Source organism: Ascaphus truei, assembly GCF_040206685.1.
Source record: "Ascaphus truei isolate aAscTru1 chromosome 20 unlocalized genomic scaffold, aAscTru1.hap1 SUPER_20_unloc_1, whole genome shotgun sequence".
Lineage (NCBI taxonomy): Eukaryota > Metazoa > Chordata > Amphibia > Anura > Ascaphidae > Ascaphus > Ascaphus truei.
This window is the reverse complement of record NW_027453857.1, coordinates 832,061-904,149: the sequence shown is the minus strand read 5'-3', so window position 1 is coordinate 904,149 and position 72,089 is coordinate 832,061. Positions and strand designations below refer to the sequence as shown.

The 72,089-nt window shown below is 45.6% G+C and overlaps 3 long non-coding RNA genes across 3 annotated transcripts in view; all 3 read right to left on the bottom strand.

Moving 5' to 3' along the window:
• The window catches only part of LOC142474699 (uncharacterized), a 17,745-nt gene extending 16,750 nt beyond the window's left edge, over nucleotides 1-995 (bottom strand). Inside the window, exon 1 of the long non-coding RNA XR_012790593.1 lies at nucleotides 758-995. This is a non-coding gene — a long non-coding RNA (uncharacterized LOC142474699). The remainder of the gene's footprint in view (nucleotides 1-757) is intronic.
• A 31,279-nt stretch (nucleotides 996-32,274) lies between these two features.
• On the bottom strand, nucleotides 32,275-57,407 carry LOC142474698 (uncharacterized). Its single transcript, XR_012790592.1, has 4 exons — nucleotides 57,227-57,407; nucleotides 41,685-41,805; nucleotides 33,041-33,180; nucleotides 32,275-32,323 (listed from the first exon to the last, which is right to left on the bottom strand). It is a non-coding gene; the product is annotated as an uncharacterized LOC142474698 (long non-coding RNA).
• A 10,175-nt stretch (nucleotides 57,408-67,582) lies between these two features.
• LOC142474697 (uncharacterized) overlaps nucleotides 67,583-72,089 on the bottom strand; it is an 8,680-nt gene continuing 4,173 nt past the window's right edge. The window contains exons 2-3 of the long non-coding RNA XR_012790591.1: nucleotides 68,906-69,026; nucleotides 67,583-67,708 (exon numbers count right to left, since the gene is read on the bottom strand). This is a non-coding gene — a long non-coding RNA (uncharacterized LOC142474697). The remainder of the gene's footprint in view (nucleotides 67,709-68,905; nucleotides 69,027-72,089) is intronic.

The following is a 72,089-nucleotide window of genomic DNA, read 5'->3' as shown; positions in this document are numbered from 1 at the left end:
GCATAACCTTACATTTATCTGTATTAAACCTCATTTGCCATTTACCTGACCACGTTTCCAGTCTCTCCAAGTCCTTCTGAAGAGAAATTTCATCCTGCTCTGATGAGACGGAGGCATTCACCCCAGAAACCTGATCCTATCATTCCCCATACCATCGCGGGAGACTCAGGCCCCCCTGTTGCCAGCAGGTATGCACCACACTCAGACACGTAGCCAGACCCTAGTACAGAGGAGGGGGGCCCGATCTGCGATTGGCCCAGGGAAGGGGGGCTACATTGGGAATCGATGTTATTTTTCTTCATATTAATGGGTATCCTCAAAGCTAATGATATGCCAAAATGACGTCCATTGGCAAAACTACAATTGTTTCTTCACTTTTTCTGCTTGATGAATAGGGTGACCAGATTTCGAAAATGAAAAACCGGGACACCTTAAAAAATAATTTATTAAACAAATTACATCACGTGACACCCCCCGTTGCCATGACAACAAGACACTCTGATGCCCCTGCAGTGTTAGTGTGTATAGAGGTGGGGGCTTTGCTTGGGGGCTTTGCTTGGGCCCTTCAACTCTTACAGCCAGGGCATTATTGGCCAGGAATGCCCAGTTCGGAGGGGATTACTACTTCAAAATGTATTTGATTCGTAACAACATAAAAAAACTCTAATACCAATAACTAACAACCACAGACAATGATAATCTAAACCATCAAAAAAAATGTCTACGGCCCTTGTTCAAGCATGTTTGCGGTACTTACCAGATAAATCAGTGCCTGCAATCCACGACTGTATCCGCCTCTCCGAGCGTCTGAAAGCAATCCAGCGTTCCTGGTGTGTGGCTGAAGAGGTGAGGGACTCCCTCCTCTCAAACGGAAAAGAAGAGCAAAAAATAGAGTTGGAACATACCTATCATACAGGGATGAGAGAGAGAGACAGAGAATGAGAGAGAGACAGAGAATGAGAGAGAGACAGAGAATGAGAGAGAGACAGAGAATGAGAGAGAGACACAGAGAATGAGAGAGAGACAGAGAGAGGGACATAGGGAGAGAGAGACACAGAGAGAGAGAGACAGACACAGAGAGAGAGAGAGAGACAAAGGTAATGTACTGTATAACCATTATACCGTACCCCCTAGTATTCGTGTAATCATTGTCCCACACCCCCTATTACTCACGCTTTGGCAATACTGAAATGTTCTTTTGACAGAGACACACAGAGAGAAACAGAGACACACAGAGAGAGAGACAGAGACACAGAGAGAGAGAGACAGAGACACAGAGAGATAAAAGCATTTCGTTAGCCACAGAACGGTATCATCTATTTATTTTTTGATTATTGAAGCTCGGCTAACACGGTACTGATACCTCTATATATATATATATTGCGCGCGCACACACACATATACTGTAACGTTTTATCCAACTTTTTGATTTATCATTTGTAGAGAAAATGAACAATGCCGCCAGAAGTGCTATTTTTCAAAATGTAACATCTCTACTAATTAGTGTAAAATGATACTTCATATAAAGCAGGTTATGGGACCCAGTATAAAATGACCTTCATGTTTCTTATCACATCCCAGTACACTGGCGACACACTTTATTCGAGCTCGGCTAGTCCCACGAATTCGGGTATACCCGGGTGTATTGAGGTTTGTGACTGTTTTCTGCCCGAGTGCATTGAGGTATTTTCCAGGCAGGGATTGAAGCATTTTATTCCCGCTGGCTGCAATACTGCACAGTATATATATATATACTGCATTACAATTCATGAATTTATGCCATCTGGTAGACACGCGAAGCATTGCAGCCTATTAAATCCTAATCATTATCATTTAACAGATCAGCCGCCCATCAGCCAGGCATGAACCCAGGCTGGGAAGGCAAACGCAACGGGGCTTGTCAGAGGTGAGGAGCGGCGCATTCCAGGTATCTGCCAGGTACATACTGGGTATTTGCTCGAATAAAGTGTGTCGGTGCAGTATATGGATACTTTCTATTATCACAAGCTGCTAACATGTGACAGGGCTCAGAGTCTGAGCCCAGAATGTGACATACAGAACATTCTCATTCTAAATTTCAAAAAATATTGTGTTGATTTCTGACCTGACTGCCGTGGTTACAGCTCAACCACTCTGTTCTACTGTATGTCACCACTTTCTGCCACAACCAGCGGACGGTGGATCTGCAAGGAGTTCAACGCTCATTGGCATCACATCTGTGGCTTGGTTGACGTATCATTTCTCCAGCTTTTTATTGTATTGTTTTTAAATAGATTATATTTATTTAGTTGAATAGATATTTATTTAGTTTAATAGATCTTTATTTAGTTTAATAGATTATATTTCTAAGTTTAATAAGTTATATTTCTTAGTTTAATAAGTTATATTTCTTAGTTTAATAAATTATATTTCTTAGTTTAATAAGTTATATTTCTTAGTTTAATAAATTATATTTCTTAGTTTAATAAGTTATATTTGTTAGTTAATAGATTATATTTGTTAGCACAGTAGATTATATTTACTAGTATTTAAGTCTCCCCCTCAGTGCCCCATTAGGACCCGTGCGCATATTTCACATCTTTTTGGAGTCGCTTATTTTTTAGACCCTCGGAGCCGAAACCTAAAGGGGTCTGCTAAGAAAGCTTGGATCAAGAGGAGCCGCACAGCTTAAAGACAGAACATTTCCAAGGGAGATGGAGACAATTTGGGTAAGATCTGATTAAAGGACAACCTTTGAGGAAGGAAAGGGTGACGGGGGAGTCTAAGAGGGGGGTGAGAGAGCAAGGTGGTGTGTCAGATTGGGGCAGAGCAAGAGAACGCAAAAATGATGGGGATTTGCTGCACACCAAAAAAAAACAATAAGTAGTGATACTTTTACCAGTGCCCCTTAGTCTCAGGGAAGACCGGCATTTCGTCCAATGGATACAATATGATTGATGGGAAAGGGCACACGGATTTGAATAAAAAAAAGATAATTTATTGTGCCACAGACTACAATGTTTCGGCTGCTGGCTTTTCTTTGCTGGATTTAGTGGGTTTAGCCACTTTACCTGAGAAAGACCAGCAGGCCGAAATGTTGTTGTCTATGGCAGTGCAAGAGAAAACAGGTTGGGGGGGGTGGGTTCTCGCAAAGTCGCCGACCCATGGGTGAGTGTCTCCGGTGGAAACTAGTCCTGGACCCCGGGAAAGCTGTCTGTGGCCCACACAAGCTGAGTAACATGTAGAAAGGACACATGTATGTTCAGAATGAGTTAGCATGGTATTTTGAGAGGCACCATAGCAGGTCAGTGCAAGTCAGTGCAGAGCACTGCAAGGTCAGTCAATATGAGGAAGGGTCCGATGGAGGAGTTGGAGGGTCCCACAATATCTCTTAAAGCAGGGGTGCGCAAATCGAGGGGCACGACATTTTCTTGGGAGGAGGGGTTCGGCGCTTACAGAGGCCCCTCGCTCTTCCCCACAGCATTTAAATTAAATGCCGGAGATCGCGCGTAAGTTCCCTTTCCTTGTCTCCGGCGGCTTCTGGCGACAGCAACGTGGCGTCACATGATGTGGCATTGCCATAGCAACGTGATATAACATGACGTCGTTACATCAGAACGTCGGAGACAAGGTGGGGAAGGTGGAGGGGGGAGCAGGGGAAAAGGTTGTGCAACCCTGTCTTAAAGCATTGTCCTGCATACAGATCAGAGGCCAAGAATGGATATGGATATCCGATGTGAAGCCGGAAATAAGACAGAAAAGACCGTTCCGGGGTAAGAAGGTGAGTGATGAAATAGCCGTCACTGTGTAACTCTTCCAATTACCTGCAACTTCATGCAGAGAAATATCAAGATTGTTTTTAACGTGCTAAGCGCCTAATGGGGAATTCAACTGCTGAGAGGTTAAGGGAGTACAGCAATATACTATTAAAAACATGTGACTGTATACTGCTGATGACATCAGTATAATCCTGCAAAGTTACAGTGAAATTCCACATAAGAATATGCAGTACATCAGTATTTAGAATATACGAGTGTGTATACCTAGGTCAGAAATGGGTACACACAACCAGGGGGGGGGAAGGGGAAGATAGGATGGGGAAGGGGGAGGGAGGGAGGAGAAGGGGGAGGGAGGGAGGAGAAGGGGGAGGGAGGGAGGAGAAGGGGGAGGGAGGGAGGAGAAGGGGGAGGGAGGGAGGAGAAGGGGGAGGGAGGGAGGAGAAGGGGGAGGGAGGGAGGGGAAGGGGGAGGGAGGGGGGGGAGGGAGGGAGGGGGGGGAGGGAGGGAGGGGAAGGGGGAGGGAGGGGAAGGAGGAGGGAGGGGAAAAAAAAGAAGGGAAAAAAAACACACAAAAAGGATAATCTTCCCAATTGGTAAGTGCAGAGTCCATGGATGGTGCAAGATCAAATATGCCTGTAGAAAGACAAAAAATTACCTTCTATTAAGGAAGCATTTTAAATTCTGTTGCTCATTAAGACCCATACCGTTGCTGGTATTTAAAGCATGTATCCAGAATGCTTCACGTCTCAATAAGAAAGTCTCCCTATCTGGAGTGCCTTGTCTAGGTGCTACTGTCTCAATACCCATGATGCGTAAAGAGGCAACATTATGATTGTGTTCCACAGAGTGTTGCACAAGAATAGAGGGATCCGTACCTTTTCGAATTACACTTTTATGTTCAATGAACCTTGTTTTTAACATTCTTATGGTCTTACCCACATAAAGAAGACCACATGGACACTTTATTACGTACACTACATATTCAGATCTACATGTGATTCTATTTTTGATTATTATGATCCTCCCGCTTTGGGGGTGACTGAATTGACTACCGGTAGTCAGACTGTTACAGACCGAGCAGCTCATGCATCTAAAGTTACCCGGTCTGCCACCCTCCAGAAAATGAGGAGTTCTGTAGTTACCCTCATTATCTGCATGTATCAGGCTATCCGCCAGATTTCTCCCTCTTTTGAATGCCACCATTGGTGGTACACAGCAACTTTCAGATAATATATCATCATTTTGCAGAATATGCCAGTGTTTAAGAATGGTAGATTTAATAAAACCACCAGCTTGACTGTATATAGTGGTAAATACAAGCCCGTCCTCCTTCTTATTTTTGGTAGCACTTACCTCTTTATCCAGTGTCCGGTCTAACACAGCAAGAGGATATACGCAGGAAGATATCCCCTAGCCAGGAATCTACCACGTAGTTCTCCAATAGCTGGTTCAATATGATCCTTCCTGCTCGTGATTTTGCAGACCTGGACTTTCTGTGAAAAAGGTAATGCATCAATAAGAGAAGGAGGATGATTGCTATCTGCCCTTAAAATTGCATTTCTGTCTGTATCCTTTCTAAAAAGATCAGTATGTAACTCCCCATTAGTCTGTGTAATGAGGATATCTAAAAAAGAGAGTTGCTGTGTACTCCATGTATTAGTGAGGAGGACCGGTGAATGGAGACCATTAAGATACTAAAAAAAGATAACAGCTGATCCTCCGTACCTGTCCATATGAAAAACATCATCAATATATTTGTAATAGCTTTTAATATGCACTAAAAAGTCTGATTTGTAGATGTACTGCTCTTCGAAATGTGTCATGTATATGTTGGCGTAAGCAGGGGCCATATTACTGCCCATTGCTGTCCCCTTAATCTGCAGGAAGAAATCACTCTCAAATCTAAAATAATTTTTATAGAGAATGAAATGTAAAATGAGCATAATGTATTCAATTGGAACAGTGTCACTATAATGGCGAATGAGGGTGGCCTTGATTATCTCAAGACCTTCAACATGGGGGATTATTGTATAAAGGCTAGACACGTCTAAACTAACCAGAATATGATTAGTCCCATCACCAGGTGAGTTTTTTTAATTTGTCAAGGAAATCAAACGTGTCTTTGATGTATGAGTTGGCTGTCTGTGCAATAGGTTGTAGAAATGTGTCTACAAATTTTGCAAGGGGTTGATTTAATGAATTAATAGCAGCTATAATAGGCCGCCCCGGGGGATTGTTTAAATTCTTGTGTATTTTGGGCAAGGTATAGAAAATAGGGCATTTAGGATGCAACATAGTTAGAAACTCAGATTCAGGCTCTGTTATCCACCGGTTATTAACCCCCATTTGGATAATTTCCTTAATTTCTCTCGCATAGTTAAAGGTAGGGTCCCTATCCAATTTAATGTAGCAGTTAATGTCACTCAGTTGTCTGATGGTTTCAGCCTTATAATCTGAGTAATTCTGCACTACTAGGGCACCCCCCTTGTCCGCACGCTTAATAATAATCTCATTATTATTAGTCAACATTTTTAATGCTTCCTTTTCCTGAACAGACATATTGTATGTAGCCCAATGTTTGTTTTTTTTGTACCTTGCAATGTCCCCCTTAACCAGTCGTATATATGTGCTGACTGATTGATTTTTAAATGGCGGGACAAAAGTGGATTTGAGCTTGCACATTTTGGTACCTTGATAAGAAGCCGAATTATCTGTCCCTTGCTGGTAAGTGGCCAAATTAACTGTCCCTTGTTGTTCATAGGAGGATTACCTGTCCCTGGTTGGATATTGGAATGCACAGATTCTGTAGACCTGTTAGAAAAAAATGATTTAAGGTTTAATACACGTTCAAATTTAAATAGGTCAACCTCCAAATCAAAATCATTAAACAATGTAGTAGGTACATATGAGTGCCCCCTAGCTAAGACAGACATTTCACATTGATTAAGAGTGTAATCAGACAGATTAACAACCAAGGTGTCCATACTCATTTCTGCTCCGTTGTACGTAGGGGATAGGGTGATCTTCCCTTTCCCCTGGCCCCCGCGTCTAATTTTCCTTTTCCTTTCTCCTTGTCCTTGGATTGGCCTAAAAAAGGGGCCAGACTTTGGCCTCTCTGACGTTCTGTTGAGGAATGGGCTTCAGAGTCACTGGTTTGGACTTCTTGGACTCCCTGGGGTGCTCTCCCTCTTTGGTTCTTGCGTTGTTTGGGGTCTTGCTTCAGCCACGGGTATACTCTTCCATCTTTATAGTCATTAACAACTTTTTTGAATTTCAACTTCTTAAAGTGAATAAGATCACTTTTAATTTTTTTCCAGCTTGGTCTTAAGACTATCCAATGATTGTACAACGTCCGTACCAGGGCTAGACTGTTCAATGAGGATTTCCACTTTGAGTATATCCTTCCTTGTGTGGCTAAGTTGTTCCCCCACCTCCTCAATAACCAAAATATTCAAGTCCAAAGAGGCCCTATTAAAGCTGCAGTTCAGTCTTTTTTTTTTTTTTACTTCAATAGTTTCATGTGGGCAATCTCTAATTACCTAAAGAACTGTATAGCTGCAGGTCAATTCGTTCTCCATGTATTGATAGGCGAAATTTGGTGACATAATTAGTGAAGGGATCTGTTTTTCTTCTGCTTCTGTCTCTCAGTGGAAGCTCATGAATATTCATGAGCACTCCTGCATTGACATTTGCTAGAGGGAGGGCAGGGCTGACAAAGGGGTGTGCCAGGGCTTGTGACAGGACATGAAGGGGCAGTGCCTTAGCAAATGGCTGTTAAAATAGAATACAAGAAAATTGGTCTTTCAAAGTTGTTTTTTTAAAAACAGAAAATGCTAAAAATATTTTTTCTTACTACAGAACTGATTTATTAAAAAAAAACACACATGCAGGATATTGACTGAACTGCAGCTTTAAAGCATTGTCCTGCATACAGATCAGAGGCGAAGAATGGATATGGATATCCTATGTGAAGCCGGAAATAAGACCGAGAACAATATCGAAAAGACCGTTTCGAGTGATGAAATAGCCGTCACTGTGTAACTCTCCAATTACCTGCAACTTCATGCAAAGAAATACACTGGCGACACACTTTATTCGAGCTCGGCTAGTCCCACGAATTCGGGTATACCCGGGTGTATTGAGGTTTGTGACTGTTTTCTGCCCGAGTGCATTGAGTTATTTTCCGGCAGGGATTGAAGCATTTTATTCCCGCTGGCTGCAATACTGCACAGTATATATATATATACTGCATTACAATTCATGAATTTATGCCATCTGGTAGACACGCGAAGCATTGCAGCCTATTAAATCCTAATCATTATCATTTAACAGATCAGCCGCCCATCAGCCAGGCATGAACCCAGGCTGGGAAGGCAAACGCAACGGGGCTTGTCAGAGGTGAGGAGCGGCGCATTCCAGGTATCTGCCAGGTACATACCGGGTATTTGCTCGAATAAAGTGTGTCGGTGCAGTAGCAACGCTTGTTTTTAACGTGTTAGCACCAAGGGGGAATTCAACTGCTGAGAGGTTAAGGGAGTTACTCACCCAAACTCAGCGACGCTTCTGTGTCTCTGTGATAACACCCCCAGGACATGCTCGGAAACCTGAGGTAACTCAACGTATTTTTGATAAATAGAAACATGACCTTCTGGGGTGGGGTATATAATGGGTACTGGGCCTGGTGAGGTGGGTATAACGGGTACTGGGCCTGGTGAGGTGGGTATAATGAGTACTGGGCCTGGGGAGGGGCATATAACAGGGTACTGGGCCTTGGGAGGGTTGTATAACTGGGTACTGGGCCTGGGAAGGTGGGTATAACGGGTATTTGCCCTGTGGAGGGCGGTATAACGTGGTATTGGGGAGGGGGTATAGGTGGCACAGGAGCTCTTGCGATACAGAGTATCACTGTCCCTGGTTACAAACACTTCATGTCTCCTGCAGGTCAGGACACGCACAAAGGTGGAGCCCTTCGTGCCACCAGACGACGAGGCGGACGATGAGGCATACGACAAAGCGGGCGTCAAGTGGTGCGAAGAGGTGGGCTACAAGGTGGCCGATGAGGCAGACGACGAAGCGGATGTCAAGTCTGGCGACGAGGTGGGCCATGGCGAAGGAGAATACGAGAGGTGTGGATGGATCTGCTGCTTCACCTTTTTTAGGCGGAGAAGAAGCCAGGAGCAGGTAGCAGAGGAGCCAGGGCGTAGATACAGGGGTTTTCTAGGGATCCCTGAGAAGTTGGTTTGACCGCAGGAGGGGCAGATAAGATCAGGAAGGCTGCGGGAGGGGCAGGTACTAGAGAGAGATAGGGATATTGGGCGTGAGAGGGTGAGAGAGAACAAGGAGCAGGGCCAGAGCACGGGTTTCATGCGCCCGAGGCCAAACTTAAAATTTGTGCCCCAGTTGTATAAAAAATAATAAGATAAATAAAATAATAAAATAAACAGTGGCGTAGCTAGCGGGGCTGCAGGGGGTGCGACCGCACCCCAGCGCGACGCAAAATAAAAATAAAAGGGCGCCAAAATACTGGATAAAAAAAATAATAATAATTTTCAAAAAAAAAAGATAAATAAATTAGAAATAATAAGAGGAAAAAATAATAATGATTATTAATGCGCCCCTAGGAGCTCTGCGCGCTAGGCGACCGCCTAATGGCCGGCCGGCCCTGCGAGGTATGCGGGAGGAAAAGGGGTGAATGGGATAGATATGCAGGGGGATGGGGGAGCAGGTGAGTTATACACAGGGGCACAAGGGCCCCATCACCCGCATCTCTATATACTGAGTGTGCCCCTGTGTATAACAACGCTGATCTGTGCTAATCCATTTGATCTCACTGCGCAGTGATCTAGGGACCATCCGATCGCCATTTAATGGGGTCAGGAAGGAATTTTTCCCCCCATTGCACAGCAGGGGTTATGTTTCGCCTTCCTCTGGATCACAGCAACAAACTACCATTTGTGCATGAATTATCAGTGAGATCTTTATACACCCTGATTTGGTCTACACCCCTTCGCTGCCTCTCCCAGCAAAGAGATTAATTATTTAAATAAAATACTCTCTTTAATCAAACCTATGTGTAGTGTCTTTTCTATCCGTTGTATCTATTGCTAACAGCTCAGTGATTGTTACCCAGGACGCTGCACTAGTGTCACGCTGCCAAGCCCGGGTGTGAGGGAGATTTATAGGGTCACATATACACTTCTGCCAAAACACTAGTGCAAGATCTGTCATATCTTTTATTACACAAAACGGTATCTAAAAAGGTAAAAATAACATACTTGGGATTCTGCTACAAATATCTCTTTAATTACAAACCAATTAGCAAATCATTCAGATTAGAGTCAAGCGAAAGAAAGGGTTAAGTATCTCATGTACAGTATATGCAGTGTAGGCTGTTCTGCAGCATTACATGCAGGGGGCAAAGGGTAGCAGATATAAGTAATGCTGATCTCAGAGCTGACCGGCTGACCTGCTCTACTGGCTGACCGGCTGACCTGCTCTATCGGCTGACCTGCTCTACTGGCTGACCAGCTGACCTGCTCTACTGGCTGACCGGCTGACCTGCTCTACTGGCTGACCGGCTGACCTGCTCTACTGGCTGACTGGCTTCCCTTCTTTCAGCTAAATGACCTGAATTGTGGCCCCTGTATCTCCCAATTATAGCTGCAGTTCAGTCAATATCCTGCATGTGTTTTTTTTTAATAAATCAGTTCTGTAGTAAGAAAAAATACTTTTAGCATTTTCTGTTTTTTAAAAAACAACTTTGAAAGACCAATTTTCTTGTATTCTATTTTAACAGCCATTTGCTAAGGCACTGCCCCTTCATGTCCTGTCACAAGCCCTGGCACACCCCTTGGTCAGCCCTGCCCTCCCTCTAGCCTTCGTTGTAAAGGTTGTATTTTTGTCGGTACATATATTTTTTTCAAAGGCTTAATTGTTCTGCTCTAGGCGTGAATCTGTTAATGGTTTCATTGTTCGTGATTGAGTGTGAATTGTTTAGGGATGTAAATAATGATTGCTAATTGATTTTTGTTTACGTTTGATTAATTTGCAGAATGTATATGGTGCATAGATATTGAGGCATCATTTATATTGGAATGTAAGTTGTTTAAATGGCTTTTCAGAGGTTTAGTGATGATTTAGATTGAGAGATCAGTTATGAATATTAAAGGAAATTTATTTTAATTTAGTGTGTATGTACTGTATGGAGAAGTGTTTGGTTGTAGGACAGTGCTTTTGATAACCCTTCTACATTTATTTGTACTGTATATTGGTTTATCATGGGTGTGTATATAACGTGTGTATATATATATATATACTGTATATATATATATCTCTCTCTCTCTCTCTCTCTCTCTCTTTCTCTCTGTCTCTCTGTATATATATATACAGTATATATATATAGTTGCATGATGAAGCCACAGTACAAATTCATGGGTGAAGGGTGGGTATCGTGCCTGTGTGGCTTAACCCCTTAATTACCTTTGCGGTTATTATCCGATAAGGTGTTTAAGGGGTTAATTGATATCTGAATGTACTTGCAATGTATTGGCTTGGTTTTGGCTATGTTTTGTGTGGGCAAGAGAAGGAAGGCGCTGGCGTCGGACACTTCGTATTGATGAGGTCAGTAGTACTTTATTTATTTGAATATGCTAGTTAATATTTTTAATAATGGGCAATTAATCTATTATCCATATCTGGATAATAGTTATTTTGCACATTATTGTACTGTAGGTGTTGGGGGGGAGGGTGTATGTATTGAATGTATAGGCCAGGTTTATTTTTTTTACATTCAGGGTTACTTCCGTGGTTTTGCGTGGGACGTCTGGAGACCACCCGCGGGGAATCCTCGGGTATCCTAAAGGGTAGCAGGCTGGTGGTTCCACGGGTGACACATGTGGGCATGACGATGTGTGGTCCCACTTCTGTGGGGGCACCTCCGACCCGTAGTCTGCGGGCATGACGATGTGGTCCCACTTCTGTGGGGGCACCTCCGACCCGTAGGTGCGGGGATGATGATGTGTGGTCCCACTTCTGTGGGGGCACCGCGGACCTGTAGTGAGCACCCGTGAGTTCCCCAGACCCCCATGGGAACCACCCGAGGCCCCGCAGACACCTGTGGGTTTGACCCGGGGCTCCCAGACATCCTTGGGCCTACCGTGGGGACCCAATTGTGGCTCACGGTGACCCAAGGAGACCACCTGGGCGCCGGCAGGATCCACCAGCAGGCCTCCAGAACCTGTGGAATGCTGCTGGTAAACTGTAGGTCTGTCCAGGTGCCCTGCCAGCCCACCGGGGACTAGCGTGGGGCTGCGTTATGGACCCTGAATGTAAAAGAATAAATCTTGTATTTATGGGGGGGCACAGGGGGTGGGTAATGTATTTAATAAATAGAATGCTGTTTATTGTGGGGCTGTGCATTGTTTTGATTGCGGGGACTGGGGGTGGGGGGTGGGGGGGGTTCCCCAACGGTATGTGGGTAGGCCTCCCTTGTGGGTAGTTAGTGGATGAGGGTTGAGGGTGGTTAGGCCTCACGGGGTGGGGGGTTAGAGTGGGAGGGTATGTACAGTAGGCGTCCCGAGTGGTGGGTGAGGGTGGGTTAACCCCTTCATGACTGTAGCGGTTAATAACCGCTATGGTGATTAAGGGGTTAGGGGACATTACTTTGAAAGTGTTAATTTTTTTCTCTGTTTTACTGTACAGCAGCAGCAGCGGAGGTTGCCATGGGTAGTGGGTAGTGTATTGAATGTATTTATTGGTTATTGTGCCTTAACCCCTTCATTACCTTAGCGGCTATACGCTATGCTAATGAAGCATCATTTCTGAGCTTTTAATAATATTGTGCAGGAGCAGGGGGTCCCCTGAGATTAGATTTCTGTCTCAGGGAACCCCCTGCTCACTGTACAATATTATTAAAAATACAGAAATGCTGCTTCTTTACCATAGCGCATAGCCGCTAAGCTAAAGAATGATTCTTTAATGATGTGTGTGTTTTATTCACAGTGTAGATGTGCAGAGGGTCTCCAGAGCAGAAGCGCACAGGTTTCAGGTCTGGGGACCCCGTGCCCCCCGAGATACAGGCCCCATTAGGGGGTGCCGGTATCCCTCTGCTCTGCTTGGTTTAACAGGCCGCGGTCACGTGATCGGGGCTTTAACGCAGAGGGATACCGGCACCCCCTAAAGGGGCCTGTATCTCGGGGGGCAGGAGGTCCCCCGACCTGAAACCAGTGCGGTTCAGCTCCCGAGACCCCCTGCACATCTACACTATAAATAAAAATGTATTTCAAATGTATTTATTTGTATTTATTTATTTATTTATTGCGGGGATGCTGTGTGTGATTATTTTTTATTGTGTGTAGCGGGGGTGGGTGACGGGGTTTATAAATGTGAGTTTATAAATAAAATAAAGAATATTATTTCTAGGGGCCTTAGAACAGAAGTTCCCACGCCAATTGCGCGCTCATTGCTCTTTTGTTACAATGTTGCTGGTCTTGCGGGTTTGCAGTCTGGCAGCAAAAAGCAGTTTGTAGTACTGAGTGTGAGATAAATTAACCAGTTCTTTTATTGCTAAAGTCGCCACCAAAAACTTGTATTTACAAATACAGTACAAAAACCGTGCAACACACAACAACATACAGTATCCTTTGTTTAAGTACAGCAGGTACTATAGGGTAAAATATGTACACTGGCGACACATTTAATTGCACTGCGGCCAGATCCGCAAGCCGGGAGATTTCCCGGCTTGCTAGTGGCCGCCCCTCGGCGTGCCGCGCGTCATAGACGCGCGGTCACGCGTCTTCGGGAGCGTGCGCCCCCTGCACGCACGTCCAGGGGCTCCCCGAGGGAGCCCTGGTGTCCCGCGATCGCGGGACAGCGGCAGGGGGTTCCGGGGGACCCGGCGGACCCGGCAGCGGGAGGGAGAGCGCCCCGATCGGAGGGCGCTCTTCCGCTGCTTCGGCGCGCGCCCGTCACACTCGGGCGCGCGCCAGGCTACTGCTGCGGCACAGAACGGGCAAATGCTCGAATAAACTGTGCCGCAGCAGTACTGTACAGTACAGCACAATATTACAGTATGGTCTCACTGAAAGTCCTCCCCATTTTCCATCCATGGCCGATGCCTTGCATGGCGCAAAACGCCATTAATGCAGTCTCTAACGCCTCTCATTACAGGATCTGTAACAGGGTAATAGCGCTGCATTTCTTCCAGAATCTTTTTCCTTAAATTAGAAGGAAGGGCGTTTTTATGGCAATTCCCATCGTAATTTACTTTGAACACCCACTCGCAGTACAATGTGTAGGGAACATGGTGTTTAAATATGATCAAGGCATACTTGTGTGGTATACCAGCACTCCTCACCCTATACTTCTCCCTCAGCGCCGGTGGCAGATCGCACATGGAGATGTCGGGCACTGTTTGTATGCGAGCGGGTGTAGGAGGTCTTTTGGGAGCGGGTGTACTTGAGGCGATGGGCAATGGTAGGGTGTCTGGGAGGAAGCTTTCCTCCGGTAGTGGTCGCCGGGTTGTCTCCTGGCGTGGTCTTGACGGGGTTGTCATGTCCTCCTCAATAGCATAGTACACTGCATCTTCTGGTGGAGGGGGTGTGCTTGGTGATGGAAGGGGGTCGAAGGTACCATGCATCACATCCATGTCACCCTCCTGCTCCAGCATCGGGGAAACAGGGGCATTAACACCAAGCAAATAATGTATGCCCGCTATGTCAGCCTCTATCTTGTCCATCCGTTGCTCCATCCGTTGCTCCATATGTAGCATCCGTTGATCCAGCCGTTGCTCCATATGTAGCACCGACTCCAGAAGCAGATCTAGCTTTGCCAGCACAATAGAATTCCCGGGGAGATCCACAGTTAGCCCATTCAGGATCCGGTCTAACGAGCTGCTTGTGCATGGCATCTGGAGATCTGGGGGGATGGGTGCAACGGAGGATGAGATGGGGGTTCCCTGGAGAGAAGCGGCATCGATGGAGAGTGGAGGAGGTGACCTGGGGATGCCCGGTACAGGAGAAGCTGCAGCGTCATCGAAGAGGGATGGAGAAGGTGACCGCTGGATTTCCGGGAGAGAAGCAGAGTCGTCCAAGAGCAAAGGAGACAGTGACCCGTGGATTTCAGAGGCAGCAGCATCTTCAGATGGAACCGGAGAAGATGGGGGTGGAGAAGCCGGGCTGAAGATTTCCGGGACAGCTACAGCAGAGTCGTCGAAGCATATGGGAGCAAGTGGTCTGCGGATTCGGTGAGTTGGCTGCCATGCGTCTTGCGTACCGAGCACAGTACCGTATTTCTTCTTCACATAATAAGGCTGACGTGTTTTAAAAGCCTTAGCCTTTGGGGTCAGCAGAAGGTTTTCTTTGTTGGCCTTAGCCTGTCGCTTTGCCTTTGGCTTGGAAACGGTAACTGCCTTTCTTTTTTTCAGTGTGGCAGGCACAGCAGAGGTGAGATGATTCTTTCGTCCATAGAACCGGGGCTGCTCCATGTAAGCGGGAGGCACAATGCAGTATCTGGACAATGCCTCAGATAAAGATCAGCAAGTGGTGGGCTATGCAACGTGTACAACCTTTTATGCATGGCTGCCAGGTACAGGTGTTGAAAGTGGGTGGTCTGTTATGTGAGTCATTAACATATAAATACACCATCCATTTTGTGGATTCACTGCACATTGAATACACATCGACTAAACATCGAATACACATTCTTGTGTTTGTATTTCTTTCTACAGTACTCGCAGCAATGCCTGTTAAGAAGATTTCAAAGGATCTCAGCATGAGAATGAAGGAGATGTACACGAGCTGAAAATGAATTGCAGATATCCAGCGCTGGTTAACTGCTTCTGGCCTCGTTGTGCCATCAAGCACCGTGTGCTATTATGCACAAGGAAAAAACAGAGACCGGAAAAAGGCACCAAAGGTAACAAATGCGTAAGTATACTGTATTTATAAAACTTAACCAAAAAAAATATAGAAAACTGTAGTGTACATCTACAGTATACTGTATTTATATAGTATATTTATATTACAACAGTATATACTGTAGTGTACTGTTTGTGTGGTCAATTTATATTTTTTGTGCAGCAGTATACACTTTTGGTATATTGCAATTCATCTTACAACGGAATATACAGTATATGATGTGTATTTATTATGATATAACAACAGTATACCGTATTTATATAGTATATTTATTATATTACAACAGTATATAGTGTATGTGTGGTCAATTTATATTTTTTGTGCAGCAGTATACACTTTTGGTATATTGCAATTCATCTTACAACGGAATATACAGTATATGATGAGTATTTATTATGATATAACAACAGTATATTTATATAGTATATTTATATTACAACAGTACTGTATACTGTATATTTTGTCTATTTATATTTATAGTACAGCAGTATACATTTTTTGTATATTTATATTTACTGTATATTACAACATTACATGTACAGTATACAGTATACATTTTATATTGCTGCATATTAATAACACAATATAATTTCTTTGCATTGTAGGGAGACTACTCTTCTGGTGGACAGAATAAGTGAGGAGAATGATGAGAGGAGCGCATTAAGGGTTAAAAACACTCTGCAGGAAAACCACAATCTGACTGTATCCGAGAGCAGCATAAAGAAGATGAGACGCAGAATTGGATGGAAATATGGACGTGTGAGGTTAGTACTGGACAGTACAGGAGGTACTGTAAAGTAAAAGTGTTGTTTTGCAAACTGTACTGCGCTGTGACGCTAACATTTTTTATTCATTGTCATTACAGAGCGTACCCCATGATACGGGACGCAAACAAAATCAAAAGAGTGCTCCAGGCCCAGGCATGGATCGACAGCGGTGAGACTTTCCAGGATTGCATCTTCACTGATGAGTCTACTGTGTCGCTGGAGAGATTTGCAAGATTTGCGTTCCACAAAAAAGGCCGCATAACTTTGAAGCCGCGGCCAAAACACCCTGTGAAGCTGCATGTGTGGGGTGCCATCTCTAGGCGTGGACCGGGATGCATTGTCGTCTTTGAAGGTACAATTTCTCAAATATAATGCCGCCTAATGCACTGTACTTGACTAGTGTTGCCTTACCGTATGCACTGTACTGTACTATTGAGCACTTTTCTTTTCTTGCTATAGGAATCATGAATAAAGATTTCTTCCAAGACAACATTGTGCCCGTGATAGTGCGATACATCACACGAGACTTTGATCCCAAGCACACCGCGTCGACGGCGCATATCCTTGAGCGCGGCATCAACTGGGTGAAGACGCCAGCGGAGTAAGTGCAGTAGACCGTGTCCCATTTATGTTCCCCACTGTTTTTACTGTGTACTGTATCTCTTAAACTAATTGTCCTTTCTTTCCAATCACAGATCGCCAGACTTCAATCCGATCGAAATGGTCTGGCATCAGCTGAAGGACCACATCCGTAAAGTGGCGAAACCCTCCAAGAAGGACGAGTTGTATAAAGCCATAATGAGTTTTTGGAACGATGTACTCACCGTGGAACGATGCAATAAATATATAGACCATATTGCCACTGTGTTGCCCATTGTCATCGCGCGCAATGGGCAAGCATCAGGAAAGTAGTACAGTGCTGTAGTATTGTACAGTAAGTACAGTATGATACAGGTAAGTATGGCACAGATTTTTTCTTTCCCAATAGTCAGAGTATACAGTAGTTCCAGTATACAGTACAGTAGACTAGTTTGACAGTACTACAGTAACTGCCTACTAACTGCTCCATTTTTTTCTTTCCAGAGAAAGCTGCACCAGCCACCTACTGTACAGTAGTTCTACCATAATACAGTACGCACATACAGTACAGTACAGTAACTGAACAAAGTTTTTGTTTTCTTGTCGTTCCAGGAAAAAGGGTGCCCAAGGGGGAGGGGGGGCCTTGTGTTCCGTCAAATCTGCTTGTGCAGTCAAATGTACAGTATATAAACAGCAGTAATGATATACACAAAACCTCTCCTCTCTCAATGAACTACTGTACCGCAGACACAATGAGGATACTGTTACAGTATGAAGGGAAAAAGAACAGGATGGGTTATTTAACATTAAAGTATACTGTGCAATATTTATACTGTATATTTATATATACTGTATTTTTATTCTAAAGGTATTCGAGAATGTACTGTACTGTATGAGGACCTGGTGACTTTCAACCCTCTCAGACCCACAGAACGGATTATTTCACATTACTGTATATTTATCCTGTATATTTTCAGTAATTTAGAAGCAGTGGCTGTTCTGAACAGAACAGTTACTGTAAGCAAACGGATGCACATCAGATTTACATTTCCAATTCGAGAGGGGATTTTTCCAAAGCAGGCAGGCCTCCCTCTAAGGGAGGTGGATGGTGGGATGATACAGTACTCTGGCTGGCCTCCTGCTGAATCTTGTTACCGTAGCCAGCCCAGGGCCAGATTAACAAAACAATGGCTTGGATTGGATTAGCCAGACGATTGATGCTTGGCCAGGGAGGGATTAAAAACTCTAAGGGAGGGGGTGGGTGGTGTACAGTAGCTAGGATTGTACTGTGTCAGTATTTCCAACGGCAGGTCACCCTAATAATTGCATGAATAAACCCCCAAAGACAAGGCCCAAATATAGTACAGTATACTGTATACTGCATATACAGTACAGAGCTGTATACTGTATTATAAATAATCATACAGTACTGTACAGTATGTATTATTGTGTGTTGAGGTTTTGAATTGCTGTTAACTTGAAATGTTTCACCATTGTATTGTACTGTATTTGTAAATAAAAGTTTTTTGTGGCGACTTCAGCATTAAAAGAACTGGTTAATTTATCTCACATAAAGTACGTGAATACGACCGCAATCACCATTGTAAATGGGTGCATAGGATGGAACGACAGGTGCTAAAGGGGTATAAATATGATATTTATCAGTGTTGATCAAAGAGAGTTGATCAGAAGGATTCCCCTTATAAAGTATACAGCACTCTATTGTCATTCATACAGTACTGTATACTGTAGTAGTAAAGGGTAGACAACACATGGTCTTGCAGTATACTGTATTACTACAACTCTGTCAGGTTGACCAGAATCACTGCGGATATGGGAAAATAATATAATTTTATTAATTCTATGTAGAATTAATAAAATTGTATTATTTTCCGATATGCGCAGTGATTCTGGTCAACCTGACAGATTTGTAGTAATATACTGCAAGACCATTTGTTGTCTACCCTTTACTATACTGTACTGTATGAATGACAATAGAGTGCTGTATACAGTATAAGGGGAATCCTTCTGATCAACTCTCTTTGATCAACACTGATAAATAATTTATCTCACACTCAGTACTACAAACTGCTTTTTGCTTGCAGACTGCAAAGCCGCAAGACCAGCACCATTGTAAAAAAAAGAGCAATGAGCGCGAAATTGGCGTGGGAACTTCTGTTCTAGGGCCCCTAGAAATAATATTCTTTATTTTATTTATAAACTCACATTTATAAACCCCGTCACCCACCCCCCCTACACACAATTAAGCGGGCACTTACAGTACAGTACAGTATATATTTATTTCTCTTCATGTATTTATTTATTTATTTAGATTTATTTATTAATTGTGGAGCTGCTGTGCGTGAGGGGCCATGGCCAGGATGGGGGTGGGGGGTAACGGTACAGTATGTGGGTAGCGGGTGAAGGTGGTTAGACCTCACAGTATGCACATTGGGTCCCCCCCCCCCCCCTCCCCACATTTACATACACTGCACGACATCAATGCAGGGAGGGTTTACCAATGCAGGGAGGGTTTACCAATGCAGGTAAGGCTTTAGGCCTTTATATCTCTCTCCCTTCATTGTAATCTGTTTAACAGAAACATTAGGGGGGAAGGGGCTTTAGGCCTTTATATCTCTCTCCCTTCATTGTAATCTGTTTAACAGAAACATTAGGGGGGAAGGGGCTTTAGGCCTTTATATCTCTCTCCCTTCAGTGTAATCTGCTTAACAGAAACATTAGGGGGGAAGGGGCTTTAGGCCTTTATATCTCTCTCCCTTCAGTGTAATCTGCTTAACAGAAACATTAGGGGGGAGGGGGCTTTAAACAATGCTGTGTATAATGTATAAGGTTTTTTACAATTAGATAAATGTAATCCTTGGTATTGTAAGGGTTAGCTTTGGTTTTAAATTGTGTTTTCTGGTTGGTACTTACTGTACAGTATATATTGACTTTTGTTTACTTGATTGGTTAAAGTGTTTGTTTGGAAGTGTTTGTATTTATTGGTAGAGTAGCTTGCAATTATATTGTTAACATTCATTTGCAGAATGTACAGTATATTGCGCATAGATTTTATGCTATGCATCATTTACAGTATACAATGTAAATGCAATGTACTGCTGCGGCACAGTTTATTCGAGCATTTGCCCGTTCTGTGCCGCAGCAGTAGCCTGGCGCGCGCCCGAGTGTGACGGGCGCGCGCCGAAGCAGCGGAAGAGCGCCCTCCGATCGGGGCGCTCTCCCTACCGCTGCCGGGTCCGCCGGGTCCCCCGGAACCCCCTGCCGCTGTCCCGCGATCGCGGGACACCAGGGCTCCCTCGGGGAGCCCCTGGACACGCGTGCAGGGGGCGCAGGCTCCCGATGACGCGTGACCGCGCGTCTATGACGCGTGACCGCGCGTCTATGACGCGCGGCACGCCGAGGGGCGGCCACTAGCAAGCCGGGAAATCTCCCGGCTTGCGGATCTGGCCGCACTGCGATAAAGTGTGTCGCCAGTGTACTGTGTGGATTGGAATGTTATGTTTTATATTGTAAAATCAGTTAGTATTATTAAATGGATTATTATTATTATTGTCTGTACTGTATAGAGAAGCGTTATTTGTAGGACAGTATGATTTTGATAACCATTCTACATGTACTGTATTTGTATATTGGTTCATCATCTGTGTGTATATACTGTATATATATATATATATATATATATATATTAATATATATATATATTAATATATATATATTAATATATATATATATATATATACAGTGTTCAACAAACCTATACATTTGCTCGCCCCAGGCGAGTGGATTAAACCCCCGGGCGAGTAAATATTGGCCCAAGCAGCACACGTTTGGTACTAGGTGGCGAGTAGATTTTTTTGTGTGGCGAGTAGATTTTTTGGTGATTTGTCAACCACTGTGTATATATATATATATATATATATATATATATATATATATATATATATATATATATATATATATATATATATATATATATATATATATATATATATATATATATATATATATATATATATATATATATATATATATATATATATATATATATATATATATATATATATATATATATATATATATATATATACAGTATATATATACTGTACACAGTATATACTGTATATGTACTGTATAGGGATTGTTATTATATATACTGTATACTGTATATATATATCCAGTATATATACAGTATATACTGTACAGTATATATTTATTTCTCTTCATGTATTTATTTATTTATTTAGATTTATTTATTAATTGTGGGGTTGCTGCGCGTGAATTTTTTTTATTGGGGGTGAGGGGGGTGTTTGGCCCTTGGTGTGAGTTTAGGACTTGCAGCAGCAGCACAATTAATAAATAAATCTAAATAAATAAATAAATAAATGACAATAAATACATTTGAAATACATTTTTATTGATAGTGTAGATGTGCAGGGGGTCTCCGGAGCTGAAGCGCACAGGTTTTAGGTCTGGGGACCCCCTGCCCCCCGAGATACAGGCCCCTTTAGGGGGTGCCGGTATCCCTCTGCTCTGCTTGGTTTAACAGGCCGCGGTCACGTGATCGGGGCTTTAACGCAGAGCACTCAGCACTCAGAAACACAGGCCAGGCAGATTTAACACACACACACAATAGGGGGAGTTTTTTTTTACATAGATTGCAGGGAAGCTTAACGCACACACACAATAGGGGGATAGGGGAGGGGGTTTTACATAGATTAGAGAGAAGGCAGGGAGTTTTAACACAGACATGAAAAATATGTATTGAATGTATTAATTGTTTATTATGCCTTAACCCCTTCATTGCCTTAGCGGCTATGCACATCTACACTATCAATAAAAATGTATTTCAAATGTATTTATTGTCATTTATTTATTTAGATTTATTTATTTATTTTTTGGCGGCTGTATTACTATACAGGAATGATGCTTCTTTACCATAGCGCATAGCCGCTAAGGTAAAGAACGAGTGTTTATTTATACTGTATATTGTATGTGTTTTATTGATACTGTACATGTGCAGAGGGTCTCGAGAGCAGAAGCGCACAGGTTTCAGGTCTGGGGACCCAGTGCCCCCCGAGATACAGGCCCCTTTAGGGGGTGCCGGTATCCCTCTGCTCTGCTTGGTTTACAGGCCGCGATCACGTGATCGGGGCCTTTAAACGCAGATGGATACCGGCACCCCCTAAAGGGGCCTGTATCTCGGGGGGCACGGGGTCCCCAGACCTAAAACCAACGCGGTTCAGCTCCGGAGACCCCCTGCACATCTACACTATCAATAAAAATGTATTTCAAATGTATTTATTTAGATTTATTTATTTATTTTTTGGCGGCTGCTGTGTGTGTGTATTTTTTTATTGTGGGTAGCGGGAGGGTGGGTGAATGGGGTATTAGCCCCAACGATGGTTGGGGAGGGCTTGCGGGGGGGGGGTAGCGGGAGGGCTTAACCCCTTCATGACCGTAGCGGTATTAACTGCTACAGTCGTGAAGGGGTTAAGTGCACCCGCAACCCCCCCCCCTCCCGCAAGTCCTAAACTCACACCAAGGGCCAAATACCCCCCTCACCCATCCCCACTACACACAATAAAGCGGGCACGGGGGGTTAACCCCTTCATTGCCTTAGCGGCTATCCGCTATGGTAATGACGCAGCATTTTCTGTATTTTTAATAATATTGAGCAGGAGCAGGGGGGGTCCCTGAGCATTAATTTCTGGCTCAGGGAACCCCCTGCTCACTGTACAATATTATTAAATCTCTCTCTCTGCTGCAAACACATCTCGCCCCCAGTACTGTATGTGCAGTAATTTACTGAACATGTACTGTAGAATAAATGCATAGTTTTATTTATTCGGGTTTATTACACAGTATACTGTTCGGCCGGAAAACATCAGCATACTGTACAGCACAATATTATCCATCGAAATCCCCCCATTAGCCGTTTTCTTTTCTGAGGAAAAACAAAATGAAAAGTTTTAATGTACAGTAATGGTCAGCCCCCTAAAGAAGTACCCAGCCAGCCCCACCAAAATAATACGGCAACAATACAGTACTCACCATTGAATTTCCCATTCAGCTAGTGCTGGCGCCGGTCCACTGCCACTCCAGCTTTCATCATCACCCACGTCGATAGTTTGCAGCGGGACTAGCCCACCTGTAGTCAGCAGGTGAGGCGGGAAATCGCTTAGGTACATGCAAGCTTCATCAAAACTGGCCGCGAAATCCGACTCTGTCTCAGGGTTGTCACTGACGGCGGGACCATCATTAGAAGCTGGTGCTGGTGCTGGTTCTGGTTCTGGCGCATTGATTGGCAGGGACTGTCGCTTCTTAGTTGGTTTTAACACGACCCTTCGCCTTTTGCCGCCTCCATGATCATAGATACGGGAAAAACCCTGTGACACACACCAATACCCTCCAACAAATTGGGGCTCAATACGGTGAAAACAGGGGTCACTACATAACCTTTTCCTTATTGCCCGCTTCCACAAATGAGGAGTTGGCGAAAATTTGTAAAAGTCATAGTTTTCGATGAAATACTGATAAATTTGAACAACTGTTGCCATCTTATCCTCTGTTGCATTAATAGCGGCCCATATCAAATAAGCATAACTTCTGTCAGGTTTTTGGAACACGGGCTGCATTTGAACACTCATGTCTCTGGAGAATAGTGTAAGCGAAAATGGTCTTTGTTTTTATTTAATACAGTATGTAAAGCCTAAATTGATACATTTTTTGCAACGTCTTCCTTCAGTCTCAAGGACAAGTTACAGTACAATAGCACACTGTGGTACAGTATCTTTTTTTAAATGAAACAACTGCAAGCCCACACATTACTGATTCGGCGCTTTACAAGTCATGAGTTTATGCCATCTGGTGGACAAGCGAAGCATTGCAGCCTAGTAAATCCTGATCATTATCATTTAACAGATCAGGACCCCGTCAGCCAGGCATGAACCGTGGCTGTGAAGGCAAACGCAACGAAGCATGCAAGAGGTAAGCAGCGGCGGATTCCAGGTATCTGCCAGGTACAAACTGGGCATTTGCTCGAATAAAGTGTGTCGGTGCAGTAGCTATTAGAGCTAGGTTTCTGGACTTTTATTGTGTTTAGGCAGAGTGTTTATTATTATTTTATTACAGCTACTTTTTAGTAATTGTACTGTTATTAATTCTGACCACTAATTCTCACTGCCATTATAATCTCTCTCTAGCCACAACCAAATTGCTATATCAGCTATATTATTTATTGGTTATACCAGGGGAGCACAAACTTTTGCAGCTCGCCCCCCTGCCTTCCCTCTGCTGGTGCTCGCGCCCCCCCCCCTTACCTTGATGCGGCGTCACGTGACCTGCAGCGGCATTTGACGAGGGTGACGTCACATGACCCCGCGGCGTAATTTAACATACTGTGCTATATGTATGCACACACAGCTGTCTCTTACACATACAAATACTGTTTTTACATCCCTATACATCAATAGGGACCACAAAGTATCCACACACACTTTTAGTTGTGCTACAAACTCTCACATTTCCACACCCACCCACACCATTTATATCCACTCCCACTCCACACACACCTTTTGTAAAGCACTGTATATACTGTGGGCTCTCCATTCATTTTCATTCACACTGATACACATACACACTCTTTCATCACTTGCTTTCAGGAACCTTTTGACACCTCTAGGCATAAAACACATCCACACCGGGGGAAGGACCAGCACAGATAACATTCCAAGAGACACTGTTTTTAAGTATACCTTTTGCTTGCCTCATTAATTGTAACATCGCCGGAAGAAGAGATCAGTGTATCTCGAAAGCTCGCACAAATAAAAGCATTTCGTTAGCCACAGAACGGTATCATCTATTTATTTTTTGATTATTGAAGCTCGGCTAACACGGTACTGATACCTCTATATATATATATATATTGCGCGCGCACACACACATATACTGTAACGTTTTATCCAACTTTTTGATTTATCATTTGTAGAGAAAATGAACAATGCCGCCAGAAGTGCTATTTTTCAAAATGTAACATCTCTACTAATTAGTGTAAAATGATACTTCATATAAAGCAGGTTATGGGACCCAGTATAAAATGACCTTCATGTTTCTTATCACATCCCAGTATATGGATACTTTCTATTATCACAAGCTGCTAACATGTGACAGGGCTCAGAGTCTGAGCCCAGAATGTGACATACAGAACATTCTCATTCTAAATTTCAAAAAATATTGTGTTGATTTCTGACCTGACTGCCGTGGTTACAGCTCAACCACTCTGTTCTACTGTATGTCACCACTTTCTGCCACAACCAGCTGACGGTGGATCTGCAAGGAGTTCAACGCTCATTGGCATCACATCTGTGGCTTGGTTGACGTATCATTTCTCCAGCTTTTTATTGTATTGTTTTTAAATAAATTATATTTATTTAGTTGAATAGATATTTATTTAGTTTAATAGATATTTATTTAGTTTAATAGATTATATTTCTAAGTTTAAGAAGTTATATTTCTTAGTTTAATAAATTATATTTCTTAGTTTAATAAGTTATATTTCTTAGTTTAATAAATTATATTTCTTAGTTTAATAAGTTATATTTGTCAGTTTAATAAATTATATTTCTTAGTTTAATAAGTTATATTTGTTAGCACAGTAGATTATATTTACTAGTATTTAAGTCTCCCCCTCAGTGCCCCATTAGGACCCGTGCGCATATTTCACATCTTTTCGGAGTCGCTTATTTTTTAGACCCTCGGAGCTGAAACCTAAAGGGGTCTGCTAAGAAAGCTTGGATCAAGAGGAGCCGCACAGCTTAAAGACAGAACATTTCCAAGGGAGATGGAGACAATTTGGGTAAGATCTGATTAAAGGACAACCTTTGAGGAAGGAAAGGGTGACGGGGGAGTCTAAGAGGGGGGTGAGAGAGCAAGGTGGTGTGTCAGATTGGGGCAGAGCAAGAGAACGCAAAAATGATGGGGATTTGCTGCACACCAAAAAAAAACAATAAGTAGTGATACTTTTACCGGTGCCCCTTAGTCTCAGGGAAGACCGGCATTTCGTCCAATGGATACAATATGATTGATGGGAAAGGGCACACGGATTTGAATAAAAAAAGGTAATTTATTGTGCCACAGACTACAAAGTTTCGGCTGCTGGCCTTTCTTTGCTGGATTTAGTGGGTTTAGCCACTTTACCTGAGAAAGACCAGCAGGCCGAAATGTTGTTGTCTATGGCAGTGCAAGAGAAAACAGGTTGGGGGGGTGGGTTCTCGCAAAGTCGCCGACCCATGGGTGAGTGTCTCCGGTGGAAACTAGTCCTGGACCCCGGGAAAGCTGTCTGTGGCCCACACAAGCTGAGTAACATGTAGAAAGGACACATGTATGTTCAGAATGAGTTAGCATGGTATTTTGAGAGGCACCATAGCAGGTCAGTGCAAGTCAGTGCAGAGCACTGCAAGGTCAGTCAATATGAGGAAGGGTCTCTGTAAGTTCCCTTTCCTTGTCTCCGGCGGCTTCTGGTGACAGCAACGTGGCGTCACATGATGTGGCATTGCCATAGCAACGTGATATCACATGACGTCGTTACATCAGAACGTCGGAGACAAGGTGGGGAAGGTGGAGGGGGGAGCAGGGGAAAAGGTTGTGCAACCCTGTCTTAAAGCATTGTCCTGCATACAGATCAGAGGCCAAGAATGGATATGGATATCCGATGTGAAGCCGGAAATAAGACAGAAAAGACAGTTTCGGGGGAAGAAGGTGAGTGATGAAATAGCCGTCACTGTGTACTCTTCCAATTACCTGCAACTTCATGCAGAGAAATAGCAACGCTTGTTTTTAACGTGCTAAGCGCCTAATGGGGAATTCAACTGCTGAGAGGTTAAGGGAGTTACTAACCCAAACTCAGCGACGTTTCTGTGTCTCTGTGATAACTCCCCCAGGACATGCTCGGAAACCAGAGGTAACTCAATGTATTTTTGATAAATAGAAACATGACCTTCTGGGGTGGGGTATATAATGGGTACTGGGCCTGGTGAGGTGGGTATAACGGGTACTGGGCCTGGTGAGGTGGGTATAACGAGTACTGGGCCTGGGGAGGGGCGTATAACAGTGTACTGGGCCTTGGGAGGGTTGTATAACTGGGTACTGGATCTGGGGAGGTGGGTATAACGGGTATTTGCCCTGTGGAGGGCGGTATAACGTAGTATTGAGGAGGGGGTATAAGTGGCACAGGAGCTCTTGCGATACAGAGTATCACTGTCCCTGGTTACAAACACTTCATGTCTCCTGCAGATCAGGACACGCACGAAGGTGGTGCCCTTTGTGCCACCAGACGACGAGGCGGGCTACGAGGCGGACGACGAGGCATACGACAAAGCGGGCGTCAAGTGGAACAATGAGGTGGGCTACAAGGCGGCCGATGACGCAGACGTGGTGTACGATGACCAAGGAGCATACGACAGGTGTGGCCGGATCTGCTGCTTCACCTTTTTTAGGCGGAGGAGAAGACCCCGGGAGCAGGTAGGAGAATACGAGAGGTGCGGACAGATCTGCTGCTTCACCTTTTTTAGGCGGAGAAGAAGCCAGGAGCAGGTAGCAGAGGAGCCAGGGCGTAGATACAGGGGTATTCTAGGGGCCCTGAGAAGTTGGTTTGACCGCAGGAGAGGCAGATAAGATCAGGAAGGCTGCGGGAGGGCCAGGTACTAGAGGGAGATAGGGATATTGGGCGTGAGAGGGTGAGAGAGAACAAGGAGCAGGGCCGGAGCACGGGTTTCATGTGCCCGAGGCGAAACTTAAAATTTGTGCCCCAGTTGAATAAAAAATAAGATAAATAAAATAATAAAATAAACAGTGGCGTAGCTATCGGGGCTGCAGGGGGTGCGACCGCACCCCAGCGCGACGCAAAATAAAAATAAAAGGGCGCCAAAATACTGGATAAAAAAAAGAATAATAATTATAAAAAAAAAAAAAAAATAATAAGAGGAAAAAATAATAATGATTATTAATGCGCCCCTAGGACCTCTGCGCGCTAGGCGACCGCCTAATGGCCGGCTGGCCCTGCGAGGTATGCAGGAGGAAAAGGGGTGAATGGGATAGATATGCAGAGGGATGGGGGAGCAGGTGAGTTATACACAGGGGCACAAGGGCCCCATCACCCGCATCTCTATATACTGAGTGTGCCCCTGTGTATAACAACGCTGATCTGTGCTGCTCCATCTGATCTCACTGCGCAGTGATCCAGGGACCATCCGATCGCCATTTAATGGGGTCAGGAAGGAATTTTTTTCCCCCATTGCACAGCAGGGGTTATGTTTCGCCTTCCTCTGGATCACAGCAACAAACTGCCCTTTGTGCATGAATTATCAGTGAGATCTTTATACTGCACCGACACACTTTATTCGAGCAAATACCCAGTATGTACCTGGCAGATACCTGGAATACGCCGCTCCTCACCTCTGACAAGCCCCGTTGCGTTTGCCTTCCCAGCCTGGGTTCATGCCTGGCTGACGGGCGGCTGATCTGTTAAATGATAATGATTAGGATTTAATAGGCTGCAATGCTTCGCGTGTCTACCAGATGGCATAAATTCATGAATTGTAATGCAGTATATATATATATATATACTGTGCAGTATTGCAGCCAGCGGGAATAAAATGCTTCAATCCCTGCTTGGAAAATACCTCAATGCACTCGGGCAGAAAACAGTCACAAACCTCAATACACACGGGTATACCCGAATTCGTGGGACTAGCCGAGCTCGAATAAAGTGTGTCGCCAGTGTACACCCTGCATTGGTCTTCACCCCTTTGCTGCCGGAGGGGCCTGCAATGTATTGCTCTGCGTGTTACTATATCGCTCTGCAATGTGCTGCAGGCCCCCCCCAGAAAAGAGATTAATTATTTCAATAAAATACTCTCTTTAATCAAACCTATGTGTAGTGTCTTTTCTATCCGTTGTATCTATTGCTAACAGCTCAGTGATTCTTCCCCAGGACGCTGCACTAGTGTCACGCTGCCAAGCCCGGGTGTGAGGGAGATTTATAGGGTCACATATACACTTCTTCCAAAACACAAGTGCAAGATCTGTCATATCTTTTATTACACAAAACGGTATCTAAAAAGGTAAAAATAACATACATGGGATTCTGCTACAAATATCTCTCTAATTACAAACCAATTAGCAAATCATTCAGATTAGAGTCGAGCGAAAAGAAATGGTTAAGTATCTCATGTACAGTATATGCAGTGTAGGCTGTTCTGCAGCATTACATGCAGGGGACAACGTTTAGGGGATATAAGTAATGCTGATCTCAGAGCTGACCGGCTGACCTGCTCTACCGGCTGACCTGCTCTACCGGCTGACCGGCTGACCTGCTCTACCGGCTGACCTGCTCTACCGGCTGACCTGCTCTACCGGCTGACCTGCTCTACTGGCTGACCGGCTTCTCTTCTTTCAGCTAAATGACCTGAATTGTGGCCCCTGTATCTCCCAATTAAACGTTTTATTGGCATATTCTTGTTTGACTCGTTCTATACAGACATTTTCTATATATTCACTCTGGGATTTGATAACATCTGTAAGATCTCTCAGAATATCACATTCTGTACGTTTGTGCTGAAGATTTTTCCATTCTCAATTTACTTAATATTAGTTTTTGACATCAATTATTTATATCGAGTCCAAAATACCTTTATACAGAATGCTGTTCCCTTTAGCCCACAAATGCTGCTTCATTAAAGCCCATGGGTGGCACTTTATGCATTCTCAAACTTTTAGGCAACATCCCTAATTTCCAAAAGTGGGATTAAATCTGTGCATATTTAAATGGTTAATTTTCTTACTCAGACTACTAAATCCCTCCCCAAATATATCCGTTTCACATAAAAGTGTGTGCGCTTCTCCTTCCGCCTAACTGGCACGTCATCCTTACGGGCGCCCCTCCGTGTAACTCCACGCTGCCCTCCAGTGGCAAAAGAAATAAGATACATTTACTATACTCGTCTGGCAGCTGCTCCCGTATAAGGTGGGTAACTCTGTATTAGGGGTCTTGGTAGACTATATTTTATACTTATGTTGGATAGATGAGGAATTAATATTCCTAACGGGTTATTGTGAGAGGCCTTAGATCTTATCCTATATGCACGCAGCCCTCGCCTCTCTGACCTTGAACACATACTTCAATCTGATTTTTTGAGACTTGAAACTGGATTTCTTAAAACAAACTGATTTTAAACACTGACAAGACTGTAACAATGGTATTTGGGACCAGAGCTAAATTGCTAAAGCTGCCAATGACAGAGCTTCAGATAAAAAACAGCTCTAATACCATCCTAGCCCCTGTTACTGGTTTGAAATATCTGGGCATATAGTTCAACTCCCATTTAACATTTGGGTTGCACATTGATAATCTGACATCCAAATCCTATGCCAAACTAGGTGTACTTTACAGGAACAAATCCTCCCTAAGGCCCTCATGCAGTAATCGCCTACAGCGATTCTGTAAGCCCAGAGAAGCTGGTGATTAGAGCAAAAATAACCGGGGTTTTTTTGCAGGAAAATAAATAAATAAAAATCGGCAGACGCGCGGTGATAAGCCACTTTTCGGCACTGATCGCCAGTTTTTCCAACACGCTCAATTCTATAAGCCCTGATCAGCTTATTGCGGCTGATCGCCACTATAAAATTCTTGTTTCTTCTCCAAATTGTCCAGCCACAAAAGTTGGAAAGAAGGTGGGGTGAAGCTGCGATGAAAATAAAATGCATGTGTCCCAGAGCTGATATCCATTAATATCAGCACCAGAGACCCCCGGCATGAATCCCATGTATAAAAAATGCATTTACAGGCAACTTCATTACCGCCAAGTCAATGAAGTTGCGGGTAGCGGGGGTGGGTGAAGGTGGTATTTGGCCTTGGGTGGGTGTTTAGGCCTTGCCAGGGGGTTTCGGGATGACTTAACCTCTTCTTTAACTTAGCGGTTAATACCGCTAAGGTAATGAAGGGGTTAACCCCTCCCGCTACCCCCCCACCCGGTAGGCCTAAACACCCATCCTTGGGGCCAATACCCCGTTCACCCACCCCCGCTACCCACAATAAACAAAAATAGACATAACAGCCCCACTGGCCACCTCCTAGGTCCCTGTATTCGTAGGGACAGGCAAGGCCGGAGCCAGATGGGGTTCTCCTGCCTCTGTCCTCCCTGTCTCCTGACCCTTCCTGTAGCCGGACAAAGAAGAAGAAGCAGGCACACGGTCTTACTCAAAGGAGGTTTAATATGCCATAAAGTCCAACGTTTCGGCAGTCAAGGTGAAGGCTACAAACACAAGAAACAGTCACAATATATACCACCCCCCTGATACTCACCCCTCCCCGCTCTGCCACATAACCAGGATGTTGACGCCCACCTGATGAAGTCAGAGCTACCATATGGCGCCCCCTAGTGACGTCAGACGTCTAGGTCTAAATCCCTGGCAATACAGCATAGAGCTGTCTTGGAGGACTGCAGCCACAGCCACACCTCTCCCCAGACTGAACACTCCCCCATGATGACGTCAGCGTGACCCGGCAGTCAGGGGGGGGTAAGGGGGGGCGGGCGTGCACCAATCAAGACTGTACTCACAGGGCTGGACAAAGATGTATCCGTCGCCATGGGATCAGTGTCAGAGCAGGGAGGAGAGAGACACTCCTATAAATCACCCTGAAAGTGTAAATAAACCACACACCAAAATATTAATAAAGCATATGTGCACAAAACTAATACAGCAATATACTATTAAAACATGTGACTGTATACTGCTGATGACATCAGTATAATCCTGCAAAGTTACAGTGAAATTCCACATAAGAATATGCAGTACATCAGTATTTAGAATATACTAGTGTGTATACCTAGGTCAGAAATGGGTACACACAACCAGGGGGGGGGGAGGGGAAGGGAGGATGGGGAAGGGGGAGGGAGGGAGGGGAAGGGGGAGGGAGGGAAGGAGGGGAAGGGGGAGGGAGGGAAGGAGGGGAAGGGGGAGGGAGGGAAGGAGGGGAAGGGGGAGGGAGGGAAGGAGGGGAAGGGGGAGGGAGGGAAGGAGGGGAAGGGGGAGGGAGGGGAAGGGGGAGGGAGGGGAAGGGGGAGGGAGGGGAAGGGGGAGGGAGGGGAAGGGGGAGGGAGGGGAAGGGGGAGGGAGGGGAAGCAGGAGGGAGGGGAAAAAAAAGAAGGGAAAAAAAACACACAAAAAGGATAATCTTCCAAATTGGTAAGTGCAGAGTCCATGGATGGTGCAAGATCAAATATGCCTGTAGAAAGACAAAAAATTACCTTCTATTAAGGAAGCATTTTAAATTCTGTTGCTCATTAAGACCCATACCGTTGCTGGTATTTAAAGCATGTATCCAGAATGCTTCACGTCTCAATAAGAAAGTCTCCCTATCTGGAGTGCCTTGTCTAGGTGCTACTGTCTCAATACCCATGATGCGTAAAGAGGCAACATTATGATTGTGTTCCACACAGTGTTGCACAAGAATAGAGGGATCCGTACCTTTTCGAATTACACTTTTATGTTCAATGAACCTTGTTTTTAACATTCTTATGGTCTTACCCACATAAAGACCACATGGACACTTTATTACGTACACTACATATTCAGATCTACATGTGATTCTATTTTTGATTTTTATGATCCTCCCGCTTTGGGGGTGACTGAATTGACTACCGGTAGTCAGACTGTTACAGACCGAGCAGCTCATGCATCTAAAGTTATCCGGTCTGCCACCCTCCAGAAAATGAGGAGTTCTGTAGTTACCCTCATTATCTGCATGTATCAGGCTCTCCGCCAGATTTCTCCCTCTTTTGAATGCCACCATTGGTGGTACACAGCAACTTTCAGATAATATATCATCATTTTGCAGAATATGCCAGTGTTTAAGAATGGTAGATTTAATAAAACCACCAGCTTGACTGTATATAGAGGTTAATACAAGCCCGTCCTCCTTCTTATTTTTGGTAGCACTTACCTCTTTATCCAGTGTCCGGTCTAACACAGCAGGAGGATATACGCAGGAAGATATCCCCTAGCCAGGAATCTACCACGTAGTTCTCCAATAGCTGGTTCAATATGATCCTTCCTGCTCGTGATTTTGCAGACCTGGACTTTCTGTGAAAAAGGTAATGCATCAATAAGAGAAGGAGGATGATGGCTATCTGCCCTTAAAATTGCATTTCTGTCTGTATCCTTTCTAAAAAGATCAGTATGTAACTCCCCATTAGTCTGTGTAATGAGGACATCTAAAAAAGAGAGTTGCTGTGTACTCCATGTATTAGTGAGGAGGACCGGTGAATGGAGACCATTAAGATACTCAAAAAAAGATAACAGCTGGGATGCGCATGCGCGGCTGGTTGGTGATGGTTGCATAGACACACAGCTCCACCAACCGCCGGCACAATAAAGCAAATTATCAATATCAAAACCAGCAATTTTGGAAAAAAAACAGAGCGACAGCCGTCTAAACCCTTCCCAGTCAAGCCAATAAGCCCCAAAAAAGGATGGCTGCAACAAGACAGAAGACCCGACGCAAGTCAGATGTCAGGGCCTACTTTACTGGCCAAAGCAAGGCAGGGGCTGCGGAGATGTCGGCGGTCTCTGACTCAGATTCAGCCCAAGATGCGGAGGGCTCAAGAGCGGCAGCAGAGCAAACAAAAGTTATTAAAAAAGAAATCTCACGCTTATTAATTGATCTTAAATCTTTCTTCAGAGGAGAGGTGGAGGGGCTCAGACACGACCTCTTACAAATAGGGACAAGAACCAACGAACTGGAGGAGCGCATGGAAGCTAGTTCCAATACCCACAAAGAGACAAACTCCCGGGTGCAGGCGCTGGAGCAGAGAGTGGCAGAGCTGGAAGCCAGACAAGAGGACGGGGAGAATAAAGATAGAAGAAACAACCTAAGAGTCCGGGGTATCCCAGAAGAAATCCTGGACCCAGAAGCTCTGCTGTCCCGGTGGATGGCCTCTATACTACCAGGCAGTCCGGCATCAGACTTTAGAATGGACAGATGCCATAGGACCTTACGATCCAGACCCGTGCCCTCTAACCCCCCTAGGGACGTGATCCTCCGGCTCCACTACTTCTCCGTCAAAGAAGAGGTGAGCAGAATTGCCCGTGCCACCCCGCATATTATCTTCGAGGGGATTACCCTGCTGATCTTCCAGGATCTGTCCCCCCTAACGTTGGCCAGACGGAGAGCGGTAGGGCATATTACCAAGGCTCTAAGGGACAGCGAGGTGAGATATCGATGGGCATTTCCATTCGCCCTAGTAGCCATCAAAAACGGCAGACCGCAGGTGCTCAAGCACCCCTCAGAAGGGGCAGCCTTCCTAAAAAAACTGAGGGTGCGGGAGCCACAGGACAATGTTGCGGAGGGAGCCCAGCAGGGGAAGAGGACGGACTCCCCACCAGGGAAGCAGGGTCCCTCACCCACAACGGAGAGGAGACTGAGCAAGGAAGGGGGAAGCGGGAAAAGCCCATAAATGCGGGACAGAATAAGGTTCGCGAGCTGCAGTTGCGCCCGTTGCGCGGTTTAAACATACCCTGACACACAGGCTAAGGCAGAAATCCCCCCTACCGTAAGACTTTCGAGGCTCTGGAGTCGTCCCGCTGCCGAAGATGGATGCCCTAAGCAGATGGCCACAGCACATGGGTCCCCAAAATGGCGGCTATTTACCTATCGGTGAGGAAGGAGGACAGAAGGGCGCGAGATCTCCCATGGCGGCAGGGGTTTCGGCGGGAAGGTCTGCTCTGCCGGCTGGACCCGCCCAGGGAGCCTCCCCCGATCCAGCCCACCTCTGAATGAGCACAACACGCCCACACCGGTGACGTCGCGGGACCCGATCTCGCGAGAGCTGGAGGGGAGGCGCGGCTAAAAGACCCGGCAGACGGCAAGATGACGTCAGGGGAGAGGCGACATTCAGGAAGTGAAGCGGTCTCCTCTGGCGGGGGCACGCGAGCTCCACCACCAGGGAAGCGATCGCGGGGCATACTGAACTCCTCAGGAAGGACTCGAGATAGCGGTGCAGAAGGAGGCTGCCTGGCCGCTCGGGGGGGGGGTAACTCTGGACAGAGGGGGGGGGAGCAGGGGGGGGGGGAGGTGAAGGCCCCCGCAAGTGCCGGGAGGCAAATGGGGTAGTATGGCAAATACATGTATAGTTGGTCTATCTATAGTATATTATAGTAGTACGGTATAGTATACACAGTATGTATAGTATATAGGGAAAAGGGGACATGAGAGAGGACAGAGGGTTACAGGAGCGATGCAAGCAGGGGGCTCAAGTTAGGGATAACAGGTATGCGGCGGCGAGTGGTTAGGTATGACCCCAGAGGGAGGGGGAAAGGGAGAGGGCGCCCGAGACAGGGAGCAGAGGGGAGTAGATAAGGAGAGGAAGAAGTAGTTAGCGGTAGTAAGGGCAGGAGTAGCACAGGGTGTGTAGTTGTAGTTTTAGTTTAGGATAAGAAATAAGAGCTCACGAGTAGAGCTCAAGGTAGTTAAAAGGTTAAGTATAGGTTAATAAGAGTTAAAAAAATAAATAGAAGTGACGCTAGTTGCTAGGTTTTGAAACGCACAGAGTGGCCGGTGGGGGGGAGTGCAGCCACCACTCTGCCTGCAGGCATGTGCGTCTTCGCCAGGAAGGGGGTCATGTCCCACCTACCTGGCATTGACCCGGAGATCTGTGGCGGGATATGGAAGCCACGGAGATGGACCAGGGGGGAAGGGGGTCCAGGGAGAAAATATCTCCACCGGGCATTGAACCCGAGGTCTCTTAGGACCAATACGGTTCTCATGATGTTTATATGTGTTATATGTTTGTATTCCTCCCTCATGTTATCTCCCTTTCCCTCCCCAGTCCCAAATGGCGGTGGGTTGAATAGGCGCTTCTGGAGTCTGCACTACAAAGTCCACGTACAGAACATGTCCAGGGTCTGGGGTAAGATCAGATCGGCTTACATATTAGGTCCACACAGACACTGCTGCATAAAATGGAGGTAATTTTTATCTCGCAAAACGCCAAAGGGCTCAACAGTCCACACAAGCGAAGAGTCGCTTTCACTGAGTTCAAGAGGAGACGGGCTGATGTGGTCTTCCTCCAGGAGACTCACTTCAGCTCGCGTAATAACCCGAAATTCCTCGATTCTAATTTTCGAAAGTTTTCCTAGCATCAGGGGCGGAGAAAAAGAAAGGTGTAGCTATCCTGTTTCAAAATCACACCCCCTTCCAGGTTGAAAAGGTTAAAAGGGACCCGAAGGGAAGGTACCTAGTACTGATCGGGCTCCTTAAGCAGGTCAGAATGACCTTAGCGTGTATATATGCGCCAAATGAAGGTCAACCAGACTTTTACAACACATTTTTTCAGAAGCTTCAGTTATGGGCTGAGGGACAAATAATTCTGGGTGGCGACTTTAACACAGTCATGAATGCAAATGTAGATAGGTCCACGTCCCAGAAAAACAATAAGAGAGAAGGGATTATCTCACTACTGAAAGGCCTCAAACAGATTAGCCTGGTGGACATATAGAGAGAGCAGCACCAGGGAGACCGCAGTTATTCTTTCTACTCCCACCCACATGACAGCTACAGTAGGATTGACCACTTCTTTGAATCGAGCAGAATGGTCCCACAAATTTCCGATACAAGCATACAGCACCGACATTGTTTATTGCACTAAATCACGACGGCACGCCGAGATCTACCCCAGCTGCCGCCAGTAACAACCGCGCGCCGCCGCGTTTCCCCCACGCACCCCCCCTCCACTTCGCGCGCAATTTACCCCCCTTCCCGACCCCGTACCCGGCTCCTGCTCTGCCCCTCTGCTTCCCCGCACCCCCGCTTACCTTCATTTGATCTCCAGGGGTGTCGGGGAAGCCTGGGGAAGACGGGGAAGACGGGGAAGACGGGGAAGCCGGGCGCGCATGTTACTGTGACGTCACAGTGCGCCGCCACGCGCCGCGGCTACCCGCTTCCCAGACGCATGCAGCCGGCGGCTTTTGCTGCAATAAACAATGTCGCTACTGTACATGATATTACTTGGTTGGACCATGCATCGGTAGAGCTGAGATGCATTCAATTGGGTAGTGCCAGCCCTGGAGCAAACTGGAAACTAAATGAATCGATAATTAAAATCCCGGATATTCAAAACAAAGTGAAGTCTGAAATATCAGATTATTTCCGGATAAATAGTGGCAGTGTGGAGTCCCATTCACTGTTATGGGAGGCTCATAAGGCCACGATTCGGGGGGTACTAATCGGTATAGCTGCAAATAATAAAAAGAAAAAGGAAGCCAAATTATCCCAGCTTTATCACAGGTTACATGAGCTCTCTATCCTACATAACCGGACAGGTAGAGATGATGCTCTGAAGGAGTTGAAGGATGTTAGAATTCAGCTAAACCTCCTCCTTACTTCCCGGGCGGAGAAGGACATGAGTTGGACGCAGAGGAAGTTCTATGAGAAAGCTAATAAACCGGACACTATGCTAGCCACCAGACTCCGTAATCGGAAACCAAATTTTAACATTCAATCTATTAAGACAGCCGGAGGCCAGAGTTCCTCAAACCCTAAAGTAATAGTAGGGGAGTTCGCGAAATTCTACGAACAGCTATATAATGGAGAGAAGGTAGTTCACAATGCTAGGACAAGTAGTAATCTACAGAAATTCCTAGCAGACGCAGCCTTGCCACAAGTGAACAGAAGGGAGCGAGAGGCTCTTCAACGAGACTTCACAAGGGAAGAACTAGAGGCGGTAGTAAAAAACTTAAAAGCATCAAAAGCCCCAGGCCCGGATGGGTTCTCCAACCTGTACTATAAAAAATTTATCGGAGTTTTGGCTCCGCACATGCTCCAGCTGTTTAATGGAGTATTAGCAGGAGAGCCCTTCCCGGGACAGATGCTCCAGGCGTCGATCTCAGTAATCCATAAAGAGGACAAGGATCCCACTAGCTGCCAAAGTTACCGGCCAATATCATTAATTAACACAGATGTAAAAATCTACTCTAAATTGCTGGCCAATAGATTAAATGTAATCCTGCCAGGGCTCATCCACCCGGATCAAGTTGGCTTCATTAGAGGTAGACAAGCGGCCGACAACACTAGGAGAATTGTGGATATAATAGACTTTATGGGAGCCAACGAGATTCGGGGTATAGCCCTAAGCTTAGATGCGGAAAAGGCCTTTGACAGGATTGATTGGCCATACCTGGAGTCCACGCTTGGCGCATTTGGGTTTGGAGGCAAATTCCAACAGGCTGTTAAGGCATTATATACGGCACCATCAGCCAGGGTGGTTCACCAGGGATTCCCCTCGGAACTATTCCCAATTAAAAGTGGTACAAGACAGGGTTGTCCGCTTTCGCCCCTGCTATTCGCCTTATGCATCGAACCACTCGCAGCACAAATTCGGAGTAACGCTGATATCTCTGGGGTACAGATCCATTCGCAGGAGCACAAAGTGGCTCTGTACGCGGATGATATTATTATAACCCTTGCCAAGCCGCTCATCTCGTTGCCCAATCGGTTCGAGCTTCTAGAGCGTTTTGCCCAGATCTCTGGCTTCAAAATAAATCAATCTAAATCAGAGGCCCTAAGCCTATACTGTACATGCCAAGAGAAATGGAGAAGCTGATACTGTAGAACTCAACATTGAGTTTAGATGGCGCCCATCCGCCATGAAATACCTAGGAGTGCAGATCACAAAAAAGACGAGCTCCTTATATTCGGCTAACTATCCCAAACTGTTGAGGACTCTCAAAAAACAGCTACAGGAGTGGAAGGCATATGGTATTTCTTGGTTGGGGAGGATCTATAGTGTCAAGATGAACATCCTTCCCCGAATTCTATATCTGTTCCAAACTCTCCCGGTTGCCGTGGTTAGAGCAGACATTGCAGGGCTCCAAAAAGCTATTTCTCAATTTATTTGGAAAGATAAAAAACCACGGATTAAAGGAAAAATTATGCAGAAAGCTAAGGAAGCTGGTGGACTGGCAGTTCCGAGCGTCATATCCTACTACAAAGCGGCACAATTGTGCCAAATCACGCAGTGGCATGGGGACCCGGGACTCAGGAGGTGGGTGGCACTGGAGAAGGAGGTGTGCGCCCCGCTTGAGCTCAGGGACCTGATCTGGTACCCGAGGACACGGGTGAAGGATATACTCATTCCTCTGTCCTCTGTGCTCAACTCACTCTCGGTCTGGGAGGCTTCTAAAAGTAGCTGCTCTTTGACCTCCAAACACACACTGATGGCTCCTTTGTATGGCAACCCGGACTTTGCTCCTGGGCTGGCAGAAAAATGCTTCCCGCGCTGGCGGCAATTAGGGATTAGTCGATTGAAGGACCTGGAGGTTAAAGGCAAGATCAAATCTTTTGAACTATTACAGTCAGAAACGGACTTACCTAACACTGATTTTATGAGGTACCTCCAGGTCCGGGCATTTTATAACGCACACCCGGTGAGACCACCGCTGACCAAATTCGAACAGCTCTGCGTGCGTGGAGCAGACACGCGGGGACTGATCTCTGCCTTGTACAGAGAGGTGGTGAATACTGACTCAGACAGGACAGTCAAACCCCGTTTCGTGGCACAATGGGAAGAGGATCTCCAGGCTCAACTAGAGGACGAGGACTGGGCCGCGGTGTTCAAAGCTGCGGCCTCGAGCTCCATATGCACGACATTGAAGGAGAACTCATATAAGGTATTATTAAGGTGGTATCTCACCCCAATCAGATTAGCTAAATTCGTCCAGGGGGCTTCCCCGCTCTGCCCCAGGCAGTGCGGGGAACAGGGGGATCTGGTGCACATGCTGTGGTCTTGCCCGAGATTAGTGCCGGTCTGGACCCAGATCCGCGATTGGCTGCAGAGGATCTTTTTAGGGCTCAAAATTCAGCTGGACCCGTGGCTATTTTTATTAGGTAAACCTACAAACGAGGTATCTAGATCGGGTAACAAGCTGATAGCACATTTTGCTACCGCTATGAGGTGCGAGACCGCAGCACTGTGGAATCAGAATGCGATTCCTTCTATTGATAAAGTCAGAAACAGAATTTGGTTCATTTGCAGAATGGAGAAGTTAACGAGTTTAGTTAACGACTCAGCCGACAAATTTGAAAAAGTATGGTCATTATGGCTTGCCCAGACTGATATTCAGGGGATGAATGAGGCCACAATATGGCTTTGATAGAGATAGGTGGGTTCTCCTTGGATGTTGGGCTGGGAGCTGGACGGGACGATCGGACAGCAGGGCTCCCCCCGAGGTACAGTGGTGAATCGATTCACCGATCAACGAAAAACTGATGTGAACCGGATTTGGGCTCCTCTGAGAGGTGGACTGGAGCAGAGCAAAGGCAGTGGTGGTGAAGGACTCCTGAGAAACGAGGAATCAGTGCTTCTCCCAGGCCGCTGCCCCATCCCTACCCCCCCCCTCCCCGCCATCCTCCCCCTCTTTGCCCTGTCCCTAGATGTTGTCAGTCTGTCTGTGTCCTGTCCTGTGGTCCCCCCAATGTTCGTCCGTTACTCGTAAAGTGTTCCAGTAAGTTTGGTGTATACCTGAAACACTTGACAATATTCTGTATTCTATGATGTGTATGCAAAAAAAACTAATAAAAACAAAGTTGAAAAAAAAAAAAAAAAAATATAACAGCTGATCCTCCGTACCTGTCCATATGAAAAACATCATCAATATATCTGTAATAGCTTTTAATATGCACTAAAAAGTCTGATTTGTAGATGTACTGCTCTTCGAAATGTGTCATGTATATGTTGGCGTAAGCAGGGGCCATATTACTGCCCATTGCTGTCCCCTTAATCTGCAGGAAGAAATCACTCACAAATCTAAAATAATTTTTATAGAGAATTAAATGTAAAATGAGCATAATATATTCAATTGGAACAGTATCACTATAATGGCGAATGAGGGTGGCCTTGATTATCTCAAGACCTTCAACATGGGGGATTATTGTATAAAGGCTAGACACATCTAAACTAACCAGAATATGATTAGTCCCATCACCAGGTGAGTTTTTTAATTTGTCAAGGAAATCAAACGTGTCTTTGATATATGAGTTGGCTGTCTGTGCTATAGGTTGTAGAAATGTGTCTACAAATTTTGCAAGGGGTTGATTTAATGAATTAATAGCAGCTATAATAGGCCGCCCCGGGGGATTGTTTAAATTCTTGTGTATTTTGGGCAAGGTATAGAAAATAGGGCATTTAGGATGCAACATAGTTAGAAACTCAGATTCAGGCTCTGTTATCCACCGGTTATTAACCCCCATTTGGACAATTTCCTTAATTTCTCTCGCATAGTTAAAGGTAGGGTCCCTATCCAATTTAATGTAGCAGTTAATGTCACTCAGTTGTCTGATGGTTTCAGCCTTATAATCTGAGTAATTCTGCACTACTAGGGCACCCCCCTTGTCCGCACGCTTAATAATAATCTCATTATTATTAGTCAACATTTTTAATGCTTCCTTTTCCTGAACAGACATATTGTATGTAGCCCTATGTTTGTTTTTTTTGTACCTTGCAATGTCCCCTTAACCAGTCGTATATATGTGCTGACTGATTGATTTTTAAATGGCGGGACAAAAGTGGATTTGAGCTTGCACATTTTGGTACCTTGATAAGAAGCCGAATTATCTGTCCCTTGCTGGTCAGTGGCCAAATTAACTGTCCCTTGTTGTTCATAGGAGGATTACCTGTCCCTGGTTGGATATTGGAATGCACCGATTCTGTAGACCTGTTAGAAAAAAATGATTTAAGGTTTAATACACGTTCGAATTTAAATAGGTCAACCTCCAAATCAAAATTATTAAACAATGTAGTAGGTACATATGAGGGCCCCCTAGCTAAGACAGACATTTCACATTGATTAAGAGTGTAATCAGACAGATTAACAACCAAGGTGTCCATACTCATTTCTGCTCCGTTGTACGTAGGGGATAGGGTGATCTTCCCTTTCCCCTGGCCCCCGCGTCTAATTTTCCTTTTCCTTTCTCCTTGTCCTTGGATTGGCCTAAAAAAGGGGCCGGACTTTGGCCTCTCTGACGTTCTGTTGAGGAATGGGCTTCAGAGTCACTGGTGTGGACTTCTTGGACTCCCTGGGGTGCTCTCCCTCTTTGGTTCTTGCGTTGTTTGGGGTCTTGCTTCAGCCACGGGTAAACTCTTCCATCTTTATAGTCATTAACAATTTATTTGAATTTCAACTTCTTAAAGTGAATAAGATCACTTTTAATTTTTTTTCCAGCTTGGTCTTAAGACTATCCAATGATTGTACAACGTCCGTACCAGGGCTAGACTGTTCAATGAGGATTTCCACTTTGAGTATATCCTTCCTTGTGTGGCTAAGTTGTTCCCCCACCTCCTCAATAACCAAAATATTCAAGTCCAAAGAGGCCCTATTAAAGCTGCAGTTCAGTCTTTTTTTTATTTTATTTATTTTTTTACTTCAATAGTTTCATGTGGGCAATCTCTAATTACCTAAAGAACTGTATAGCTGCAGGTCAATTCGTTCTCCATGTATTGATAGGCGAAATTTGGTGACATAATTAGTGAAGGGATCTGTTTTTCTTCTGCTTCTGTCTCTCAGTGGAAGCTCATGAATATTCATGAGCACTCCTGCATTGACATGTGCTAGAGGGAGGGGAGGGCAGGGCTGACAAAGGGGTGTGCCAGGGCTTGTGACAGGACATGAAGGGGCAGTGCCTTAGCAAATGGCTGTTAAAATAGAATACAAGAAAATTGGTCTTTCAAAGTTGTTTTTTTAAAAACAGAAAATGCTAAAAGTATTTTTTCTTACTACAGAACTGATTTATTAAAAAAAACACACATGCAGGATATTGACTGAACTGCAGCTTTAAAGCATTGTCCTGCATACAGATCAGAGGCGAAGAATGGATATGGATACCCGATGTGAAGCTGGAAATAAGACCGAGAACAATACCGAAAAGACCGTTTCGAGTGATGAAATAGCCGTCACTGTAACTCTTCCAATTACCTGCAACTTCATGCAAAGAAATAGCAACGCTTGTTTTTAACGTGTTAGCGCTAAGGGGGAATTCAACTGCTGAGAGGTTAAGGGAGTTACTCACCCAAACTCAGCGACGTTTCTGTGTCTCTGTGATAACTCCCCCAGGACATGCCTGGAAACCAGAGGTAACTCAATGTATTTTTGATAAATATAAACTTGACCTCGGAGACTGTGAGACCCCCTCTCCTTCCCCCCCTTCCCTTGGCTTCCCAAACCCCACCATAACCAATACATAAATAACCACAAACACGAGGTCTGGCGGCCGCTGCTTTTTAGTAAAACTTCAATTAACCTAATTAGTGCCAACCCCTGCCAGAGTGCTCGCTCATTGGGTAAAGGCCAAAGGTACCCGATCCAATGGCCCGTAACTCCCCCCTAGCCGGGCCCCGCCTGTCTGGCGAGAATGGGCCCAGGAACGCACGTGTAAATGAGCCGCGCCCACTCGCCACTCCCAGCCACCTTTTATTTTATTTCTGTTATTCATTTTCATTGTTTACACTGGCGACACACTTTATTCGAGCTCGGCTAGTCCCACGAATTCGGGTATACCCGGGTGTATTGAGGTTTGTGACTGTTTTCTGCCCGAGTGCATTGGGTTATTTTCCAGGCAGGGATTGAATCATTTTATTCCCGCTGGCTGCAATACTGCACAGTATATATATATATACTGCATTACAATTCATGAATTTATGCCATCTGGTAGACACGCGAAGCATTGCAGCCTATTATATCCTAATCATTATCATTTAACAGATCAGCCGCCCGTCAGCCAGGCATGAACCCAGGCTGGGAAGGCAAACACAACGGGGCTTGTCAGAGGTGAGGAGCGGCGCATTCCAGGTATCTGCCAGGTACATACTGGGTATTTGCTCGAATAAAGTGTGTCGGTGCAGTATTTATTCTTTTTTTTCTTTTAAACACGTACAACCAACATATTTACCAGTATTCACAATAAAGGGCAGGGTGGGCGGGACTCCCATGGCAGGGCGTAGACTGACCCCGCGCCTCTGTCTAATTCTAACCTCCCTGGCCCTTCCCCCGGCTGTGTCACGTCACTGCCAGAGGGGGGGGGGGAAGGCCAGGGGGGACATAGTCCACACTCACAGGTAAGGGAGAGCCTAGTCCCTCTGGTCATAGCACCCAGTCATCGAGGGCTCAAGGCTACTTTTCTGGGTTATTTTGAAACGAGCTACACTGGGGAATATTTAGGGGTCTCCCCAAACAAAGAGAGAACATTTAGGGGTCTCTCCAGACACAGAGAACCCCACACACTTAGATCTGAGTTTTGTGCCCCTATTAGGCCTGGGCCTAATAGTAAGTTCAAGCTCGCTGAGGTGGGCTGAGCCGCGCTGAGCAGATGCACAAACCCCCTGCATCTGTCATCAGCGCGGCTATAGTTTCCCCCTCCGCATGCGTGCTCATGCGTGCAGAGGCTCAGAAACTTTGCCGAGACAGGCAAGTTTCAAATTTGCCGCTCGGGGAAGCGAAGAAGCGGTCACGTGACCGCTCCCATCCAATGGGAGCGGGGACTAGCCCCGCTTCCCGCTCCGCCTCCTGACACGCCTCCGCTCTGCCTCTGCTCGGCCTCCACCCCGCCCCCAGAGCGCGCTCACTGCCTCGCCTGCAAGGACAGAAAAAAACACCATTTTCAGCAGGCGAGGCAGAGCAGGAGCGTGGCTCAGCGCGGCTGAACCCTCTATGTCCCAGGCCTTACATGGGGTGGGGGGGGGGAGAGAAATACATAGAAACAAAAATAAGGAGGGACAGAGATAAATAAAAGAGATAAGATTAAAGGGGGAGAGAGAGACTGACAGGAGAGGGAAAGGAAAGGCAGAGAGTAGGGAGACTTCTCACCCAAGGTGATGAAACAGCTGTGACACATGGACACCTTCTCTGGGAAACCTTCCACTACCCATGTGACATTACACCTCCACCGTAGGGGGTCCTGCGTCTGGGGAGTGTGTGTGTAAAGGATCCTGGGGAGGGACGTATAACGGAGTTCTGGGGAGGGGTATATAATGGGTACTGGGCCTGGTGAGGTGGGTATAACGGGTACTGGGCCTGGGGAGGGGTGTATAACAGGGTACTGGGCCTTGGGAGGGGTGTATAACAGGGTATTGGGCCTGGGGAGGGGTGTATAACTGGGTACTGGGCCTGGGGAGGTGGGTATAACGGGTATTTGCCCCGTGGAGGGCGGTATAACGTGGTATTGGGGAGGGGGTATAGGTGGCACAGGAGCTCTTGCGATACAGAGTATCACTGTCCCTGGTTACAAACACTTCATGTCTCCTGCAGGTCAGGACACGCACGAAGGTGGAGCCCTTCGTGCCACCAGACGACGAGGCGGGCTACGAGGCGGACGATGAGGCATACGACAAAGCGGGCGTCAACTGGTGCGAAGAGGTGGGCTACAAGGCGGCCGATGAGGCAGACGACGAAGCGGATGTCAAGTCTGGCGACGAGGTGGGCCATGGCGATGGAGAATACGAGAGGTGTGGACGGATCTGCTGCTTCACATTTTTTAGGCGGAGAAGAAGCCAGGAGCATGTAGCAGAGGAGCCAGGGCGTAGAACCAGGGGTATTCTAGGGGCCCTGAGAAGTTGGTTTGACCGCAGGAGAGGCAGATAAGATCAGGAAGGCTGCAGGAGGGGCAGGTACTAGAGGGAGATAGGGATATTGGGCGTGAGAGGGTGAGAGAGAACAAGGAGCAGGGCCGGAGCACGGGTTTCATGCGCCGAGGCGAAACTTAAAATTTGTGCCCCAGTTGTATAAAAAATAATAAGATAAATAAAATAATAAAATAAACAGTGGTGTAGCTATCTGGGCTGCAGGGGGTGCGATCGCACCCCAGCGCGATGCAAAATAAAAATAAAAGGGCGCCAAAATACTGGATAAAAAAAATAAAAATAATTTTAAAAAAAAGATAAATAAATTAGAAATAATAAGAGGAAAAAAAAAATAATGATTATTAATGCGCCCCTAGGAGCTCTGCACGCTAGGCAACCGCCTAATGGCCGGCCAACCCTGCGAGGTATGCGGGAGGAAAAGGGGTGAATGGGATAGATATGCAGGGGGATGGGGGAGCAGGTGAGTTATACACAGGGGCACAAGGGCCCCATCACCCGCATCTCTATATACCGAGTGTGCCCCTGTGTATAACAACGCTGATCTGTGCTGCTCCATCTGATATCACTGCGCAGTGATCCAGGGACCATCCGATCGCCATTTAATGGGGTCAGGAAGGAATTTATTTCCCCCATTGCACAGCAGGGGTTATGTTTCGCCTTCCTCTGGATCACAGCAACAAACTGCCCTTTGTGCATGAATTATCAGTGAGATCTTTATACACCCTGCATTGGTCTTCACCCCTTCGCTGCAGGAGGGGCCTGCAATGCATTGCTCTGCGTGTTACTATATTGCTAACAGCTCAGTGATTCTTCCCCAGGACGCTGCACTAGTGTCACGCTGCAAAGCCCGGGTGTGAAGAAGGTTTATAGGGTCACATATACACTTCTGCCAAAACACAAGTGGAAGATCTGTCATATCTTTTATTACACAAAACGGTATCTAAAAATGTAAAAATAACATACATGGGATTCTGCTACAAATATCTCTTTAATTACAAACCAATTTGCAAATCATTCAGATTAGAGTCAAGCGAAAGAAAGGGTTAAGTATCTCTTGTACAGTATATGCAGTGTAGGCTGTCCTGCAGCATTACATGCAGGGGGCAAAGGTTAGGAGATATAAGTAATGCTGATTTCAGAGCTGACCGGCTGACCTGCTCTACTGGCTCACCGGCTGACCTGCCTTACCGGCTGACCTGCTCTACTGGCTGACCAGCTGACCTGCTCTACTGGCTGACAGGCTGATCTGCTCGACCGGCTGACTTGCTCTACTGGCTGACCGGCTGACCTGCTCTACTGGCTGTCCGACTGACCTGCTCTACCGGCTGACTGGCTTCCCTTCTTTCAGCTAAATGACCTGAATTGTGGCCCCTGTATCTCCCAATTAAAGCTGCAGTTCAGACAATATCCTGCATGTGTGGTTTTTTTAATAAATCAGTACTGTATTAAGAAAAAATACTTTCAGCATTTTCTGTTTTAAAAAACAACAACTTTGAAAGACCAATTTTCTTGTATTCTATTTTAACAGCCATTTGCTAAGGCACTGCCCCTTCATGTCCTGTCACAAGCCCTGGCACACCCCTTTGTCAGCCCTGCCCTCCCTCTAGCACATGTCAGTGCAGGAGTGCTCATGAATATTCATGAGCTTCCACTGAGTGACAGAAGCAGAAGAAAAACAGATCCCTTCACTAATTATGTCACCAAATTTCGCCTATCAATACATGGAGAACGAATTGACCTGCAGCTATACAGTTCTTTAGGTAATTAGAGATTGCCCACATGAAACTATTGAAGTAAAAAAATAAATAAAATTAAAAAAAAAGACTGAACTGCAGCTTTAAACGTTTTATTGGCGTATTCTTGTTTGACTCGTTCAATACAGACATTTTCTATAGATTCATTGTGGGATTTGATAACATCTGTAAAATCTCTCAGAATATCACATTCTGTACGTTTGTGCTGAAGTTTATTCCATTCTCAATTTACTTAATATTAGTTTTTGGCTTCAATTATTTATATCGAGTCCAAAATACCTTTATACAGAATGCTGTTCCCTTTAGCCCACAAATGCTGCTTCATTAAAGCCCAGGGGTGGCACTTGATGCATTCTCAAACTTTTAGGCAACATCCCTAATTTCCAAAAGTGGGATAAAATCTGTGCATATTTAAATGGTTAATTTTTCCATTTTTCCATTGTGACAAAATATAAATTTTCTCACTCAGACGCCTAAATCCCTCCCCAAATATATCCGTTTCACATAAAAGTGTGTGCGCTTCTCCTTCCGCCTAACTGGCACGTCGTCCTTACGGGCGCCACTCCGTGTAACTCCACGCTGCCCTCCAGTGGCAAAAGAAATAAGAAACATTTACTATACTCGTCTGGCAGCTGCTCCCGTATAAGTTGGGTAACTCTGTATTAGGGGTCTTGGTAGACTATATTTTATACTTATGTCGGATAGATGAGGAATTAATATTCCTAACGGGTTATTGTGAGAGGCCTTAGATCTTATCCTATATGCACGCAGCCCTCGCCTCTCTGACCTTCAACACATACTTCAATCTGATTTTTTGAGACTTGAAACTGGATTTCCCAAAACAAACTGATTTTAAACACTGACAAGACTGTAACAATGGTATTTGGGACCAGAGCTAAATTGCTAAAGCTGCCAATGACAGAGCTTCAGATAAAAACCAGCTCTAAAACCATCCTAGCCCCTCTTACTTGTTTGAAATATCTGGGCATTCAACTCCCATTTAACATTTGGGTTGCACATTGATACCCTGACATCCAAATCCTATGCCAAACTGGGTGTACTTTAAAGGAACAAATCCTCCCTAAGGCCCTCATGCAGTAAGCAGCGATAAGCCACTTATCACCAGCTTATCGCCAAAAAAGCCCCACTGATACACACACACACACACACACACCCACTAATACACACACCCACTAATTCACACACACACCCACTAATACACACACACACACACACACACACACACACACACACACACACACACACACACACACACACACACACACTGATTCACACACACACACACACACACACACACACACACACACACACACACTGATTCACACACACACACACACACACACACACACACACACACACACAAAAGCCACACTGATACACACACACACACACACAGATACAGACACACTGATACACACACAAACCCACTGATACACACACACACACACTGATACACACACCCACCCACCCACTAATACAAACACACACACACACACACACACTGATTCACACACACACACAAACACACACACACACGCACACACGCACACACCCACACACCCACACACCCACACACCCCGCCTCCCCCTGCACCGCCTGCGACCGCGCAGCAACCACTGCCCACCCCGAGCCCATCTCCCACACCACGGGGACGGGGGGATGTGAGCGCCAGGGGGCAAAGCTGTGAGCGACGGGGGACAAAGCTGTGAGCGCCGGGGGGGGGCAAAGGTGGGAGCGTCAGGGGGGCAAAGCTGCGAGCGCCGGGGGGACAAAGGTGGGAGCGCCGGGGGACAAAGGTGGGAGTGCCGATGGGGCAAAGGTGGGAGCGCCGGGGGGCAAATTTGGGAGCGCCGGGGGGCAAAGGTGGGAGCGCCGATGGGACAATGGTGGGAGCGCCGGGGGGGGGCAATGGTGGGAGCGCCGGGGGGGGCAAAGGTACAAGGTGGTACAAAGGTAGGCGCACCCCCGCTACCACCTCCTATTACCCCCCCTGGCTGGGACCCGGGACAGAAAGGGGACACTCACCGCGAACAGAGGAGCCGGGAGCGGGAAGACACGTGTGCTCTGCACAAAGCGGAAGTCCCGCCCCCGGCTTCCTCTGACCTGCCTGCAACCAATCCCCTGCGGGCCGGCCGGCATTCTAAGTCCCGCCCCCGGCATTCTCCTTCATTCAGTCTCCCCGGCAGCATTCACACACACACATAGAAAATACTTACCGGCCGCCGCATTCTCCTCACCGCCGCTGCCCCGCAATACCGGGACCAGGGACAAAAACCGGGACATAACCGGGACGGAGCTAAAATCGGGACAGGGCAGAAAAAAACGGGACTGTCCCGGCAAAACCGGGACGAATGGTCACCCTACTTACAGACTATTCACTTGAGTGGACCATAAAGTGTCTTATAGAGGGAACTCTAAGGTGTCTTAAGATGCATTAAGATATATTATGTATGTAAATATTTATTTATATAGCGCTTTATAAGAGAGGCAATACAGTACAGAGAATTATAGTACAATAAGTGCAACAAACAAAATTAGACAATAGGAAAGGAAATCCCTGGCCTGGAGAGCTTACAGTCTTAATGCTAGATCCATGGAACTCTGTTGTGTTTACGCTAATAACGGGACATTCCTGAAATTGGTACCTGACCCTGTGTGGTAGGCAGAGACACAGGGGCAGTGCCTGCCAATATCATAAAGAGCAGTGCACTTCCTATTTAGTAGAAGTGTGTGTCAGAGTTAAGAGTTCAGTCCAGAGTTAGAGTCTGCTGAGTCTGTCACCTGGCTGGCCCAGGGTGACAGAAAGAGCCTATATCAATTGGCCGTTGGAGAAGGGGAGCCATCAGCCTCTGAGTAGAGCTGATGCAACCTTAGTTAGGGAGGTGGACCAATTCCTCTCACCCTGTTTAGGGGGCGAGGGAAGAGCTAGCCCCACCCTGGGTGCCCTTGACCTGGGGTGGTGGCAGGGACACAGAGACCATCCTGAGAGAGCAGTCCTGTGTGGAGGAAGACACCCTGTACCTGATTGACAGTCTTGTTGCTGCTATTCTGCTGCTGTGAATAAAGAGCTGCGGCTGCTTTTAAAGATATACAGTGTGAGACTGGAATCTCTCATCCCCGAGGGGGGGGGGGACTCTCTGGAAGGATTCCACCCGTATTCCTGGGGCTCAGAGATGGAGGCGCTGCACCATTACATACATAGTTACATAGTTACATAGTAGATGAGGTTTAAAAAAGACGTACGTCCATCAAGTTCAACCTATGCTAAATTCAGACAACAGATACTTTATTCTATATCTATACTTACTTATTGATCCAGAGGAAGGCAAACAAAAAACCCCATTAAGGGGAAAAATTAATTCCTTCCTGACTCCAAGAATTGGCAATCGGATTAATCCCTGGATCAACATCCTTCCCATATATACTTATTTGGTATATCCCTGTATACCTTTCCCATCTAAAAAGATGTCCAACCTTTTTTTGAACAAATCTATTGAATCTGCCATCACAGTCTCCATGAGTAATGAGTTCCACATTTTAACTGCCCTTACTGTAAAGAACCCTTTCCTTTGTTGCTGGTGAAATTTCCTTTCCTCCAACCTTAAGGGATGGCCCCGAGTCCTTTGTACTGCCCGTGGGATGAATAGTTCTTTTGAAAGCTCCTTGTATTGTCCCTGAATATATTTGTATATAGTTATCATATCCCCTCTTAGACGCCTCTTTTCTAATGTAAATAAATCCAATATAGCTAGCCTCTCCTCATAAGTTAGAATGTCCATCCCCTTTATTAATTTGGTGGCTCTTCTCTGCACTCTCTCTAGTTCCATAATGTCTTTTCTTAGGATTGGTGCCCAAAATTGTACTCCATATTCAAGGTGTGGTCTTACTAATGCTTTGTAAAGGGGCATAATTATGTCTACTTCCCTTCCATCCATTGCCCGTTTGATGCAAGATAAGATCTTGTTTGCCTTTGCAGCTACTGCATGACATTGGGCACTATTGCTAAGCCTGCTGTCTACAAGCACTCCTAAATCCTTCTCCATCAAGGATTCCCCCAATATATCTCCATTTAATTTGTAAGTCGCCTTTTTATTCTTGCATCCCAAATGCATAAACTTACATTTATCTGTATTAAACCTCATTTGCCATTTACCTGACCACGTTTCCAGTTTCTCCAAGTCCTTCTGAAGAGAAATTTCATCCTGCTCTGATGAGACGGAGGCATTCACCCCAGAGACCTGATCCTATCATTCCCCATACCATCGCGGGAGACTCAGGCCCCCCTGTTGCCAGCAGGTATGCACCACACTCAGACACGTAGCCAGACCCTAGTACAGAGGAGGGGGGCCCGATCTGCGATTGGCCCAGGGAAGTGGGGCTACATTGGGAATCGATGTTATTTTTCTTCATATTAATGGGTATCCTCAAAGCTAATGATATGCCAAAATGAAGTCCATTAGCAAAACTACAATTGTTTCTTCACTTTTTCTGCTTGATGAATAGGGTGACCAGATTTCGAAAATGAAAAACCGGGACACCTTAAAAAATAATTTATTAAACAAATTACATCACGTGACACCCCCCGTTGCCATGACAACAAGACACTCTGATGCCCCTGCAGTGTTCGTGTGTATAGAGGTGGGGGCTTTGCTTGGGCCCTTCAACTCTTACAGCCAGGGCATTATTGGCCAGGAATGCCCAGTTCGGAGGGGATTACTACTTCAAAATGTATTTGATCCGTAACAACATAAAAAAAATCTAATACCAATAACTAACAACCACAGACAATGATAATCTAAACCAAGCATGTCAAACTCAAATGCTAACAAGGGCCACATTAAACAAGGTTTAAGTTCAGGTAGGCCGCAAAAAAAAACAACTTACATTTTCATAGAAACGTAAGTTTATTTCGAGAAGTACTGTGTGTGTGTGTGTGTGGTGTGTGTGGTGTGTGTGGTGTGTGTGGTGTGTGTGGTGTGTGATGACCTCACTAACCGAACAAAAAAAAAGCCAGATGTGAATGATTCTGAACCCATTAACCAGTGTCAGCATGCCCCCTCTTCACAATTTCTAAAGCAGCAATCCCGCCTGGGATCTTACCTGATCCGCAGTCCCTCAAGGTACTATACTGGAGGGGAGATGTTCCCTACCAGTCTTCCGATGTCCCCCGTGTGAAACTTGAGTCAGATCCGGAAGAAAGCAGAATAGGTTATTTCAGTGTAGGTATAGGGCAGTTAAGATAAAAACAGAGGGAGTGGGTGAGGGTGGCAGAGAGGCAGAGAGGCAGAGAGAGAGAGAGGCAGAGAGAGAGAGAGGCAGAGAGAGAGAGACACACACACAGAGAGAGACACACACACAGAGAGAGACACACACACAGAGAGAGACACACACACAGAGAGACACACACACAGAGAGACACACACACAGAGAGAGACACACACACACAGAGAGAGACACACACACAGAGAGAGACACACACACAGAGAGAGACACACACACACAGAGACACACACACACACAGAGACACACACACAGAGAGAGACACACACACAGAGAGAGACACACACACAGAGAGAGACACACACACAGAGAGAGACACACACACAGAGAGAGACACACACACACACACAGAGACACACACACAGAGAGAGACACACACACAGAGAGAGAGACACACACAGAGAGAGAGACACACACAGAGAGAGAGACACACACAGAGAGAGAGACACACACAGAGAGAGAGACACACACAGAGAGAGAGACACACACAGAGAGATTGACACACACAGAGAGAGAGACACACAGAGAGAGACACACACACACACAGAGAGACAGAGAAAGACACACACACAGAGAGAGACACACACACAGAGAGAGACACACACACAGAGAGAGACACACACACAGAGAGAGACACACACACAGAGAGAGAGACACACACAGAGAGAGACACACACACACAGAGAGAGACACACACACAGAGAGAGACACACACACACACAGAGAGACACACACACACACACAGAGAGACACACACACACACAGAGAGACACACACACACACAGAGACACACAGAGAGAGAGAGACACAGAGACACCGAGAGAGAGAGACACAGAGACACCGAGAGAGAGACACAGAGACACAGAGAGAGAGAGAGACAGAGACACAGAGAGAGAGAGAGACAGAGACACCGAGAGAGAGAGACAGAGACACCGAGAGAGAGAGACACAGAGACACCGAGAGAGAGACACAGAGACACCGAGAGACACAGAGAGAGAGAGAGAGAGAGAGAGAGAGAGAGACACACAGAGAGAGAGAAAGACACAGAGAGAGAGAGACAGAAACACAGAGAGAGAGAGACACAGAGACAGAGAGATACACAGACACAGAGAGAGATACACAGACACAGAGAGAGATACACAGACACAGAGACAGAGACACACAGAGAGAGACACAGACACAGAGACAGAGAGACACAGACACAGAGACAGAGAGACACACGGAGAGAGAGAGACACACAGAGAGAGAGAGACAGAGACACAGAGAGAGAGAGAGACACAGAGAGAGAGAGAGAGAGAGAGAGAGAGACACAGAAACACAGAGAGAGACACAGAAACACAGAGAGACAGAGAGACACAGAGACAGAGAGACACAGAGACACAGAGACACAGAGACACAGAGACACAGAGACACAGAGACACAGAGACACAGAGACACAGAGACACAGAGACACAGAGACACAGAGACACAGAGAGACAGAGAGACAGAGAGACACAGACACACAGAGAGAGAGAGACACACAGAGAGAGAGAGAGACACAGAGACAGAGAGACACACAGAGAGAGAGAGGGAGAGACACAGACACAGAGAGGGAGACACAGACACACAGAGAGAGAGAGACACAGAGACACAGAGACAGAGAGAGACACAGAGACAGAGAGAGACACAGAGACAGAGAGAGACACAGACACAGAGACACAGAGAGGGACAGAGAGAGAGAGAGGGACACCCCCCTACCCACCCCCTTCTCTCAATCCCCTCTTCTCCCTCTCCCCCCCCTCCATTCTCCCCTCCCTCCATTCTCCCCCCCCATTCTCTCTCTGTCCTGCACAGACGCACACAGCCACCGACCTACAGTACAGACACTCACACAGACAGACCAACAAAGACACTGACCACGCACAGAAACCCACACAGTCACTGGTGGCCTGCACACACACACACACAGCCACAGATACACACTCTCCACCCCCCCCGCCCACACACACACTCTCCCCCCCTCCACACACACAGTCTGTTTTACTTTCAAAAAACAAAAACTTAAATTTTCATCGAAACGTATGTTTATTTCGAAAAGTACAGAATTTAATAAAAACAAACTGGACACCTAACAAGCTCCTATTGAACCCCCAAAATAACCACAACATATATATAAGCATATGAGTGAGCTGTGATGTGAGTGACTGTGACGTGAGTGAGTGAGTGAGTGACTGACTGACGTGAGTGACGTGAGTGAGTGACTGTGACGTGAGTGACTGTGACGTGAGTGAAGTGAGTGACTGACACTGACTGAGTATGGGTGACTGTGTGACTGTGTGACTGAGTGACAGTGACTGAGTAACAGTGCCTGAGTGACCGTGCCTGAGTCTGTTAAACCGTTTAATAAAAAAAGGAAACCCAACTTTTTTTTAATTATTTTTATTATTTTCTGGACTTACCCGAGGTCTGTGTGGACTGGTAGTCTGATGTAAAAAGTCTGCCTCGTGCAAGACACCACAACGGCCATAGTGAGTGCCCGCGCTGCATAAAAAAAGGGTGCAAAAATATTTATTGGAAAGGAGCATTTTAATGCAATACATTTATATATCTAGACAGCAGCATAAGAAAAATAAATCATAAAGGATGCCTTTTATACAGTTTAACTTCAACATAAATTCTATTAAGTAAAAAGGGATTTCAGTATCAGAAATTAATCAAACATACGACTTCGCAGCCTGAAATCTACTTTATAATCTCTACTGTACTTAATAAAAAATTAATACATTAATTCAAATTACTTAACTAATGAAGACATTAAAATTAAAAAAATTCAATTAATAAAAAATGAGCATTACAATGAAATAATTGACATTAATTAAAATGAAATAAATAATTAATTGACATTAAATAAAAAAATTAAGGCATTAATTACAATTAAGACTTTTTTTAAATTGAACATTCTGACCTGACTTTGTGTATTACAATTTGCAAAATAAATAGGGTAAATATCAAATAGGGTTGTATTTATATTAAAAAAAAAATACAGGTATGTTGCTACTTACAGTTATTATTAGATCGTCTCTGCTCCTAGGAGGGGGATTTAACGTGCAGCAGCTCTGACACCTTGCTCTTCTCCTGTCCTCCGCGTGGCAGTGAATGTCACGACACTGGCATCAGTGACATAACTTCACTCTACCCAGTCATCCCCCCCCCCCCCAAGACATCGTCCAATCCCCTGCGGTCCTGTTGCAGCTTCATAATCAAATCACCTCCCCCTGCGGAAACATCCAATCTCCTGCTCCGTTATTGAGAGGTCACCATGTGCTCCTCTGCTCCCCTTGACCCTGCCCACCCTCCTCCAGGCCCTGCCCACCTCAGCCCACCATACCCCAGGCCCTGCACCCCAGGCACTTCCCACCCTCCCCCAAGCACCCAGGCCCTACCCACCCTCCCCCAGGCACCTCCCCCCCCCTGCTATAATTTAGAGCCCGTTTTATAATGATACCTTTTCATGCAAGGTATTTATTTCACGTGTCTTGAGAGGGATGCTAACATACATGATAGCAGTTACAGGTGCAAACAGGGATCTAAGGCTGAGCTCCATGCATGCTGGATGCAGAGAATCAAAGCTGATACATGGCTCCCAGCGTCCTCGTTATGTTTGCAATGAAGCACCATCCCCCCTCTGCTGCCTCGTTGAATTCCAATGAAGCTTTCTCTGTCCGTTGTTACCTTGTATGTGTCTGATTTAAATTCTCATAGGTGCCATCCTTAAAGCTAAAAGGCTGAGAACCTGGCCATTGGACACAGCGATTAATAGGGGCATGGAAAGGAACTCATTCTATCTAAAAGTGACATGTGAATGCATACAGTAGCTACCTAGTTTATTCTTAAAGCCAGTGATTGAGACAAGATTCATTTTCACACACACACACACACACACACACACACACTTCAAGGAGAGACTCCGGGGTTTTGACTCCGCCCCCGTGTCCTCCCACACACGCTCTCTCACTTACCAGGCTTCAAGGAGAATGCAGTCTCTCCGCTGGAATTTTGACTCCGCCCCCGTGTCCTCCCACACACGCTCTCACTTACCAGGCTTCAAGGAGAATGCAGTCTCTCCGCCGGGATTTTGACTCCGCCCCCGTGTCCTTCCACACACGCTCTCACTTACCAGGCTTCAAGGAGAATGCAGTCTCTCCGCCGTGGTTTTGACTCCGCCCACGTGTCCTCCCACACACGGCACGAGTGCAGATTGACTGCACTCGGCCACTGTACGCCTCCAGCCCCTGCAGGACAGATTTTACTTCTGCCCGTGCTACTCGCTTCCCCCACACCCGCGCTCACTTCTCCCGCGGTGAGCGGGCCGCAAAAATCTCCGTGGCGGGCCGCATGTTTGACATGCCTGATCTAAACCATCAAATAAAATGTCTACGGCCCTTGTTCAAGCATGTTTGCGGTACTTACCAGATAAATCAGTGCCTGCAATCCACGACTGTATCCGCCTCTCCGAGCGTCTGAAAGCAATCCAGCGTTCCTGGTGTGTGGCTGAAGAGGTGAGGGACTCCCTCCTCTCAAACGGAAAAGAAGAGCAAAAAATAGAGTTGGAACATACCTATCATACAGGGATGAGAGAGAGAGACAGAGAATGAGAGAGAGACAGAGAATGAGAGAGAGACAGAGAATGAGAGAGAGACAGAGAGAGGGACATAGGGAGAGAGAGACAGAGAGAGAGAGACAGACACAGAGAGAGAGACAAAAGTAATGTACTGTATAACCATTATACCGTACCCCCTAGTATTCGTGTAATCATTGTCCCACACCCCCTATTACTCACGCTTTGGCAATACTGAAATGTTCTTTTGACATGCCAATCAAGCTGATTTGATTTGAGAGACACAGAGACACACACAGAGACACAGAGAGAGACAGAGATACAGAGACACACACAGAGAGAGACAGAGACACACAGAGAGAGAGAGAGAGAGAGATACGGGCCTATTTAGTAAGCGTCGATAAGGCTGCGTCTATAGTATTTCAGACGGAGGGAAGGCACACACGCTGCAATACACTTGCTGAAGCCTGAGCTTTTTTATGGCTTTGCAGGGTGTTTGTGAGTTTGCTATTTTTATCTTTTTATTTTATCTATTTTTATTTTTTTGCTTTTTAGTAATTGCACTGTTATTAATTCTGACCACTAATTCTCACTGCCATTATAATCTCTCTCTAGCCACAACCAAATTGCTATATCAGCTATATTATTTATTGGTTATACCAGGGGAGCACAAACTTTTGCAGCTCGCCCCCCTGCTTTCCCTCTGCTGGTGCTCGTGCCCCCCCCCCCCTTACCTTGATGCGGTGTCACGTGACCTGCAGCGGCATTTGACGAGGGTGACGTCACATGACCCCGCGGCGTAATTTAACATACTGTGCTACTGCACCGACACACTTTATTCGAGCAAATACCCGGTATGTACCTGGCAGATACATGGAATGCGCCGCTCCTCACCTCTGACAAGCCCCGTTGCGTTTGCCTTCCCAGCCTGGGTTCATGCCTGGCTGATGGGCGGCTGATCTGTTAAATGATAATGATTAGGATTTAATAGGCTGCAATGCTTCGCGTGTCTACCAGATGGCATAAATTCATGAATTGTAATGCAGTATATATATATATACTGTGCAGTATTGCAGCCAGCTGGAATAAAATGCTTCAATCCCTGCATGGAAAATACCTCAATGCACTCGGGCAGAAAACAGTCACAAACCTCAATACACCCGGGAATACCCGAATTCGTGGGACTAGCCGAGCTCTAATAAAGTGTGTCGCCAGTGTACACTGTGTACAGTGTTTATTATTATTTTATTACAGCTACTTTTTAGTAATTGCACTGTTATTAATTCTGACCACTAATTCTCACTGCCATTATAATCTCTCTCTAGCCACAACCAAATTGCTATATCAGCTATATTATTTATTGGTTATACCAGGGGAGCACAAACTTTTGCAGCTCGCCCCCCTGCCTTCCCTCTGCTGGTGCTCGTGCCCCCCCCCCCCCTTACCTTGATGCAGTGTCACGTGACCTGCAGCGGCATTTGACGAGGGTGACGTCACATGACCCCGCGGCGTAATTTAACATACTGTGCTATATGTATGCACACACAGCTGTCTCTTACACATACAAATACTGTTTTTCCATCCCTATACACCAATAGGGACCACAAAGTATCCACACACACTTTTAGTTGTGCTACAAACTCTCACATTTCCACACCCACCCACACCATTTATATCCACTCCCACTCCACACACACCTTTTGTAAAGCACTGTATATACTGTGGGCTCTCCATTCATTTTCATTCACACTGATACACATACACACTCTTTCATCACTTGCTTTCAGGAACCTTTTGACACCTCTAGGCATAAAACACATCCACACCGGGGGAAGGACCAGCACAGATAACATTCCAAGAGACACTGTTTTTAAGTATACCTTTTGCTTGCTTCATTCATTGTAACATCGCCGGAAGAAGAGATCAGTGTATCTCGAAAGCTCGCACAAATAAAAGCATTTCGTTAGCCACAGAACGGTATCATCTATTTATTTTTTGATTATTGAAGCTCGGCTAACACAGTACTGATACCTCTATATATATATATTGCGCGCGCACACACACATATAACGTTTTATCCAACTTTTTCATTTATCATTTGTAGAGAAAATGAACAATGTTGCCAGAAGTGCTATTTTTCAAAATGTAACATCTCTACTAATTAGTGTAAAATGATACTTCATATAAAGCAGGTTATGGGACCAGTATAAAATGACCTTCATGTTTCTTATCACATCCCAGTATATGGATACTTTCTATTATCACAAGCTGCTAACATGTGACAGGGCTCAGAGTCTGAGCCCAGAATGTGACATACAGAACATTCTCATTCTAAATTTCAAAAAATATTGTGTTGATTTCTGACCCGACTGCCCTGGTTACAGCTCAACCACTCTGTTCTACTGTATGTCACCACTTTCTGCCACAACCAGCGGACGGTGGATCTGCAAGGAGTTCAACGCTCATTGGCATCACATCTGTGGCTTGGTTGACGTATCATTTCTCCAGCTTTTTATTGTATTGTTTTTAAATAGATTATATTTATTTAGTTGAATAGATATTTATTTAGTTTAATAGATTATATTTCTAAGTTTAATAAGTTATATTTCTTAGTTTAATAAGTTATATTTCTTAGTTTAATAAGTTATATTTGTTAGTTTAATAAATTATATTTCTTAGTTTAATAAGTTATATTTCTTAGTTAATAGATTATATTTGTTAGCACAGTAGATTATATTTACTAGTATTTAAGTCTCCCCCTCAGTGCCCCATTAGGACCCGTGCGCATATTTCACATCTTTTCGGAGTCGCTTATTTTTTAGACCCTCGGAGCCGAAACCTAAAGGGGTCAGCTAAGAAAGTTTGGATCAAGAGGAGCCGCACAGCTTAAAGACAGAACATTTCCAAGGGAGATGGAGACAATTTGGGTAAGATCTGATTAAAGGACAACCTTTGAGGAAGGAAAGGGTGACGGGGGAGTCTAAGAGGGGGGTGAGAGAGCAAGGTGGTGTGTCAGATTGGGGCAGAGCAAGAGAACGCAAAAATGATGGGGATTTGCTGCACACCAAAAAAAAACAATAAGTAGTGATACTTTTACCGGTGCCCCTTAGTCTCAGGGAAGACCGGCATTTCGTCCAATGGATACAATATGATTGATGGGAAAGGGCACACGGATTTGAATAAAAAAAGATAATTTATTGTGCCACAGACTACAATGTTTCGGCTGCTGGCCTTTCTTTGCTGGATTTAGTGGGTTTAGCCACTTTACCTGAGAAAGACCAGCAGGCTGAAATGTTGTTGTCTATGGCAGTGCAAGAGAAAACAGGTTGGGGGGGGGGTGGGGTCTCGCAAAGTCGCCGACCCATGGGTGAGTGTCTCCGGTGGAAACTCGTCCTGGACCCCGGGAAAGCTGTCTGTGGCCCATACAAGCTGAGTAACATGTAGAAAGGACACATGTATGTTCAGAATGAGTTAGCATGGTATTTTGAGAGGCACCATAGCAGGTCAGTGCAAGTCAGTGCAGAGCACTGCAAGGTCAGTCAATATGAAAAAGGGTCCGATGGAGGAGTTGGAGGGTCCCAGAATATCTCTTAAAGCAGGGGTGCGCAAATCGAGGGGCACGACATTTTCTTGGGAGGAGGGGCTCGGCGCTTACAGAGGCCCCTCGCTCTAACCCACAGCATTTAAATTAAATGACGGAGATCACGCGCAAGGCCTCTGTAAGTTCCCTTTCCTTGTCTCTGGCGGCTTCTGGCGACAGCAACGTGGCGTCACATGATGTGGCATTGCCATAGCAACGTGATATCACATGACGTCGTTACATCAGAACGTCGGAGACAAGGTGGGGAAGGTGGAGGGGGGAGCAGGGGGAAAAGGTTGTGCAACCCTGTCTTAAAGCATTGTCCTGCATACAGATCAGAGGCCAAGAATGGATATGGATATCCGATGTGAAGCCGGAAATAAGACAGAAAAGACCGTTTCGGGGGAAGAAGGTGAGTGATGAAATAGCCGTCACTGTGTAACTCTTCCAATTACCTGCAACTTCATGCAGAGAAATAGCAACGCTTGTTTTTAACGTGCTAAGCGCCTAATGGGGAATTCAACTGCTGAGAGGTTAAGGGAGTTACTTACCCAAACTCAGCAACGTTTCTGTGTCTCTGTGATAACTCCCCCAGGACATGCCTGAAAACCAGAGGTAACTCAATGTATTTTTGATAAATAGAAACATGACCTTCTGGGGAGGGGTATATAATGGGTACTGGGCCTGGTGAGGTGGGTATAACGGGTACTGGGCCTGGTGAGGTGGGTATAACGAGTACTGGGCCTGGGGAGGGGCGTATAACAGGGTACTGGGCCTCGGGAGGGATGTATAACTGGGTACTGGGCCTGGGGAGGTGGGTATAACGGGTATTTGCCCTGTGGAGGGCGGTATAACGTGGTATTGGGGATGGGGTATAAGTGGCACAGGAGCCCTTGCGATACAGAGTATCACTGTCCCTGGTTACAAACACTTCATGTCTCCTGCAGATCAGGACACGCACGAAGGTGGTGCCCTTTGTGCCACCAGACGACGAGGCGGGCTACGAGGCGGACGACGAGGCATACGACAAAGCGGGCGTCAAGTGGAACAATGAGGTGGGCTACAAGGCGGCCGATGACGCAGACGTGGTGTACGATGACGAAGGAGCATACGACAGGTGTGGCCGGATCTGCTGCTTCACCTTTTTTAGGCGGAGGAGAAGACCCCGGGAGCAGGTAGGAGAATACGAGAGGTGCGGACAGATCTGCTGCTTCACCTTTTTTAGGCGGAGAAGAAGCCAGGAGCAGGTAGCAGAGGAGCCAGGGCGTAGATACAGGGGTATTCTAGGGGCCCTGAGAAGTTGGTTTGACCGCAGGAGAGGCAGATAAGATCAGGAAGGCTGCGGGAGGGGCAGGTACTAGAGGGAGATAGGGATATTGGGCGTGAGAGGGTGAGAGAGAACAAGGAGCAGGGCCAGAGCACGGGTTTCATGCGCCCGAGGCGAAACTTAAAATTTGTGCCCCAGTTGTATAAAAAATAATAAGATAAATAAAATAATAAAATAAACAGTGGCGTAGCTATCGGGGCTGCAGGGGGTGCGACCGCACCCCAGCGCGATGCAAAATAAAAATAAAAGGGCGCCAAAATACTGGATAAAAAAAAGAATAATAATTTTAAAAAAAAGATAAATAAATAAAATAATAAGAGGAAAAAATAATAATGATTATTAATGCGCCCCTAGGACCTCTGCGCGCTAGGCGACCGCCTAATGGCCGGCCGGCCCTGCGAGGTATGCGGGAGGAAAAGGGGTGAATGGGATAGATATGCAGGGGGATGGGGGAGCAGGTGAGTTATGCACAAGGGCCCCGTCACCCGCATCTCTATATACTGAGTGTGCCCCTGTGTATAACAACGCTGATCTGTGCTGCTCCATCTGATCTCACTGCGCAGTGATCCAGGGACCACCCGATCGCCATTTAATGGGGTCAGGAAGGAATTTTTTTCCCCCATTGCACAGCAGGGGTTATGTTTCGCCTTCCTCTGGATCACAGCAACAAACTGCCCTTTGTGCATGAATTATCAGTGAGATCTTTATACACCCTGCATTGGTCTTCACCCCTTTGCTGCCGGAGGGGCCTGCAGTGCATTGCTCTGCGTGTTACTATATCGCTCTGCAATGTGCTGCAGGCCCCTCCCAGCAAAGAGATTAATTATTTAAATAAAATACTCTCTTTAATCAAACCTATGTGTAGTGTCTTTTCTATCCATTGTATCTATTGCTAACAGCTCAGTGATTCTTCCCCAGGACGCTGCACTAGTGTCACGCTGCCAAGCCCGGGTGTGAGGGAGATTTATAGGGTCACATACACTGGCGACACACTTTATTCGAGCTCGGCTAGTCCCACGAATTCGGGTATACCCGGGTGTATTGAGGTTTGTGACTGTTTTCTGCCCGAGTGCATTGAGTTATTTTCCGGCAGGGATTGAAGCATTTTATTCCCGCTGGCTGCAATACTGCACAGTACATATATATATATACTGCATTACAATTCATGAATTTATGCCATCTGGTAGACACGCGAAGCATTGCAGCCTATTAAATCCTAATCATTATCATTTAACAGATCAGCCGCCCATCAGCCAGGCATGAACCCAGGCTGGGAAGGCAAATGCAACGGGGCTTGTCAGAGGTGAGGAGCGGCGCATTCCAGGTATCTGCCAGGTACATACCGGGTATTTGCTCGAATAAAGTGTGTCGGTGCAGTATACAGTACACTTCTGCCAAAACACGAGTGCAAACAGGAAGCCCCTCTGATCTCATATCTTTTATTACACAAACGGTATCTAAAAAGGTAAAAATAACATACATGGGATTCTGCTACAAATATCTCTCTAATTACAAACCAATTAGCAAATCATTCAGATTAGAGTCGAGCGAAAAGAAATGGTTAAGTATCTCATGTACAGTATATGCAGTGTAGGCTGTTCTGCAGCATTACATGCAGGGGACAACGTTTAGGGGATATAAGTAATGCTGATCTCAGAGCTGACCGGCTGACCTGCTCTACCGGCTGACCTGCTCTACCGGCTGACCGGCTGACCTGCTCTACTGGCTGACCGGCTTCCCTTCTTTCAGCTAAATGACCTGAATTGTGGCCCCTGTACCTCCCAATTAAACATTTTATTGGCATATTCTTGTTTGACTCATTCTATACAGACATTTTCTATATATTCATTGTGGGATTTGATAACATCTGTAAGATCTCTCAGAATATCACATTCTGTACGTTTGTGCTGAAGATTTTTCCATTCTCAATTTACTTAATATTAGTTTTTGGCATCAATTATTTATATCGAGTCCAAAATACCTTTATACAGAATGCTGTTCCCTTTAGCCCACAAATGCTGCTTCATTAAAGCCCATGGGTGGCACTTTATGCATTCTCAAACTTTTAGGCAACATCCCTAATTTCCAAAAGTGGGATTGAATCTGTGCATATTTAAATGGTTAATTTTCTCACTCAGACTACTAAATCCCTCCCCAAATATATCCGTTTCACATAAAAGTGTGTGCGCTTCTCCTTCCGCCTAACTGGCAAGTTGTCCATACGGGCGCCACTCCGTGTAACTCCACGCTGCCCTCCAGTGGCAAAAGAAATAAGTTTCATTTACTATACTCGTCTGGCAGCTGCTCCCGTATAAGATGGGTAACTCTGTATTAGGGGTCTTGGTAGAATATATTTTATACTTATGTCGGATAGATGAGGAATTAATATTCCTAACGGGTTATTGTGAGAGGCCTTTGATCTTATCCTATATGCACGCAGCCCTCGCCTCTCTGACCTTGAACACGTACTTCAATCTGATTTTTTGAGACTTGAAACTGGATTTCCCAAAACAAACTGATTTTAAACACTGACAAGACTGTAACAATGGTATTTGGGACCAGAGCTAAATTGCTAAAGCTACCAATGACAGAGATTCACATAAAAACCAGCTCTAAAACCATCCTAGCCCCTGTTACTTGTTTGAAATATCTGGGCATTCAACTCCCATTTAACATTTGGGTTGCACATTGATACCCTGACATCCAAATCCTATGCCAAACTAGGTATACTTTACAGGAACAAATCCTCCCTAAGGCCCTCATGCAGTAATCGCCTACAGCGATTCAGTAAGCCCAGAGAAGCTGGCGATTAGAGCAAAAATGACCGGAGTTTTTTTGCCGGAAAATAAATAAATAAATAAAATCGGCAGACGCGCGGTGATAAGCCACTTTTCGGCACTGATCGCCAGTTTTTCAAACACGCTCAATTCTATAAGCCCTGATCAGCTTATTGCGGCTGATCGCCACTATAAAATTGCTGTTTCTTCTCCAAATTGTCCAGCCACAAAAGTTGGCAAGAAGGTGGGGTGAAGCTGCGATGAAAATAAAATGCATGTGTGCCAGAGCTGATATCCATTAATATCAGCACCAGAGACCCCCGGCATGAATCCGATGCATAAAAAATGCATTTACAGGCAACTTCATTACCGCCAAGGCAATGACGGGGTTATATATCCGTGCCAGGATTATTGCGGGTAGGGGGGGTGAGTGAAGGTGGTATTTGGCCCTGGGTGGGTGTTTAGGCCTTGCCAGGGGGTTGCGGGATGACTTAACCTCTTCTTTAACTTAGCAGTTAATACCGCTAAGGTAATGAAGGGGTCAACCCCTCCCGCTACCCCCCCACCCGGTAGGCCTAAACACCCATTCTTGGGGCCAATACCCCGTTCACCCACCCCCGCTACCCACAATAAACAAAAATACACATAACAGCCCCACTGGCCACCTCCTAGGTCCCTAATAAACCATTACAATATTCATAAAACCATTATTTTGTTTACACCCAGGATTATTACATGGGATTAGGGCTATGTTATTCAGTTAGGAGTTGTATGTTTGTATTCGTAGGGACAGGCAAGGCCGGAGCCAGATGGGGTTCTCCTGCCTCTGTCCTCCCTGTCTCCTGACCCTTCCTGTAGCCGGACAAAGAAGAAGAAGCAGGCACACGGTCTTACTCAAAGGAGGTTTAATATGCCATAAAGTCCAACGTTTCGGCAGTCAAGGTGAAGGCTACAAACACAAGAAACAGTCACAATATATACCACCCCCTGATACTCACCCCTCCCCGCTCTGCCACATAACCAGGATGTTGACGCCCACCTGATGACGTCAGAGCTACCATATGGCGCCCCCTAGTGACGTCAGACGTCTAGGTCTAAATCCCTGGCAATACAGCATAGAGCTGTCTTGGAGGACTGCAGCCACAGCCACACCTCTCCCCAGACTGTACACTCCCCTATGAGGATGTCAGCGTGACCCGGCAGTCAGGGGGGGGTAAGGGGGGGCGGGTATGCACCAATCAAGACTGTACTCACAGGGCTGGACAAAGATGTATCCGTCGCCATGGGATCAGATGCAGAGCAGGGAGGAGTGAGATACTCCTATAAATCACCCTGAAAGTGTAAATAAACCACACACCAAAATATTAATAAAGCATATGTGCACAAAACTAATACAGCAATATACTATTAAAAATATGTGACTGTATACTGCTGATGACATCAGTATAATCCTGCAAAGTTACAGTGAAATGCCACATAAGAATATGCAGTACATCAGTATTTAGACTATACTAGTGTGTATACCTAGGTCAGAAATGGGTACACACAACCAGGGGGGGGGGGAGGGGGGGGAGGATGGGGAAGGGGGAGGGAGGGAGGGGAAGGGGGAGGGAGGGAGGAGAAGGGAGAGGGAGGGAGGAGAAGGGAGAGGGAGGGAGGGGGAGAGGGAGGGAGGGGAAGGGGGAGGGAGGGAGGGGAAAAAAAGAAGGGAAAAAAAAAACACAAAAAGGACAATCTTCCCAATTGGTAAGTGCAGAGTCCATGGATTGTGCAAGATCAAATATGCCTGTAGAAAGACAAAAAATTACCTTCTATTAAGGAAGCATTTTAAATTCTGTTGCTCATTAAGACCCATACCGTTGCAGGTATTTAAAGCATGTATCCAGAATGCTTCACGTCTCAATAAGAAAGTCTCCCTATCTGGAGTGCCCTGTCTAGGTGCTACTGTCTCAATACCCATGATGCGTAAAGAGGCAACATTATGATTGTGTTCCACACAGTGTTGCACAAGAATAGAGGGATCCGTACCTTTTCGAATTACACTTTTATGTTCAATGAACCTTGTTTTTAACATTCTTATGGTCTTACCCACATAAAGAAGACCACATGGACACTTTATTATGTACACTACATATTCAGATCTACATGTGATTCTATTTTTGATTTATTTTTATGATCCTCCCGCTTTGGGGGTGACTGAATTGACTACCGGTAGTCAGACTGTTACAGACCGAGCAGCTCATGCATCTAAAGTTACCCGGTCTGCCACCCTCCAGAAAATGAGGAGTTCTGTAGTTACCCTCATTATCTGCATGTATCAGGCTATCCGCCAGATTTCTCCCTCTTTTGAATGCCACCATTGGTGGTACACAGCAACTTTCAGATAATATATCATCATTTTGCAGAATATGCCAGTGTTTAAGAATGGTAGATTTAATAAAACCACCAGCTTGACTGTATATAGTGGTAAATACAAGCCCGTCCTCCTTCTTATTTTTGGTAGCACTTACCTCTTTATCCAGTGTCCGGTCTAACAATGCAGGAGGATATACGCAGGAAGATATCCCCTAGCCAGGAATCTACCACGTAGTTCTCCAATAGCTGGTTCAATATGATCCTTCCTGCTCGTGATTTTGCAGACCTGGACTTTCTGTGAAAAAGGTAATGCATCAATAAGAGAAGGAGGATGATGGCTATCTGCCCTTAAAATTGCATTTCTGTCTGTATCCTTTCTAAAAAGATCAGTATGTAACTCCCCATTAGTCTGTTTAATGAGGACATCTAAAAAAGAGAGTTGCTGTGTACTCCATGTATTAGTGAGGAGGACCGGTGAATGGAGACCATTAAGATACTAAAAAAAGATAACAGCTGATCCTCCGTACCTGTCCATATGAAAAACATCATCAATATATCTGTAATAGCTTTTAATATGCACTAAAAAGTCTTATTTGTAGATGTACTGCTCTTCGAAATGTGTCATGTATATGTTGGCGTAAGCAGGGGCCATATTATTGCCCATTGCTCTCCCCTTAATCTGCAGGAAGAAATCACTCTCAAATCTAAAATAATTTTTATAGAGAATGAAATGTAAAATGAGCATAATGTATTCAATTGGAACAGTGTCACTATAATGGCGAATGAGGGTGGCCTTGATTATCTCAAGACCTTCAACATGGGGGATTATTGTATAAAGGCTAGACACATCTAAACTAACCAGAATATGATTAGTCCCATCACCAGGTGAGTTTTTTAATTTGTCAAGGAAATCAAACGTGTCTTTGATGTGTGAGTTGGCTGTCTGTGCTATAGGTTGTAGAAATGTGTCTACAAATTTTGCAAGGGGTTGATTTAATGAATTAATAGCAGCTATAATAGGCCGCCCCGGGGGATTGTTTAAATTCTTGTGTATTTTGGGCAAGGTATAGAAAATAGGGCATTTAGGATGCAACATAGTTAGAAACTCAGATTCAGGCTCTGTTATCCACCGGTTTATTAACCCCCATTTGGATAATTTCCTTAATTTCTCTCGCATAGTTAAAGGTAGGGTCCCTATCCAATTTAATGTAGCAGTTACTGTCACTCTGTTGTCTGATGGTTTCAGCCTTATAATCTGAGTAATTCTGCACTACTAGGGCACCCCCCTTGTCCGCACGCTTAATAATAATCTCATTATTATTAGTCAACATTTTTAATGCTTCCTTTTCCTGAACAGACATATTGTATGTAGCCCTATGTTTGTTTTTTTTGTACCTTGCAATGTCCCCCTTAACCAGTTGTATATATGTGCTGACTGATTGATTTTTAAATGGCGGGACAAAAGTGGATTTGAGCTTACACATTTTGGTACCTTGATAAGAAGCCGAATTATCTGTCCCTTGCTGGTCAGTGGCCAAATTAACTGTCCCTTGTTGTTCATAGGAGGATTACCTGTCCCTGGTTGGATATTGGAATGCACCGATTCTGTAGACCTGTTAGAAAAAAATGATTTAAGGTTTAATACACGTTCGAATTTAAATAGGTCAACCTCCAAATCAAAATCATTAAACAATGTAGTAGGTACATATGAGGGCCCCCTAGCTAAGACAGACATTTCACATTGATTAAGAGTGTAATAAGACAGATTAACAACCAAGGTGTCCATACTCATTTTGTTAAGGTCCCTTCAATCGAGGGTCTCTACTGCTCAGATGTGGGCTCCAAATTATGTATCTTAGGCCTGGGTGCACCCCGGATCCCAATAATGACACAGAGTCACGTATTAGTTTCCTCAGACAAGTAGTCAAGACAAGACTGCTGAGTTTTTTGTATTGTACGTAGGGGATAGGGTGATCTTCCCTTTCCCCTGGCCCCGCGTCTAATTTTCCTTTTCCTTTCTCCTTGTCCTTGGATTGGCCTAAAAAAGGGGCCGGACTTTGGCCTCTCTGACGTTCTGTTGAGGAATGGGCTTCAGAGTCACTGGTGTGGACTTCTTGGACTCCCTGGGGTGCTCTCCCTCTTTGGTTCTTGCGTTGTTTGGGGTCTTGCTTCAGCCACAGGTAAACTCTTCCATCTTTATAGTCATTAACAATTTATTTGAATTTCAACTTCTTAAAGTGAATAAGATCACTTTTAATTTTTTTCCAGCTTGGTCTTTAGACTATCCAATAATTGTAAAACTTCCGTACCAGGGCTAGACTGTTCAATGAGGATTTCCACTTTGAGTATATGCTTCCTTGTGTGGCTAAGTTGTTCCCCCACCTCCACAATAACCAAAATATTCAAGTCCAAAGAGGCCCTATTAAAGCTGTAGTTCAGTCTTTTTTTTTTTTTTTTACTTCAATAGTTTCATGTGTGCAATCTCTAATTACCTTCTGTCTCTCAGTGGAAGCTCATGAATATTCATGAGCACTCCTGCACTGACATGTGCAAGAGGGAGGGCAGGGCTGACAAAGGGGTGTGCCAGGGCTTGTGACAGGACATGAAGGGGCAGTGCCTTAGCAAATGGCTGTTAAAATAGAATACAAGAAAATTGGTCTTTCAAAGTTGTTTTTTTTAAAAACAGAAAATGCTAAAAGTATTTTTTCTTACTACAGAACTGATTTATTAAAAAAAACACACATGCAGGATATTGACTGAACTGCAGCTTTAAAGCATTGTCCTGCATACAGATCAGAGGCGAAGAATGGATATGGATACCCGATGTGAAGCTGGAAATAAGACCGAGAACAATACCGAAAAGACCGTTTCGAGTGATGAAATAGCCGTCACTGTGTAACTCTTCCAATTACCTGCAACTTCATGCAGAGAAATAGCAACGCTTGTTTTTAACGTGTTAGCGCCAAGGGGGAATTCAACTGCTGAGAGGTTATGGGAGTTACTCACCCAAACTCAGCGACGCTTCTGTGTCTCTGTGATAACTCCCCCAGGACATGCCTGGAAACCAGAGGTAACTCAATGTATTTTTGATAAATAGAAACTTGACCTCGGAGACTGTGAGACCCCCTCTCCTTCCCCCCCTTCCCTTGGCTTCCCAAACCCCACCATAACCAATACATAAATAACCACAAACACGAGGTCTGGCGGCCGCTGCTTTTTAGTAAAACTTAAATTAACCTAATTAGTGCCAACCCCCTGCCAGAGTGCTCGCTCATTGGGTAAAGGCCAAAGGTACCCGATCCAATGGCCCGTAACTCCCCCCTAGCCGGGCCCCGCCTGTCTGGCGAGAATGGGCCCAGGAACGCACGTGTAAATGAGCCGCGCCCACTCGCCACTCCCAGCCACCTTTTATTTTATTTCTGTTATTCATTTTCATTGTTTATTTATTCTTTTTTTTCTTTTAAACACGTACAACCAACATATTTACCAGTATTCACAATAAAGGGCAGGGTGGGCGGGACTCCCATGGCAGGGCGTAGACTGACCCCGCGCCTCTGTCTAATTCTAACCTCCCTGGCCCTTCCCCCGGCTGTGTCACGTCACTGCCAGGGGGGGGGGGGAGGCCAGGGGGGACGTAGTCCACACTCACAGGTAAGGGAGAGCCTAGTCCCTCTGGTCATAGCGCCCGGTCACCGAGGGCTCAAGGCTACTTTTCTGGGTTATTTTGAAACGAGCTATACTGGGGAATATTTAGGGGTCTCACCAAACAAAGAGAGAACATTTAGGGGTCTCTCCAGACACAGAGAACCCCACACACTTAGATTTGAGCTTTGTTCCCCTATTAGGCCTGGGCCTATTAGTAAGTTCAAGCTCGCTGAGGTGGGCTGAGCCGCGCTGAGCAGATGCACAAACCCCCTGCATCTGTCATCAGTGCGGCTATAGTTTCCCCCTCCGCATGCGTGCTCATGCGTGCAGAGGCTCAGAAACTTTGCCGAGACAGGCAAGTTTCAAATTTGCCGCTCGGGGAAGCGAAGAAGCGGTCACGTGACCGCTCCCATCCAATGGGAGCGGGGACTAGCCCCGCTTCCCGCTCCGCCTCCTGACACGCCTCCGCTCTGCCACTGCTCCGCCTCCACCCTGCCCCCAGAGCGCGCTCACTGCCTCGCCTGCAAGGACAGAAAAAAACACAATTTTCAGCAGGCGAGGCAGAGCAGGAGCGCGGCTCAGCGCGGCTGAACCCTCTATGTCCCAGGCCTTACATGGGGGGTGGGGGGGGAGAGAAATACATAGAAACAAAAATAAGGAGGGACAGAGATAAATAAAAGAGATAAGATTAAAGGGGGAGAGAGAGAGACTGACAGGAGAGGGAAAGGAAAGGCAGAGAGTAGGGAGACTTCTCACCCAAGGTGATGAAACAGCTGTGACACATGGACACCTTCTCTGGGAAACCTTCCACTACCCATGTGACATTACACCTCCACCGTAGGGGGTCCTGCGTCTGAGGAGTGTGTGTAAAGGATCCTGGGGAGGGACGTATAACGGAGTTCTAGGGAGGGGTATATAATGGGTACTGGGCCTGGTGAGGTGGGTATAACGGGTACTGGGCCTGGGGAGGGGAATATAACAGGGTACTGGGCCTGGGGAGGGGTGTATAACAGGGTGCAGCTCAGGTCCCG